We start from the raw sequence: 72089 nt of genomic DNA on the forward strand, positions 1-72089 counted from the left end.
CGGTATGTTCTGCTTCCATTTTGGATAATGTGCGCTCCGAAAGTCCAAAAATCCATTAGAATCCGTTTTATTAAAAAAGGTTTTAGTTATAATTTTATTATTAGAGTGACTGATTTCCAGGTCCAGATAATGGATTTTTTCTTTATCCATGTTATATGTGAATGAAATACCCCAACTATTTTTGTTAAGTTCCTCTATAAGAGAAATAGCTTGTTTTTCTGTGCCCTTCCAGAAGATGATTAAATCATCTATATAGCGCCTGTATAGCAATATGTGTTCCTTATATGGTGTTTGGTTGATGGGCGATGAGGACTCGAATCGCCCCATAAAAAGATTAGCGAAACTTGGCGCGACCCGAGTCCCCATCGCGGTGCCAAACTGCTGCAGGAACAATTCACCCTGGAATTCATCGATGGAAATAGAACTGGTAAATTTATAAAAATCAAGACAAAAACAATTCTATCAGATTGTTTTAAAAATATCAAAGATAGTGAAAAATCTGATAAAAACAATACAATAAAAATATTTAATTTATCTAGACATACTCTCACTACAATGGAACAAAAAATCCTATCCAAGGGTTTAAATTATTGCCCCTCACAAAAAGTTAAGGAGTTCGATTTGTTTCTGGATCTAAATGAATTTGTACGAAAACTCACCCTAAAACGCCATTTCGAAATTCAGGAGCGAACAGCAGAAATAAAACAACCTCCAGATAAAGAATTCACAGTTCCAAACAATAATTGCATTCATAAAGAAGTCCAACCGAAATCCAATTTTAACCCTGTACACCACAGGGGGAGCAATTTGAACACATTCTACACATTAGTAGCCGATGAATTTCGCAATTTAAATTCATTGAAAAATTTAAAAAAAAACAGAGATTCTAAACAAAAATCTAAAGCTAACAAAGAGGAAAAAAAGGTTCTAAATAAATACAAAAATACTGAAAAAATATCATTCAATACCAAAGACAATATTTCAAAATCAGAGAAGTTAGCTCTCAAACAATTGAAAAATAATAAAAAAATAGTCATCAGACTAGCTGATAAAGGAGGTGGAGTGGTCATTCAGGACAGGGAAACATATCTGCAGGAAGCTCACAATATCCTAGCAGATAAAAAATACTATAAAAAATTAGATACAGATCCTGCAAAAACATTTAAATCAGAATACCACATGTTCATAGATGTAGCATATTCACAAAATATTATCAATAAAAAAGAAAAACGTTTCCTGACAAGCAAAAACCCAAACACAGCAATTTTTTATCATTTACCAAAGATCCACAAAAACCCTGTAGTACCACCAGGTAGACCGATTATTTCCGGTATTGGATCTCTAACTAGTCAGTTATCTCACTATATAGACTTACATCTTCAGGACCTTGTAAAAAAGCTACCGTCTTTCCTCCATGATTCTAACCAACTTATAAATGAATGTAGTTCTTTAAACTGGGAAATTGATTATCTTTTCATTACACTGGACGTGAATGCTCTGTACTCCAATATAGAACATAATATGGGAGTTGAAGCAGTATCACACTATTTATCTGAGATTCCAAATATGCCGTCGGCCCAGAGAGATTTCCTTCTAACAGGCTTAAAGTTTATATTGGAGCATAATGTTTTTGAATTCCAGGGTGAATTGTTCCTGCAGCAGTTTGGCACCGCGATGGGGACTCGGGTCGCGCCAAGTTTCGCTAATCTTTTAATGGGGCGATTCGAGTCCTCATTGCCCATCAGCCAAACACCATATAAGGAACACATATTGCTATACAGGCGCTATATAGATGATTTAATCATCTTCTGGAAGGGCACAGAAAAACAAGCTATTTTTCTTATAGAGGAACTTAACAAAAATAGTTGGGGTATTTCATTCACATATAACATGGATAAAGAAAAAATCCATTATCTGGACCTGGAAATCAGTCACTCTAATAATAAAATTATAACTAAAACCTTTTTTAAAAAAAACGGATTCTAATGGATTTTTGGACTTTCGGAGCGCACATTATCCTAAATGGAAGCAGAACATACCGTTCAGCCAATACCTGCGCATCCGAAAGAACAATACGAAAGACCAAGATTATGTGGAACAATCCAAAATTCTGACTCAAAAATTCTTGGATAAAAAATACCCCCAAAAATTGATAGCAGAAGCCTATGAAACCAACCTGAAAAAAACTCAAAATGAATGTCTGTATGAAAAACTCATAGAAAAACAACAGTGCTCTGTTATAGACAATGAACAAACAAATACATACAAAAAGAGAGATAAAGAAAATATTACAAGATGGCAATATAATTTTATTACTGCTTTTAATCAGGGAAGTGTGAAAGTAAGACAGATTTTAAAAAAGTATTGGTACATTCTAAGAAGGGATTCCTTTCTCAAAAAGTGGCTACCGGAGAATCCTGGTATCACATTCCGGAGGGGGGTTACTATTGGGAACATTATTGCGCCTAGTATCTTAGGGAAACCCCTCTCTCCTTTAAGACCAAAAAAGACTCCTATACAAAATCCCCTTGGAGTTTTTAGATGTGGATCAAAAAAATGTCATTGCTGCAATATCATTAGTCACAAACAAAAATGTATCACATCAAGAAGCACAGGAGAGACAATAAATATAAACCAGCACCTTACTTGTGAGAGTGATCACGTTATCTACGTGATCAATTGTGCCTGTGGTCTTCAATACGTGGGCCGCACTACACAGACACTGCGGTCGCGTATGAATGGCCACAGACACAACACCAAAAAAGGTTTTTTAAAACACAGTTTGTCCAGACACCTTTTAGTTAAACACCACAAACAATTTGACATAAAGGTAACTCCTGTTGAACAAATACCACAGAATGACATAAATAGGATCCAGAAACTAAACAGAAAAGAGTCTTATTGGATCTTTAGATTGAAAACCCTATATCCAGATGGTCTTAATGATATAGTGGAAAATGTGTGAGGGGGAAAAAGAAGAGGAAAAAAAAAAAAAAGTGTATATTTAATAATGCACAGCCCTATTTACCAATACTGAGAAAAAACATATTTATTTTATTGCAAGATCTCATTTCTGTAAAAATAACTGTTATATTTTATGAATTTATTTATATACTAGACTAACAATTATGTATTTTTATGATCAGTACTATGTAATTTATTTATTTATTTCTTATATATATATATATATATATATATATATATATATATATATATATATATCCATCACCAGGTATATTTTAATCACAACTATGTATTCTAAAATTACTATTATATATCACTTTCTCTTTCTATATATATAAGGAGGGGAAAGTGAAGGAAACGATAAGAGAAAGGAATTTTATTATATATATGTTCATTCTAATATCAAAAAATCTACCATTCTAGTACACCGAATGGTGATAGAATGTAATGCTGAACAACTACCCACTCTCCTAACTTAATTGGGGTGTGGTGTCAATCCTAATCAATTCAACCAAGTCAAGGAAAGGAGAAAAAAAAAAAAAAACACTACATCTTAAGAGTAACCAGTCTATAAAGATTGTCTTCCCTTAAAGTCCTACAAGTGCATATTATACCTGATGAAGGCCGTTGCTGGCAGAAACGCGTTGTTTGTTCTTAACACTAGGAGTACTGGACTCGTGACCCCGCCTAGAACTACTGAAAGGAGTCATTTTGGCTCCTTGCTTGTTTTCGTTTATTTTTAGAGTTTCATTTGTGGTTATTTATTAATAATTATATTTTTTGTAATGTATTATTATTGTGAGATCCAACAGTAATGCTTTTGATTGTTTTTTTTTCTGCTTTTCTTATTTTTCTACAGAAAATAACAATAATTATAATAGACGTTTTTCAAACATTTTTTTTTATTCAAGTGCACACATATAAACAACAACTGAAGAACAAAAAGCAGAGAAAATGTAGGTGGAGGAGCATAAAAATGAAAATATGGCGCAGAATTCACCTTCTAAACATTTGGTGTTTCGCATTTTAGGCATTGCCTTTGATTTATGGCAGTACATTGCCCACACAAAGACTTACCACAAGTCTTACAATTTCCGACAGATCTATTTTTCTTGCACTTTTCTTTGATCTGGCAAAATTTTGTTTGAACCATCACTTCTGAGCATGTAGAAACTTGGGACGTGGAACCCTTTTCCCTATCTGTGACATAAGGACCACTCAACTCTCTCACAAGCGTTTGCAAAAATGCCTTGCGTGACATTTTTTGGTGGGTAATCTCCTTGAATATTATCCATGCATTTATACCCGCAAAGTCTAAGGCATTTTCAAATGCATGAACAGGCCATCTCCTTGTGCATGTTCGTGTGGTATATTTTCGTGCCATCTGATCCACTACATCTACTCCATATTTTGTTTCATTGTAAAACTTTACCGTTTCTGGAGTTTTTTTTAGCGGAATCAGACGCAACAACAACATCTGGATGGACGGAACTCAAAATGACAACATTTTTGTTGGGCTTTCCTTGATATACTGTAAGTGTAAAATTGTCTTCATTTCTAAACACTTTAGTGTTGTACAATTCCTCTTTCATGGATTTTATTTCTTAAGGCACTTCTCGCCTTATCTTGTTCAGTGTTCCCACGATGGTTGTTCCTTTGCTTTTTAGCTGTTTAGCTAATTTTACTGAAGTAAAATAATTATCGGTTGTAACATTGCGACCTTTTTTCAAAAACGGGTCCAATAACTTCATTACCACATGGTCAGCTAAACCGTCCTCAGCACGGCGTGTGTCATCTTTGCCTAGATAAGGGAAGCCATTTGCCAGATATTTGCTCCTCTTATCAACAGCTAGCCAATATTTGTGGCCATATTTATCTGGTTTGGAAGGCATGTACTGCGTGAATGGACACCTAGTTTTGCTTGGGAAAAGTTGCTCATCCACCATTATGTATGGGCCAGGTTTGTAACACGCAATACAATTTTCAATAAACCTGTCCCACACAGTAGAAAATAGAGCAAACTTGTCCGTTTGCAGTCTCTCCGATCGAGTAGATTTCTCATCAAATCTGAGAAACCTCATAATTTCAACAAAGCGGTCCCTAGACATTGTCGCTTTGCAAAACGGTATTCCCCATTCCCCAGTCATTACACCAAATACTGCTAATCGAGTGACGGTTTGTGCCAGATATTCCACGAGCATAGAATAACGCAATGAATGCATCTAGCTCCTCATCAGATAGAGTTTGTTCAGCATTACACAGTAATACAAGCAGGTAAAACACAAGGAAAATGTGAAAAGTTGACATGTAAATTGAACTACATCTATATGAACATCAGGGTAAATAAGACAGAGTGAAAAAATTATGCACAAAACTTTATAGCAACATTTAGTGACAAAAGGACCTCAAAATATAGTAGGGAGTCAAAATGACTCCCTTCAGTAGTTCTTGGTAAATTTTGAAAAAAACGCGCAAATTTTTCACCAAAATTATTTATTCTCACAAAATCTTTTTTCACATCATATTTGAGGAAAAGTCACCGAGTTTCAAGCCGGAATTCTGAAAAATGTAGTCACAGAAGAGAAATAAAAAATGAAAGGAGTCAAAATGACTCCATCAGTAGTTCTAGTGTTAATATAGTGTCCGAATAAATCTGATTTTGAGAAAAAGAATTCATCTGTAACGATCCTTATCCTCTGGAAGCGCCGAAAAAGGGAAATCTTCTCTCTACTACGATATTTCTTTTTTCGGATTGGGCCCCACATGCCTGTCCTTGACATTTCCAGGGCACATATGCCCCGCCACTACCCTCCCTCCTCCTCTATCCCTCTGGTCACACTCCATAACAAAGTTCTTTCCACCACTCAAATCATCTCGAAAAAGAAAAGAACATTGCGGGGAAAACGAGGAGGAAGAAAACACCAACAGTACCCCAAAATACACCCCACAAAAAATGCTCCCAAGCTGTAAAGATTTTCAACTTATCACAACATACACTCGATAACTTTGAAATTAATGTCCTGGCCAAAGGATAAAAATTTTGCCCCTCACAACAGCAAGTGAATATCAACTATTCCTGGATTTAAATAGGTTAGTTCGCAAACTTACCCTAGATAGACACTTCCAGATTGAAAAAACCAAAGTGAAATCTGAACCTTTGGCTTTAGAGTCAGTTGTATACACACATGGTCAAAATTGTTGGTAGCATTCGTTTAATGAAAGAAAAGCCCACAATGGTCACAGAAATAACTTGAATCTGACAAAAGTAATACTAGATTAAAAATCCATGAAAATGAACAAATGAAAGTCAGACATTGCTTTGCAACCCTGCTTCCATAGAATTTTTAAAGAAATTAAACTCATGAAATTGGCCTGGACAGAAATGATAGTACCCGTGAAAATAATGTGACAAAAGGGACATGTTAAATCAAGTTGTGTCCACTAATTAGCATCTCAGGTGTCTACAATCTTGTAATCAGTCAGTGGGCCTGTATATAGGGCTGGAGATACTCACTGTGAGGTTTGGTGACATGGTGTGTACCACACTCAACATGGACCAGAGGAAGCAAAGGAAAGAGTTGTCTCAGGAGATTAGAAGGAAAATTATAGACAAGCATGTTAAAGGTAAAGGTTATAAGACCATCTCCAAGCAGCTTGATGTTCCTGTGACTACAGTTGCACATATTATTCAGAAATGTAAGATCCATGGGACTGTAGCCAACCTCCCTGGACGTGGCCGCAGGAGGAAAATTGATGACAAATCAAAGAGACGGATAATACGAATGGTAACAAAAGAGCTCAGAAAACTTCTAAAGAGATTAAAGGTGACCTTCAAGCTCAAGGAACATCAGTGTCAGATCGCCCCATCCGTCATTGTTTGATCCAAAGTGGACTTCATGAGAGATGGCCAAGGAGAACACCATTGTTGAAATATATCATATAAAAACAGACTGGAATTTGCCAAACTACATGTTGACAAGCTGCAAAGCTTCTGAGAGAATGTCCTATGGACAAATGAGACAAAAATAGAAGTTTTTGGCAAGGCACATCAGCTCTATGTTCACAGACGGAAAAATAAAGCATTTCAAAAAAATAACACTGTCCCTACTGTGAAACATGGTGGAGGCTCTGTTATGTTCTGGGGCTGCTTTGCTGCATCTGGCACAGGGTGTCTTGAATCTGTGCAGGGTACAATGAAATCTCAAGATTATCAAGGGATTCTAGAGAGAAATGTGCTGCCCAGTGTCAGAACGCTTGGTCTCAGTCGCAGGTCATGGGTCTTGCAACAGGATAATGACCCAAAACACACAGCTAAAAACACCCAAGAATGGCTAAGGGGAAACCATTGGACTGTTCTGAAGTGGCCTTCTATAAGCCCTGACCTAAATCCTATTTAGCATCTTTGAAAAGAGCTGAAACATGCCGTCCGGAAAAGGCAACCTTCAAACACGAGACAACTGGAGCAGTTTGCTCATGAGGAGTAGGCCAAAATACCTGTTGAGAGGTGCAGAAGTCTCATTGACAGTTACAGGAATCGTTTGATTGCAGTGATTGCCTCAAAAGATTGTTCAACAAAATATTAAGTTAAGAAGAACCATCATTTCTGTCCAGGCCTATTTCATGAGTTTAATTTCTTTAAAAATTCTGTGGAAGCAGGGTTGAAAAGCAATGTCTGACTTTCATTGGTTCATTTTCAAAGATTTTTAATTTATAATTACTTTTGTCAGATTCAAGTTATTTCTGTGACCATTATGGGTTTTTCTTTCATTAAACGTGGGGTACCAACAATTTTGACCACGTGTGTATATACATCAACCAGTTGCACCAAAATTTCAATTTTATCCTCTGCATCATAGAGGACACTTTTTTGGAACCTTTTATAACCTTGTCATGGGGGAGTTCGAAAATATTAATAAAACTAAAATAAGTACATACAATTTACGAAAAGGGGAACGTTTGGCTTTAAAACGTCTACAAAATAACACCAAAATTGTCATTAGACAAGCTGACAAGGGAGGGGGGGTGGTTGTACAAGATCGAGATGATTATATCAAGGAAGCACTAAATATTCTTTCTGATAATAAATACTACAAAATTGTTACAGTAGATCCTACCAAATCCTATGAAAAAGAATACAACATCCTGATAAATGAAGCGTATCAAGCAAAAGTACTCAACAAAAAAGAAAAACGGTTCCTAACCAATAATAATTCTAATCCGGCAATATTTTACCATTTACCCAAAATTCATAAAGACAATAAAAAAAAATCTGGGAAGACTCATCATTTGGTTCCTTAATCAGCTCCCTGTCCCATTATGTTGATTTACTCTGACAGGATTATGTATCAAAATTACCCTCATATCTTAAAGATTCCACGCAATTGATATTGGAAGCTATAGATATAGAATGGGAGACCGATTTTCTTTTTTTCACCCTTGACGTTTGTGCGCTGTATTCAAATATAGATCACAACCAGGGTATCGAATCTATAGATTATTATTTATCAAACGACGCAGCAGTGTTGATGGAACAAAAAATCTTTCTGCTCAAAAGCCTGAGATTTATACTCGAACATAATATTTTTTGGTTCCAAAACACACTGTACCTGCAGCAGTTCAGGACTGCGATGGGGACTCGGGTCGCACCCAGTTTCACAAATTCATTCATGGGGCGATTTGAGTCCCTGTCACCACTCACAGCCCCCAAATACAAGGATCACATTCCATATTATCGCAAATATATCGATGATTTAATCATAATATGGAGGGGCACAACAAGCGAAGCAGAGTCCTTTGTGAAAGAGTTAAACCAAAATGATTGGGGCTTATCGTTCGCTAGCAATACATCTAAAGGAAAAATTATTTATTTGGATCTTGAACTATATACTGTAGGACAAAAAATCCAAAGTAGAACATATTTCAAATTGGTAGACACAAATGGATACCTTGATTACTCAAGCGCACATTACCCCAAGTGGAAGAAAAATATCCCTTCTAGTCAATTCTGATGCATTATGCGTAACTGTACCGCAACAGCAGATCACCAGGCACAATCAAACACATTGATCACAAGATTCAAAGAGAAGGGTTACCCTAGAGCATTAATGGCATCCTCCTATCAAAATAATCTAGCGCTCACTCAAAACGATTGTTTGATTCAGAAACCGCCAAGCAATCCAGAGAAGAGCAAATCCGACTGGAAACATAGTTTCATTACAGTATATAATAAAGGAAACCACATCATTCGTAAAATATTAAATAAATATTGGTATCTTGTTAGGAAGGACCCCATTTTAAAATATCTAGTCCCCCCGAGACCCAATATGGTGTTTAGAAGGGGCAAAACTATAAAAAATAGTTTAGAGCCCAGTCTATTGAGGAATGAAAATATTTATACTGTACAGAGGCCTGATAAAGAAAAAGTGGGAATCTTTAAATTCAGGAAGAAAAAGTGTTATTGTTGTAGAATCATCAACTTTGACAAGAGAGCCCCAAACGATAAAATAGCTCAGGTTACTGCAAAGCCTACATATGAGTTCACATGTGGTTCTGAATTTCTTATATATGCAGTCACATGTAACTGTGGGCTCAATTATGTGGGACGTACAGTTCAGACCTTGCGGAATCGTGAGAACGGCCACAGGCATAATGCCAAAACAGGCTATCTGAAGAAAAGTCTATCCAAGCACATCACATTAGTGCATAATAAAAATTTTGATTCTGTAGTAGTCACACCGCTTGAACAGATCCCTGCAGGTATCAGAAATAGAAGAGCCACCCTTAATTCCAAAGAATCCTTCTGGATTTTTAAGCTTGGGAGCCTCCATCCGGACGGTTTAAATGAGGTTGTAGAGTTCGTCTAACACCATCCTTCAACCACTTCGCACCAGAGCCTGTTTTTGACCGGGACAATTTTTTCAATTCTGACCACTGTCACTTTATGAAGTAATTACTCTGGAACGCTTCAACGTATTCCCCTGATTCTGAGAATATTTTTTATGACATACTGTATTTCATGATAGTGGTAAAATTTCTTCGATATAACTTGCGTTTATTTGTGAAAAAATCGGAAATTTGGCGAAAATTTTGAAAATTTTGCAATTTTCAAACTTTGAATTTTCATGCCCTTAAATCAGAGAGATATGTCACACAAAATAGTTAATAAATAACATTTCCCACAGGTCTAGTTTACATCAGCACAATTTTGGAACAAAATTTTTTTTTGTTAGGGAGCTATAAGGGTTAAAAGTTGACCAGCGATTTCTCATTTTTCCAACAAAATTTACATAAACATTTTTTTAGGGACCACATCATATTTGAAGTCACTTTGAGGGGTCTTTATGACAGAAAATACCCAAAAGTGACACCATTCTAAAAGCTGCACCCCTCAAGGTGCTCAAAACCACATTCAAGAACTTTATTAACCCTTCAGGTGCTTCACAGGAATTTTTGGAATGTGGAAGAAAAAAATGAACATTTAACTTTTTTCACAAAAATGTTACTTTAGACCCAATTTTTTTTATTTTCCCAGGGGTAACAGGAAAAAATGGACCACAAATTTTTTTGTGCAATTTCTCTTGAGCGTGCTGATACCCCATATGTGAGGGAAAACCACTGTTTGGGCGCAATGCAGGGTTCAGAAGGGAAGGAGCGCAATTAGACTTTTTGAATGTAAAATTTGTCTGAATAATTAGCAGACGCCATGTTGCGTTTGGAGAGCTCCTGATGTGCCTAAACAGTGGAAACCCCCCACAAGTGACACCATTTTGGAAACTAGACCCCTTAGGGAACTTATCTAGATGTGTGGTGAGCACCTTGAACCCCAAGGTGCTTCACAGAAGTTTATAATATTGAGCTGTAAAAATAAAATTTTCACATTTTTCCCACAAAAACGTTTTTCATCCCTTAATTTTGCATTATCATAAGGGTAATAGGAAAAATTGCAACATGAAATTTGTTGTGCAATTTCTCCTGAACACGCTGATACCCCAAATGTGGAGGTAAACCCCTGTTTGGGCGCACGGCAGGGTTTGAAAGGGAAGGAGCGCCATTTGACTTTTTGAATGTAAAATTTGTTTGAATAATTAGCGGACGCCATGTTGCATTTGGGGAGCCCCTGATGTGCCTAAACAGTGGAAACCCCCCACAAGTGACACCATTTTGGAAACTAGACCCCTTAGGGAACTTATCTAGATGTGTGGTGAGCACCTTGAACCCCAAGGTGCTTCACAGAAGATTATAATATTGAGTTGTAAAAATAAAATTTTCACATTTTTCCCACAAAACCGTTTTTCATCCCTTAATTTTGCATTATCGTAAGGGTAATAGGATAAATTTCACCATGAAATTTGTTGTGCAATTTCTCCTGAACACGCCAATACCCCATATGTGGAGTCAAACCACTGTTTGGGCGCATGGCAGGGTTTGAAAGGGAAGAAGCGCCATTTGACTTTTTGAATGTAAAATTTGTTTGAATAATTAGCAGACGCCATGTCGCATTTGGGGAGCCCCTAATGTGCCTAAACAGTGGAAACCCCCCACAAGTGCCACCATTTTGGAAACTAGACCCCTTAGGGAACTTATCTAGATGTGTGGTGAGCACCTTGCACCCCCAGCTGCTTCACAGAAGTTTATAATATTGAGCCGTAAAAATAAAATTTTCACATTTTTCCCACAAAAAATGTTTTTCATTCCCTAATTTTGCATTATCATAAGGATAACAGGATAAATTGCACCATGAAATTTGTTGTGCAATTTCTCCTGAGTACGCGGATACCCCATATGTGGGGGAAAACCACTGCTTTGGTGTACGGCAGGGTTCGGAAGAGAAAGAGACCCCCACAAGTGACCCCATTTTGTAAACTACACCTCTCAAGGAATTCATCTAGGGAAGTAGTGAGTATTTTTTAATTTTTAAATTTATACCATTGCGCAGTGAAAAAAGCAGAATTATATTTTTACCACAAAAAAATGTTTTACCCTCAGATTTTACATTTTCACACAGGGAAATGGGTAAAAATGGTGCCGAAATGTGTCACACAATTTCTTCTAAAAGTGGCAATACCCCATATGTGGCTGTATCGTACCGCTTAGCCATACGGCGAGATCTGGGGGGGACGGAGCGCTATTTGACAATTGGAGAACAAATTATTGTAGAATAGGCATTTGGATTTGGGAGCACAAAATTTTCTGAATTTCTTTTGGGGGGCAAGGGCCATTTCGCTTTTCCAGAGCCTTTCTGCTTCCAGTAACTTGGAAGTCCCTTATATTTTTAACAGATGATGGACCTGAGTGGGGACTAGCTTTTTTTGAGGACTGAGTTGAAGCGTTTATTGGGAACATTTTACGTAACATTTATCCGGCGCTCTAGGCTGAGCACTTACATCGGGGTTTCCATCTAAATTTCCAAGTGATGTAATTCAGATGAAACCCCTGCGGGATCCATTCACTGTAATGAGGCAGCAGAGTTACTCTGGACTCCGTCTGGCCTCTGTTTAGCGGTGTCCTTTTTTTCAGAAGTGCACAAAACTGTGGCCAACGGCACTTTTATGCACACCTAAAACAAATGACACCGTGGGATCCCAGGCTAGACGGCGTCCACAGTGGCCTATATCTGCCTCATTACAGGGAATCTTCCATCATGGGTTCCGGCTGAATCACGTATTTCAGAGATTTACACGGAAACTCTGGTATAAGCGCTTAGCGCAGAGCGCAGGATAAATGTGGGCAGAGCCTTACTGCGATCTTTGGGAGACATAATAAACAAATCAGTAGCAGGTGAAGAATTGGTTTTATTAATTTTTTACGCCGTTCCTAGTGTGATATAACTGATTAGATTACTTTATTCTTCGGGTCGGTGCGATTACAGAGATACCAGATTCATAACGGGTTTTTATGCCTGACAGCTGTCACACACTAAAAGACGCTTTTTTTTGCAAAATCTAGTTTTTGCATCACCATATTTTGAGAGCTATAATTTTTCCATATTTCGGCCGACAGAGTCATGCTATGGCTTGTTTTTTGCGGGACGAGTTGACATTTTTATTGGTACCATTTTTGGGTACGTGACATTTTTTGATCGCTTTCTATTCCATTTTTTGTGAGGTAACATTAGCAAAAACCAACAATTCAGGAATTGTTTTTTAGGTTTTTTTTATGCCGTTCTGCGTGTGGTAAAAGTGATCAGGCAGCGTTATTCTTCGGGTCAGTACGTTTACAGTGATACTACACTTACTGTATTTTTTTTATGTTTTGGCGCTTTTACACAATAAAACAATTTTATAGAAAAAAATATTTTTTTGCATTGCTTTATTCTGAGCGCTATAACTTTTTTATTTTTCGGCTGATGGAGCTGTATGGAGGCTTTTTTTTGCGGAACAAGATGACGTTTCCAGCGGTACCATTTTTATTTCTATTTTGCTTTTTGATCGCATTTTTTTCCACTTTTTGTTTGGCAATATGATGAAAAAGCATATTTTTTTGCTCCGTTTTTTATTTATTTTTATTACGGTGTGCACAGAAGGAGTTAATTAGTATGACAGTTTTATAGCTCGGGTTGTTTCGGACGCGGCGATACCAAATATGTGTACTTTTTTTGGTTTTGTAAAAATGTACGGATTTATTGGTTTAATATTTTATTTATTTATATTTATTTATTTTGTGATTTTTTTTTAACAGTTTAAAAACATTTTTTTTTACATTTTACTTAGTCCCTGTATGGGACATTAATTTTTATTTTTCTGATCACTGATCTCATGTAATGTAATAGACATATATTACATTACATGAGATCTTCGCTGACTGTTTCACAGTCAGAGTCTCCTGCCTGGCTTCATATATGGCAGATCTGGAGGCGGTCATGTGACCTCCAGCTGCCATAGCAACCCCAGGTCCTGGAAGGTATCAGGGGTCGTCAGAGAGGTAAGTAAGACGACCCCCTCTCCTCTGTCTATCTTCTATATGCCGCGATCACTATAGATCGCGGCATATAGAACATAGCATAGGGTTAACATCACTGGGACCTGATCCTATCAGGTCCCGATGATGTTCCCTGTCAGAGCTAACGCTCTGCACCGGAATCGTAGCGCTTGCAGGACCCTGGGGGTCCTGAGCGCTGCGAGACCACCCACCATTTTTAAACGTCGGCGTTGCACGGAGCCCAGCTAGCGCCGACGTTTATCTACAGTGGGCCGTCGCGAACCGGTTAATAGTAGATGGAATCAATCACCCACAGCCAAAATAAAAATCCTCTTCGTTTCAGATATACAGTAGGTGCATATACTTCGCACTTGTGATTGGTAATTTATTGCAATTCTAGTAGGGCTTTCCTTATTTATTTCTATTTTTTTTTTATTTTTTTTAATATTATTTTTATTTATTTTTTTTACATAAAAAAAATTGTGTGTGTTTTTTTGGGGTTTTTGGTTTTTTTTCAGCTTTTTTTGTTTTCTTAGTGTTTTTTATATATACAATTTATTTATTTTTTCCAATCTCAAGATGACAATTAACTATACAAACGTAGTGTTATCAAACGGTTATTTACTAGCGATTATTAAAGCAAAAACAGTTTCAAATTTGCAATGTTCTTTATTCACAGATGGAATATATAAAATATATACAAATATAGCCTATGGTTTGAATTCACATCGGAAGAAAGGTTTTCGGACTTGAGGAGGGTCGTGCCATTTTAATATATTTATTCTATTGCAAAAAATATATATATATTTTCTTTTTATTTACTACCGTCCCTTTATTTATAATACTTACATATATTTTTCTGCATATCTAAAGGCCAACTATACAAAACATGAATCTATTTATGAATGAATATGAAGTAAATGGGGAATGCAAATGTAAGACTAAAAATCAAAAATGGTTCCTTTAGAGATCTATTTTACAATCCAATACATTATATTTCTTTGTGAGAATCTCATTTTCTCCTTGGTTGTTCTCTTAGTTTTATTTGTGTATAGAATCCTTTCAATCAATTGTGTATTTCATGTGTATGGCGGTCATTTTTAGGATACTGGCAGGCTTTTTTCTTTTTTTAAATGTAGTTGGGATGGTGTAGTGTTCTCGCAGCCTGTGTGCGGGTGGGAAGGTGTAGACTGTTTGATATAATGAAGTTCAGCTTAATGCCGGGGTACAGAGCCCCACCCCTTACTATACAAATAGGGTATTTACAGCTTGTATATTGTATAGCTCAACATGCACCTGGTGAAGGCTCCTTGAGAGCAGAAACGCGTTGTGCCATTATATGCTACTATATGCCAACCACTCCTCCCTTGAGTGGTTTTAATTCAAAATAATTTTTATCTTGAATCTATGCGATTTTGAGCAGTTACCTGCGAGCCTATTGGAGCGTTTCCACTAAGCTTACAGTGGAGTCTCTAACATTATCCACAGGAGCGCCTCCGGTAAAAATTCTTAAAGAAATAAAACATTTCTTATGACAGTTGAGGCTCCACTTAAAACAATATTCTTCAATCACCAATCAATAACAGAATAATGAATGCGCAGCCATGGAAACCCCAATAACAACCCAGCAGGCAAATTATCCAAAACATAGCAGGAGATGGACTCAGAGTGAATTGTTCCCACTTTAATTGTGAATTCCACCATTATCAGCTGGACAAAGTTCTGGAGTAACAGTGTCAAGTCAATGGCAACAACTGTCCCAAATCCTAATCTGAGGACTAGTCCTGAATCTATGAAGTTAGCAACAGACCTACAATCAATGAAAGCTACCTCTGGTAATGATACCTGACCCTGGACTTGGCCTCTGACTATCCATTTAACTTACTCTTTTGTCTTGATGTACTCTCCTGGCATTTGACCCTGGACTATCTCCTGGCCATGCCACTTGTCTTTCCTCTCTGTACCTCGAGCCCTCTGACCTTGGACCTATTGACCTTGGAGCTACTGACCTTGGACCTACTGACTACCTTTTCTCATGGCTTCTCAGAGTCACATTACAGTTGACCGTTTCCTTTTTTTCACCAGCATGGATCCCATGCACACTCTTGGTGATCACGTGACGAACCTGTTTCTGGAGATTCAAGATCTGGCTGAGAGACACTAAATTCTTGAATCTTCTCAGTCCCAATTGCAGGGCCAGATGACTAGCTTTAGGAAAACTCCCCATAGCTCTTCGCTGCCAGCAGAGATTGTGATGTCTACACCTTATGACTTTCAGGGGGTCTCCCCCGAACCCATAGTGACCTTCCCATATAAATATTCGGGGGAAAGAAACCAGTTTAAAGTCATCAACTGTAGTCATAGGCAACGGGGAAATACGGTGTGAGATGGCCCGGCTATTAAGGGACGGAGGAGGCTTTTTTATTTTCTCTTTTTAATTCTGCCTTATATGCTAGTCATTATACAGGAAGGAATGGTTTTGAACATTTTTTTCCTGTAAAATCCATTTTATCTTCAGTTTTGTATGTTTAATTGTCAGTCTATAAAAGTGGAGGAAAACTCTTGACAACATTGTCCCCAACATCGACTTTGGAGTCAGAGATGAGTCCAGGCATCTTCCCCATGCTGTTTCCATTCCATGTGAGCACTGCTTTCACCCATTTCAGCAATTTTTTTCCCTGCCTCCCCAACCCTCCTGTTAAGGTCTTCCGGAAAAATGTGCGAGTTTCCCATTGACTTAGATTATACACGGTACTCAAGTAGAGCCCGTCCGAGCGTTCAACATGCTTGATTTGAGCACTAGAGTATTTAGTGCTGGATCATCACTAATCCTAATATATTGGAGCTGTGCAACCAATGGAATTATAAATGAGGCTGAGGCAGACCTAAGCATTGGTCCTGAAATATTTGGGGTAAGACCCCTGAAGATTGGTAATTTGTAGAGCACCAGGTTCTGAAAAATTTAAATGAGAAATGACTCTTGTAAGTGATACATTTTCTGCTTGTCACCTATTATCTGAAACTGGAGAGCTCTAATCATCATGAGATGGGTGGAAAAGCAATGAATCAGGTCATTAATACTTTATTCAGCTGAGATGTTAAACTTTATTTCATGTATTAATTATTATAATGGCTCACAATCTAATTATTGATATTGTTGTGGCTCACATTCTAAACTCCCTATCCGTCTGTTTTTATAGTGTGGGAGGAAACTGGAGTACCTGGAGGAAACCCACGCAATCACGGGGAGAACATACAAACTCCTTGCAGATGTTGTCCTTAGTGGGATTTGAAACCAGGACCCCAGTGCTGCAAGCCTGCAGTGCTAACCACTGAGCCACCGCGATGCCCCAAATGTAATTCAGACAAGTTGTTTCCATACAACAGATTCATCCATCGCTTGTTCAGCCTTGTACTGTATAGGGAGGAGAGCTGTCCACCTTGTCTCTTCACCCTGAGTTGCTCTTGTTGCTGTCACATCCTTACATGGTGGCCAATTGATGTACTCGACCTCCACAGCGGCGGCAACAACATTTATTCTTGGCTACTTTTCTAAAATGCCTGAATCTAGAAAGATAGAAGGAATATTGGTTAACAGACTGGCATTAATGTTGGTTAGTACCATGGATTGTATCAAAAGGAACAAATTGTAAAAAAATATATGAAGAACTGTCTGTAGACAACAAAATATATATAATATATATAATATAATGTAGCATCCTTAACCCTAAAGCTTCCAGATGTCAGTCTACTCTGATAGAAATAAAATATAAAAGCATAATACCAACAGAGCCGCACCGGTGTCATTCCACAGTGATTGCGTTTCATGAGGTATAGAGTCATCAAATTTACTTACCTGTTATCACAAAGTACATCGACAGTAGAAGTTATATCATAACGTATAATTGTGATATTTCTTCACCTCTGGCAGCTCAGGATGGATAGAATTGACCCTTTTTGCATAAGCCTGCCATAACGGACCATGCTTGTCCATTACATCCTCGATTAACCAGCAGGCAGCATGGCACATCTCGTGTGCAAGTGTGGATCGTAATCGCTCTGAAAAGAAAATAATTTATTAGGCATGAGATTAACTAAGTACACCTGGTTTGAATTTTTTTGCTTTACATATCAGGACATAATAAGAAAATATCTGATTATTAGAAGATCTTCAAAGAAGGGAAATACAGGCATCCCTGGAGCAATACAGTTGCCACTTAGGGCACTGAAATCGGTGGCTGTAAAAACACTCTGACTGAGAGGCACACTGAACTGCGCACTGTCGAGCTGGCTATCAGTCAGTGCCGGGGTGTGCTCACCGGTGACTGTAATTGCTCCGGGCACACCTGCATCACTGAAAGCCGGCAGCTCCCGGATGAAGTAAAGTTCATTTTCTCCCGGGTGCTGTACATTCAGTACTGCGGCCGGGCTCCCTCGTAACACTATTACCCTACACAATAACCCTATATCTGCAGGCTAATAGCATTATCGGACCTGACAGGTTCTCTTTAGGTCCATATTATTAGCAGCTATGGCAGACACTTCCCCTGTTAATTCCTTTTAAATCAGATAAGGTGTACTTCATTTTTCACACACTGCTTTTCTATGTTGGCTGAATTTTTGTCAAATACATAATGTCAGAGTTATTGATCAGGAGGTGTTGTTTTCTGAGGTTGTATTTACCTAATTTTAAGACGTTCTAAGGACCAAATGCTTTTTTATTTTGTCCTGATATGTAAATCCATAGAATTCAAAGAGGGTGTACTTAGTTCTTCTCATGATTGAATGTACAATGAGTATATAAGATGTATTACAACCAAGTAGCAGCTTTTTACCATGTATACACATTATCTGATGAAGCTGGTGGAAGTGATGTGAAACCTACCGGCAGAATTCAAGACTTTATCGGAAAGTTCTATAATGCAATAACTATCGTTGTTGTTCCCCAGGCTATAGGTTTGACCAGATGTTGTGGTCAACTTGTTATTCCACTCAATTTTCATTTCGTCAGGAAGCTAAAAAGAGGAAACAATTCCCATTAAATCTGTAAACTCTTAGCTCCCAATCTAGCAAACTTCCCACCCTCATATGTAATTTACTTTACTGGTATCCTTATATTGGACATGGGGTATTGTGAGAAGTCCAAATTGTGAGAGCAAAAACAAAAATAAACTCAATATAAAATGTTCAAATGTCAACTAGATGGATTTATATACAAGTGTAAAAATCCTTTGAACATCAAGATAAAATGTGAGATTCTCTATGTCTATGTATGGTGGATCTCCTGTATGGTCTCCACTCATTCCATAGATAAGAAGAGGGTTTTCCTGAGATTCTCAATAACTAAATTACAGAACAGTAACAAAGGTGTTAGGGTGCCCTCCAGAAAGCTAAAGCCGCTTTTCTTGTTTTCATGTATAACCCAGATACTGATGATGGTATACCAGATTCCCGAAGACGGTTTCATTATACAGCCGATACAGTCGTTTCACTAGCTCCTCTTTATTCTCCTGGAAGTTTGTCACGTAGATGGAACTTGGTAATATGATGTCTTCCAGGAAACAACCAGGGATTTTGCACATTGGCATTCTGGGAAAAATAAGGAATCATCTATAAATTCACAGGAAACATTTCTTACCTAGTTCATGGTTTATATAGAGATATTTATATACAACATAACTCACCTCTCCTCTGTGCCAGGGCTCTCCTGATTATCAGATGGTTCATTTTCTGTACAGAAATATGGAAGAGTGAAAAGATTTTTCAAAGTTTTAGGCTCAAAACTGATGATTTTGCTGATAAAGTATGTCAGTATACAGGTCCATACTAGACAGTCTGGAGTCTGGAAAGCCAAAAAGACTACAAATGTAGGTTCAAACCAGAGCAGAATACATCACTGACCAGACTACCAGAGATCCACAGGATCCAACATTAGGACCGGAGTGTGGACCCTCAACAATCTCAACCATTCTAACAAGGGTTGTCAGGAAATAAATGGATGCTGAGATTAGATGATTTCCAACTAGTTATGAAAAGTTAAGTCACTTAATATCTTCTGCACAGATAATACTGTCATATTAGTTATTTATGGCAGATCAAAAGGAAAGGTCTGTCCAGTGGGGCCTCCATTTAACATGAAAATAGACATCCCGTGACCTTAATTGATGTGTCATGGTAGTGTCCATGGGTTTTAATGGAGATGTGGGAGCACTTTTATAGGATGCTATCGATGTGTATGGGACTTACAGCAAAACCCACGCAAATTTATTGCATTGATGTAAGAAATTCTGTAAAGACAACGGTGGCCATAAGTCAACATGGCGGTCAGTTGTTTTGCCAGTATGGAAGTGTCCACCACAAAAAACTAAGAATTGTTCTTTCTACAATAACATAAACCTGAATTTCATCTTGAAATTATTACTTACTTTTATCTGTGGAAGTTTCTCCACTATTAGAAGTCCCATTATCACTAATAGTGATGTCGTCATTGGAGCTGTGAAATAAATGTAACAAAATGTGAGCCCACCACTAATCATTAATCCCCATAAAGTCTCTAGTAATGGAGAAGATGGATGTCCTACCTGGTGGTATTGTCCAAATCATTATCTGAAGTTGGTATTTTCAGATCTGCGGGAGCAAAAAAAACATAAATCTCTTTTTAGCATATTGCAATAGCAATGATTGAGGCTCAACATCAAAGAAACAAATGCTAATAAAGTATTCAGTACATCCCTATATGTACATGGGAAAAATGATCCCATTCTGCTACAGTAAACTGCACTGAGGCCAACTTTAGTCAATGTGATTCAACATGAGAAGAAATTCATAAATCACATTTGTATCTGAATTGAGAAGGACATCATGAATATTCCTAACCAAATGTTGAAAATACATTTTGAGTATTTATTCACTATCAGGGGAGTAAAAACACAGTTGTAGAAGGTGTGACCATGAGCAGACCTGTGGAGTCAGGGAGCCCGCCAGCGCACCATCTTTTTTAGCTATATGTGTGTCCGAGTACGCACATTCAGCTGAAAAGTATTGTGGCACAGAGAGCCGCCTGCTCCCTACACCACAACATCTATACAGGCCGCCGGGCAATCAGAGGCATGCCCATCGCGGATGGCACATGAGGTCACTTGCTATGAGACAGTGCTAGCGACAGAGCAGAAAGAGACACTGCTGGCTGTCGGAGCGGGGGGAGGTAAGAATAATCCTTTGATTCATTTTTTTTAATGTGCTGGAAAAGAACCCCAGGATAGGGTACACGAAGGGGCCAGAATAGGGGACATTAATACTGGAAGGGGCCAGGATTAGGGACATTATCAGCACAGGGGCCCAGACGGAGAACATTATTACAGGACAGGGGACTTAATTACATAATGGGTGCCAGTACATGGGACATTACAGGAAGAAGCCAGGACGGGGGACATTACTATAGGATGGGGCCAAGACAATAGACATTGCTACAGGATAGGGGCCAAGAAGGGGGACAATATTGCAGGATGAGGAGGCCGGACGATAGACATTATTACAGGATAAGGGCCAAGAAGGGAGACAATATTACAGGATGGGGCAGGACGATAGACATTATTACAGGATAGGGGCCAGGAAGGGAGACAATATTACAGGATGGGGCAGGACGATAGACATTACTACAGGATAGGGGCCAGGAAGGGAGACAATATTACAGGATGGGGCAGGACGATAGACATTATTACAGGATAGGGGCCAGGAAGGGAGACAATATTACAGGATGGGGCAGGACGATAGACATTATTACAGGATAGGGGCCAGGAAGGGAGACAATATTACAGGATGGGGCAGGACGATAGACATTACTACAGGATAGGGGCCAGGAAGGGAGACAATATTACAGGATGGGGCAGGACGATAGACATTATTACAGGATAGGGGCCAGGAAGGGAGACAATATTACAGGATGGGGCAGGACGATAGACATTATTACAGGATAGGGGCCAGGAAGGGAGACAATATTACAGGATGGGGCAGGACGATAGACATTATTTCAGGATAAGGGCCAAGAAGGGGGACAATATTACAGGATGGGGCAGGATGATAGACATTATTACAGAATAGGTTCCAGGATGGAGGACGTTATTACAGGATGGGGCAGGATGATAGACATCCTTACAGAATAGGTTCCAGGATGGAGGACGTTATTACAGGATGGCAGCCAAGATGGGGACAATCTTGTGACTTCTTGTACAGGGGAGACAGCGCAGGGTCAGAGCTGGGACAGCGCTGTGCACACGGGTGGTAACAGCACCTTAATAGCAGCACTCTTTTTCTTCCTCACGCACTGAGACAAGGAGGGCAGTTGAATACCCCTCTGTTCTAATTTTGCTACTAAACAAAAATCCCTAAACTAAAGTTTGTGTCACAGACAGTGTTCCTCTTGGATTGTGAGATGGTCACCATTCATTTTTCCCTATCCAGATAGGTTGAGATCACTTGGACATTACTGTGTTAGCATTGAAGAGCCCGGGTGACATAGGCTTTGCTTGTACCTGGGTTTTATATTAATAGTTACCTGGCTCCAGGACCACAGCAACTTCGGTCAGGTCTGATTCCTCCAGTATGCCCCGATGTCTCCGGACGCCATACAGGTAACTGTGACACAGAGAAATGTATTAATATAAACTAGTACATAAGATAATATTCAGTTATCAACAAGAATATGCCCCTGCCCCTCCCCCACTACAGAGGGTGAGATATAAAGGTACAGCGTATACCAGTCCTAGTATATATTACATCATTATACAGCACCAGGACCAGGAGAACGGCAGCTACTGATTATATCACAGTCCACACAGTCCACACAGTCCACACAGTCCACACAGTCCACACAGTCCACACAGTCCTGTAGTATTGCCCGGCTGCTGTAGTTACTGCGCCCCCTGTAGGTATTTTTTATTTATTTATTTTCCTTACTTATATAGCGCCATTAATTCCACAGCTCTTTACAGACATCATTGGCTCTGTGCCCACTGGGGCTCACAATCTAGATTCACTATGTCTTTGAAGTGTAAGAGGAAACTCAGACTACCCAGAGAAGCCCACATTGTTGTGGCTTACATTCTAAACTCCCTATCAGTATGATTTTATAGTGTGGGAGGAAACCGGAGAACCCGGAGAAAACCCACGCAATCACGGGGAGGATATGCAAACTCATTGCAGATGTTGTCCTTGGTGGGATTTGAACCCAGGACCCAGTGCTGCAAGACTACAGTGCTAACCACTGAGCCACCATACTGCCTATTTATATGGGAAACGAATAATGTGATATGTAGAGGAGAAGATGGAAACTCACCAGCAGATCCAGATCCCGACCAAGAACGTAAACATTATCATCAGACACACGGGCTGGACATAGCGACCAATGACTGGGAATAAAGAAACAAGATGCCGGTTATTAATTCCTATCCCAGGCGGAATATTCTAGAAGACATTGTCAGGATCAGGGGCGTCACATTATATATATAAGTGCAGGCAGGACTTGGTATAGGATGATGGGAGTAGAATCAGGAGATGAAGGAATTGACTACTCACTGTTATTATCGTCGCTGATCCTCAAGTTCAAGCTGGGGAATATCACAGCCCATGATCTCTGGGAAACCACTGTCCATAAGAGAAAGAAGGAAAATGAAGACATGAACCCCATGATAGCAGCAAGTGACCCCAATAACATGAAGGGGACAGAAGACTCCTTTAACTGAACCCTACAAACACAGTCCCCAGTGATAATGTCCATTACCTGCTTATATCATTAGAACTTTCTTAACTAAACATGAGCAAATTAACAAACATATAGAACAATTTTCTCCATTTTTATATGGTACAAAATTAACCCTCAAAAGACCCAACACATAGAGCACTGGGCCCAGCGCTGTGATGTCACAGTGTCAGAATGCTATAGTGTGGGGGCAGGGCTGCTGAACGCTGCTGATGTCATCAGAGACACGACCGGACTGATGGCCACTATATGGGAATATCATATGTACAGTGGATTCTACCTCCATTTACCTCTATGAAAAGCCGTAGAGACATTAAATACATTGTATCATCAGCTGACAGTAAATGTTCTCCCATAAATAAGATTCAGGATGTAAATATGTTCAAAATGTCTCACTGATTAATATCCTCATACTTCTTTATAATGGTCAGAGCTGAGTTTTCTCATACGGAGCTCACAATGGCTGCATAGCCATAGAGGTAAATGACACAATTCTGTCTGCCACCACTAGAGAATATGGGAACTACTACACACAAGTATACACTCAACTCAATAGAAGTCAGCATTCAGTGAGCTCCCTCTAGTGGTGGCTTCAGACATTCCCATTTTATTCTATAAAAGGGAATTCTTAAATTATAGAATAATGGCTAGTTTTTTCATACCACAGCACCACTTCTGCCCATGACCCGTGTCCGGTATTGCACTTCTATGACTTTCAAGAGAATGGCGATAAAATGCAATATCACACACAACTATTTTATAACCAATACCCATCAACATATAGAAAAAAATACAATATATAATCCTCATTTATCAATGTCTCTTACCCTCTGGTGTTTCAACAGGTCTCCCTTCTACACAACAGAAAACAATTGTGAACAGCACTACAGCAATGCTCCGCAAATCCATTTTCTCCAACATCAAACCCTCAAAAGACTCCAGTGTCCTCCATCGCATAGATCACTGAGGCCTGCATTGTGATGTCACACAGGGTCAGAACTGCCAGCTGCGCTGATGTCATCAGTGATGTCACACAGGGTCAGTACTGCCAGCTGTGCTGATGTCATCAGTGATGTTACACAGGGTCAGTACTGCCAGCTGTGCTGATGTCATCAGTGATGTTACACAGGGTCAGTACTGCCAGCTGTGCTGATGTCATCAGTGATGTTACACAGGGTCAGTACTGCCAGCTGTGCTGATGTCATCAGTGATGTCACACAGGGTCAGTACTGCCAGCTGTGCTGATGTCATCAGTGATGTTACACAGGGTCAGTACTGCCAGCTGTGCTGATGTCATCAGTGATGTCACACAGGGTCAGTACTGCCAGCTGTGCTGATGTCATCAGTGATGTTACACAGGGTCAGTACTGCCAGCTGTGCTGATGTCATCAGTGATGTCACACAGGGTCAGTACTGCCAGCTGTGCTGATGTCATCAGTGATGTTACACAGGGTCAGTACTGCCAGCTGTGCTGATGTCATCAGTGATGTCGCTCAGGGTCAGTACTGCCAGCTGTGCTGATGTCATCAGTGATGTTACACAGGGTCAGTACTGCCAGCTGTGCTGATGTCATCAGTGATGTTACACAGGGTCAGTACTGCTAGCTGTGCTGATGTCATCAGTGATGTCACACAGGGTCAGTACTGCCAGCTGCGCTGATGTCATCAGTGATGTCGCACAGGGTCAGTACTGCCAGCTGTGCTGATGTCATCAGTGATGTCACACAGGGTCAGTGCTGCCAGCTGTGCTGATGTCATCAGTGATGTCGTCTGAATAAGTAGCAGTAGATGGAGTAATGATATTTAAAGGAAACATGTCATATGGTTTATGCCTTCTGAACTGCCCCCAGTAGGGTATACGTCATGAGACAGGCATCACCAGCGTGTTACTATAATCCTAAATGCATCAACAGATTGTAGAATAAAGACTTTTAAAGCTTTGTCGCTGGTTATGCAAATTAACTGTCTGCACCTGGGAGGAGCCGGCGACAGAACAGTCTCTCTTCCCAACCGGAGAATCATATCCTGTGACCAGTGTGATTCATGGGCTGATCATTTACCTACTGTACATCATTCTTCTCCTAGATGAATTTCCGTGTTTGTCGAATATATTGTGACATGGCCGCTAGAGCTGATCCCTGATCACCCAGATGATGTAGACCAGGGGTCCTCAAACTTTTTAAATAGGGGGCCAGTTCACTGTCCCTCAGACCATTGGAGGGCCGGAATATAGTTTTTAAAAAAAACTATGAACAAATTCCTATGCACACTGCACATATCTTATTTTGAAGTAAAAAAAACAATACAGGAACAAATACAATGTTTAAAATGAAGAACAAGTAAAGTTAAATCAACCGGTATTTCAATAGGCAGGTAAATGTCCCCATTAGGCAACATAGGTCCCCAAAAGGCAGGTAAATATCCCCAATAGGCAGCATAGGTCCCCAATAGGCAGGTAAATGTCCCCAATAGGCAGCATAGGTCCCCAAAAGGCAGGGAAATGTCCCCAATAGACAGCATAGGTCCTCAATAGGCAGTTAAATGTCTCCAATAGGCAGCATAGGTCCCCAATAGGCAGCATAGGTCCCCAATAGGCAGGTAAATGTCCCCAATAGGCAGCATAGGTCCATAATGGGCAGGTAAATGTCCCCAATAGCCAGCATAGGTCCCCAAAAGGCAGGGAAATGTCCCCAATAGGCAGCATAGGTCCTCAATAGGCAGTTAAATGTCTCCAATAGGCAGCATAGGTCCCCAATAGGCAGCATAGGTCCCCAATAGGCAGGTAAATGTCCCCAATAGGCAGCATAGGTCCATAATGGGCAGGTAAATGTCCCCAATAGGCAGCATAGGTCCCCAATAAGCAGGTAAATGTCCCCAATAGGCAGCATAGGTCCTTAATGGGCAGGTAAATGTCCCCAATAGGCAGCATAGGTCCCCAATAGGCAGGTAAATGTCCCCAATAGGCAGCATAGGTCCTCAATAGGCAGGTAAATGTCCCCAATAGGCAGCATAGGTCCTTAATGGGCAAGTAAATGTCCCCAATAGGCAGCATAGGTCCCCAATAGGCAGGTAAATGTCCCCAATAGGCAGGTAAATATCCCCAATAGGCAGCATAGGTCCTCAGTGGGGAGGTAAATGTCCCCGATAGGCAGCATAGGTCCTCAATGGGCAAGTAAATGTCCCCAATAGGCAGCATAGGTCCTCAATAGGCAGGCTGTTTCCCCCTTATAATGCCCTATGCAGGCTGTTCCACCCTTATAATGCCCCATGCAGGCTGTTCCCCCCTTATAATGCCCCATGCAGGCTGTTTCCCCCTTATAATGCCCCATGCAGGCTGTCACCCCCCATATAATGCCCCATGCAGGATGTCCCTTTCTCCCACCATATAATGCCCCATGCAAGATATCACTCCCCTGTCTTTATAATGCCCCATTCAGGATGTCACCCCCCCCATATAATGCCCCATGCTGGATGTCACCCCCCAAATAATGCCCCATGCAGCATGTCACCCCCCCATATAATGCCCCATTCAGGATGTCACCCCCCATATAATGCCCCATGCAGGATATCACTCCCCTGTCTTTATAATGTCCCATGCAGGATGTCACGCCCCCATATAATGCCCCATGCAGGATATCACTCCCCTGTCGTTATAATGCCCCATTCAGGATGTCACCCCCCCATATAATGCCCCATGCAGCCTGTCACCCCCCATATAATGCCCCATGCAGCATGTCACCACCCCATATAATGCCCCATGCAGCATGTCACCCCCCATATAATGCCCCAAGCATGATATCACTCCCCTGTCTTTATAATGCCCCATGCAGGATGTCACCCCCCCATATAATGCCCCATGCAGGATATGACTCCCCTGTCGTTATAATGTACCATTCAGGATGTCACCCCCCATATAAACCCCCATGCAGGATATCACTCCCCTGTCTTTATAATGCCCCATGCAGGATGTCACCTCTAATATTATGTCCCATGCCTCCATACATTAAAAAAATAAATAAATCAAATACTCACCTCACTCCTCCTCACCTGCCGCAGCTGCTAAGGTCCGGACTCCATCTTCGCTGGCCTCATCCTGCTCTGCGCTGCCTGTGATGGCTCAGGGTAGGGCGCGGTGTAAAGACGTCACCGCACCCTCTGACCTGAGACGTCACAGGGAGCGCACAGCAGGAAGACAGCGGATCTACAGAGGCACGGGGAGAGGTAAGTATCCGGCTGCCGGGGCCCTGAGCAAGCAGGAGGGAGCGGGCGCTGACACCGCTCTCCTCCGCCCACAGCCTGGCGGGTCGGATAAAAATCCTCCGCGGGCCTCATGTGGCCCACGGGCCGTAGTTTGAGGTCCCCTGATATAGACGGCCGCACAAAGAACACCTATTTTATATATATATATATATATATATATATATATATATATATATATATATATATATATATATATATATATATATATATATATATATATATATATATATATATATATATATATATATATGTATATATGTATATATATATACAGTGCTGTGCAAAATGTTTAGGTGTGAAAAAAATGTTGCAAAGTAAGAAAGCAATCACATACAGAAGTGTTAATAGTTTATTTTTATTAATTAACAAAGTGCAAAGTGAATAAAGAAAAGACATCTTTCTAGGTTCACTTGTACAAAGTCAGGGACTTTCTAGAAATATAGTCAGGTGTATAAGTAATCAATTGTAGCAAACAGGTAATAATGATTATTATTTTCACATGTACAGTGCCTTGTGAAAGTATTTGTCCCCCTTGAACTTTTCTACCTTTTGGCACATTTCTGGCTTCAAACATAAAGATATAAAATTCTATTTTTTGGGGAAGAATCAACAACAAGTGGGACACAATCGTGAAGTGGAACAAAATTTATTGGATATTTTAAACTTTTTAAAAAAATTAAAAACTGAAAAGTGGGGCGTGCAATATTATTCGGCCCCTTAACTTTCAGTGCAGCAAACTCACTCCAGAAGTTCAGTGAGGATCTCTGAATGATCCAATGTTCTCCTAAATGACTGGTAATGATAAATAGAATCCACCTGTGTGTAATCAAGTCTCCGTATAAATGCACCTGCTCTGTGATAGTCTCAGGGTTCTGTTTCAAGTGCAGAGAGCATCATGAAGACCAAGGAACACACCAGGCAGGTCCGAGATACTGTTGTGGCGAAGTTTAAAGCCGGATTTGGATACAAAAAGATTTCCCAAGTTTTAAACATCTCAAGGAGCACTGTGCAAGCGATCATATTGAAATGGAAGGAGTATCAGACCACTGCAAATCTACCAAGACCCGGACGTCCCTCTAAACTTTCATCTCGAACAAGGAGAAGACTGAACAGAGATGCAGCCAAAAGGCCCATGATCACTCTGGATGAACTGCAGAGATCTACAGCTGAGGTGGGAGAGTCTGACCATAGGACAACAATCAGTCATACACTGCACAAATCTGGCCTTTATGGAAGAGTGGCAAGAAGAAAGCCATTTCTCAAAGATATCCATAAAAAGTCTTGTTTGAAGTTTGCCACAAGCCACCTGGGAGACACATCAGACATGTGGAATAAAGTGCTCTGCTCAGATGAAACCAAATTCGAACTTTTTGGACACAATGCAAAACGATATGTTTGGCGTAAAAGCAACACAGCTCATCACCCTCAAAACACCATCCTCACTGTCAAACATGGTGGTGGCAGCATCATGGTTTGGACTGCTTTTCTTCAACAGGGACAGGGTAGATGGTTAAAATTGATGAGAAGATAGACGGAGCCAAATACAGGACCATTCTGGAAGATCCCAAACATAATGATCCTAAACATAAAGCAAAATCTACATTGGAATGGTTCAAAAATAAACGTATCCAGGTGTTAGAATGGCCAAGTCAAAGTCAAGACCTGAATCCAAATCGAGAATCTGTGGAAAGAGCTGAAAACTGCTGTTCACAAACGCTCTCCATCCAACCTCACTGAGCTCGAGCTGTTTTGCAAGGAAGAATGGGCAAGAATTTCAGCCATTCGATGTGCAAAACTGATAGAGATATACCCCAAGCGACTTGCAGCCGTAATCGCAGCAAAAGGTGGCGCTACAAAGTATTAACTCAATGGGGCCGAATAATATTGCACGCCCCTCTTTTCAGTTTTTCATTTGTTAAAAAAGTCTAAAATATCCAATAAATTTCGTTCCACTTCACGATTGTGTCCAACTTGTTGTTGATTCTTCCCAAAATAATTAGAATTTTATATCTTTATGTTTGAAGCCAGAAATGTGGCAAAAGGTAGAAAAGTTCAAGGGGGCCAAATACTTTCACAAGGCACTGTAGGTTGTAACTAGAGATGTCCGAACCTCTCAAGGTTCAATTCGGTTCAGATCAGCGAACTTCCCCATATTCTCCAAACAATTCGTCGTACAGTTTCACAAAAATATCCGAATCCCATTGCATTCAATCGGAGGCAAAACCAAACTCATAGACAACACCTTCAAAGGGGGCCAAAAAGTTCCAAAGCAGCTCAAATTGAGGGCAGACACCGGAAAAAGTGGTATCAATTAACCCACAGTGTACAAATAGTATAATTATTGTTATTATTTATTAAAGAGCCATTTATTTTATGGCACTTTACAAGTGAAAAGGGGTCACTGACTGGTACAGGAGGAGTAAAGAGGACCCTGCCCGCGAGGCAGGGCCGGCGTCAGCACCCGGGCAAGTGCCGGGGCCCTGAGCAGGCGGGAGGGCCCACTCGCCGCCGGGCACCCCGCCGCGCTATGGGATCCGTGAGCGGAGGAGAGCGGTGCCAGCGCCGCCCCCCCCGCTTTCTCAGGGCCCCGGCAGCCGGCGCAATACTTACCTCTTCCCATGCCTCCGCAGCAGGTCCTGTCTTTTCCGCGGCTGCTGCACAGTGACATCTCAGGTCAGAGGGCGCGGTGACGTCTTTCCACCGCGCGCTCTCCTGAGAAGTCACAGCACAGAGCGGGAAGACGCCAGTGCGCATGAGGAGTCCGGAGCAGCGGCAGCAGGTGAGGAGCGAGGTGAATATTTGATTTTTATTTTTTTAATTGTATGGAGGCATGGGGCATTATATGGTGGGGTGGGGTAGGGTGGGGGTATGTAGCATCCTACATTGGGCATTATAAGGGGGGGGATGACATCCTGCATGGGGCATTATAAGGGGGGGTGACATCCTGCAGGGGGCATTTTAAAGGAGGGGGGAGTGTGACATCCTGCATGGGGCATTATAAGGGAGGGGGTGTGTGTGACATCCTGCATGGGGAATAATAAGGGAGGGGGGGTGGCATCCTGCATGGGGCATTATAAGGGAGGGGGTGTGACATCCTGCATGGGGCATTATAAGCGAGGGGGGTGACATCCTGCATGGGGCATTATAAGTGAGGGGGTGTGTGTGACATCCTGAATGGGGCATTATAAGAGGGGGTGAAATGTGGGGGGAACAGCGTGTGTGGGCCATTATGTGGGGGGAACAGCCTGCGTGGGGAACAGCCTGCATGAGGCATTATGTGGAGGGAACAGCCTGCATGGAGCATTATGTGGGGGTGCATCCTGCATGGAGCGTTATATGGGGGCCAGTATTCTTTATGGAGCGTTATATGGGGGCCAATATCCTGTATGGAGCGTTATATGGGGCTCACTATCCTGTATGCAGCGTTATATGGGGGCCAGTATCCTGTATGGAGCGTTATATGGGGGCCAGTATCCTGTATGGAGCGTTATATGGGGTCCAGTATCCTGTATGGAGCGATTCACCGGTTTCTGAGCTATTGTAGAATTTACAATAGATATCACTCATGTAATGTAAGAAGTGAAATCTTTGGCCTTGCACTATATATATACATTTCTCTGCGGTATCTGTGCATCATGAGACGTGGTATGTGTTAAAGGGGCCCACTGAGAATCTTTCGCCCAGGGCCCACAAAACCTGGATCTGGCCCTGCCGCAAGGGCTCACAACAACCTACAAGGGATGAGTAAGGATACAGTAGGTGAGGGTACATCTGGTCATGCAGCGGTATGGTGGAGCTAGGGTTACTGCAGGTTGTACGCTTGTCGGAAGAGGTGGGTCTTCAGGTTCCTTTTGAAGTTTCCCATGGTAGGCGAGAGTCTGATACGTTGGGGTAGAGAGTTCCAGAGTAGGGGGAATGCACGGGAGAAATCTTGTATGCGATTGTGGGAGGAGGAGATAAGAGGGGAGTAGAGAAGGAGATTTTGTGAGGATCGGAGGTTGCGCGCAGGTAAGTACTGGGAGACTAGGTCACAGATGTATGGAGGAGACAGGTTTTGGATGGCTTTGTATGCCAAAGTTAAGGTTTTGAACTGGAGTCTCTGGGCAACAGGGAGCCAGTGCAGGGATTGACAGAGGGGAGAAGCCGGGGAATAGCAGAGTGACAGGTGTATTAGTCGGCCAGCAAAGTTTTGGATAGATTGGAGGGGTGTGAAAGTGTTAGAAGGGAGGCCACAAAGCAGGAGGTTGCAGTAGGTGGGAGATGGTGTTTCTGCAGATTCATGGTTGAGGAATGTGCGGATCTGGGAGATATTTTGGAGTTGGAGTCGGCAGGAAGTGGAAAGGGCTTGGATCTCAGGTTTGAAGAAGAGATCAGAGTCAAGTTGCGGGAATAGGGAGAGAGGGCAGCCATTGACTTTTATGGATAGCTCAGTTGAGGGGGTTGAATGAGAAGGTGGAAAGATGATGAATTCGGTGATACTGATGAGACTCAGATACCTGAAACGCACACGGACCATACTGTGCTGTCAGTGCAGTTAGAGGAGGAGGGTGACTCTCAGGGCCAGGAGTGGGAGAACAAATAGGATGATGATGAGGTTGTAGATCTCACTTGGTGTGAACCCAGAGGCACGAAGCTGATTAGCTCAGCAGAGGAGGTGGAGGAGGAGGAAGACGAAGAGGTTACATTGCGGCTTCCTGCACAAACACTGAGTGATGCAACCAGAATAAGCACTGTATCCACAGCGACAACTGTGGCCAGCAGCTGTCACGGGTCTCCAGTTCGCAGGGGTGGCAAGGGTTGCCTAGCCTGGGTCTTTTAGGAGACCGCAAAGGATGACACAACTCACATTATCTGCCAACTTTGTAAAAAACGATTGAGTATAGGCAAAAATTGCAATAATATGACTACTACATGCATGAACTGGAACATGCGCGATCAACATGCATTAGACTGGGAATCTCACTGCTCTAAAAAGCAGACTAGTGGGCCTCGCCAACCACCGGCTGCCCCATCATCTGCCACTGCTGCTTCTTCCTCCTCCGTCACCGTGGCAAGTGTTATCACCCAGGTCACTGGCCGCAGAACCTCCACTTGTTTACTAGCAACAGACTGGGTGAGTGAGAGCCTTTCAGCTGTTATGGAAGAGGACATGCCAGGGGCGGAACTACCGCCCGTGCAGCCGGTTCATTGAACGGGGGCCCCGAGGGAGAGGGGGCCCCTCCAGCCTCCAGCAGGGCCGCCATCAGGGCATGACTGCCCTGACTCCAGTATGGGGCCCGGCCGGTAGGGGCCCCCTCGGGGGCCCCCCTCTTGTGCGTCTCTCTCCGGGGCCCCATGCTATGCGCCGGGTCCGGGACATTTCAGCGCTGAGCTGCGCTGTTGCAGCAGCGCCTTGATGATTCCCCTGACTTCCGGTCATGTGACGGTGCCGTCACATGGCCGGAAGTCAGGAGAACCTGCTGTCAGCGATTTGGACGAGCGCCAGGATTCTGCAGGGATCGCATGGGGGTAAGTATAACAAGTTTTATTTTTTTTAAAATACAATTAACTAGGAGTGGAGAGATGGGAGAAGCACATGTGTGTGTGTATGTGTGTGTGGGGGGGGAGATGGGAGATGCACATGTGTGTGTGTGTGTGTGTGGGGGGGGGGAGATGGGAGATGCACATGTGTGTGTGTGTGTGGGGGGGAGATGGGAGATGCACATGTGTGTGTGTGGGGGGGGGGAGATGGGAGATGCACATGTGTGTGTGTGGGGGGGGGAGATGGGAGATGCACATGTGTGTGTGGGGGGGAGATGGGAGATGCACATGTGTGTGGTGGGGGGGAGATGGGAGATGCACATGTGTGTGGGGGGGGGAGATGGGAGATGCACATGTGGTGGAGGGGGATGAGATGGGAGATGCACATGTGGTGGAGGGGGATGAGATGGGAGATGCACATGTGTGTGTGGGGGGGAGATGGGAGATGCACATGTGTGTGGTGGGGGGGAGATGGGAGATGCACATGTGTGTGGGGGGGGGAGATGGGAGATGCACATGTGGTGGAGGGGGATGAGATGGGAGATGCACATGTGGTGGAGGGGGATGAGAGAGGGGCACATGTGGGGGAGGGGGATGAGAGAGGGGCACATGTGGGGGAGGGGGATGAGAGAGGGGCACATCTGGGGGAGGGGGATGAGAGAGGGGCACATGTGGGGGAGGGGGATGAGAGAGGGGCACATGTGGGGGAGGGGGATGAGAGAGGGGCACATGTGGGGGAGGGGGATGAGAGAGGGGCACATGTGGGGGAGGGGGATGAGAGAGGGGCACATGTGGGGGAGGGGGATGAGAGAGGGGCACATGTGGGGGAGGGGGATGAGAGAGGGGCACATAACGAATGTGGGGTGGGGGAGAGTAAATGATAAATGATGATGGGGTGGGGAGAGCACGGACATGATATAATGAATTGGGGCAGGGGGTGCATGTAAATATTGAATGCGGGGAGCAGGAAGTATAGAGTAGGGGGCGTTGCGGATGCAGGAGTGTGACTGGTAACAAATTGGCGGAAAGAGTAGAGGTTCTAATTAAATTATATATTAAGTGCCTATTTACAGTTAATGGGGGCACAGTGGTGGATTACAATTTATATTTGGAATGGTAGGTTGCCTAATAACTAACCATATATTGATGGTGGATGCACGTCTGTATTCAGCTGCGTAATGTAGAAGTTGGGGAATGTGCTCTAGATAACTGTGTTATTTTATGCAGAGACGAGTGATGGCGGTCTGTGCTGGATGAAGGAGAAAAGCGAAGATGAAGGACTTCACCTAGAGACGTCACCGGTGAGTCAGTCTATTACATGTACACTGTGTATAATGTCACTGGTGATCACTGTATTACCTGTACACTGACACTATATACAGAGCTCCTGTGTATAATGTCACTGGTGATCACTGTATTACCTGTACACTGACACTATATACAGAGCTCCTGTGTATAATTTCACTGGTGATCACTGTATTACCTGTACACTGACACTATATACAGAGCTCCTGTGTATAATGTCACTGGTGATCCCTGTATTACCTGTACACTGACACTATATACAGAGCTCCTGTGTATAATGTCACTGATGATCACTGTATTACCTGTACACTATATACAGAGCTCCTGTGTATAATGTCACTGTATTACCTGTACACTGACACTATATACAGAGCTCCTGTGTATAATTTCACTGGTGATCACTAGATTACCTGGACACTTACGTTATACATACCATGTATAGAGCTCCCGTGTATAATGACACTTATGGTAATATTAGTAATGTGGTGGTAATATTAGTAATGTAGTGGTAATATGTGGTCTGGTCATGGTGTGGCAGTTTTTCTCCCTTCTGTGTGGTATTATTCGGTCACTATGTTGTGGTAATATGTGGTCTGGTCATGGTGTGGCGGTATTCCCTGTATGTGGTATTATTGGTCATTTAAAAAAAAAATGTATATGACACATTCCCTTAAAGAAAACTAAATAAAAATATATCTAAAAAGAGTATTGGATATTTTAAGAAAATTTTAATAGGTTAGAGTAGGGCCCGCCCAGAAGAGTCTACCTTATCGTGGTGGCGGCTTTAAAAATCTTTTGGCCAAAACAAAAGCTGATGGCTATGTATGTGGCGCCGTCACATGGCCGAACGTCAGGAGAACCTGGTGGCAGCGACGTGGACGAGCGCCAGGATTCTGCAGGGATTGCATGGGGGTAAGTATAACAAGTTTTATTTTTTTTAAATACAATTAATTAACTAGGAGTGGGGGGAATCAGAGATGCACATGGGGGGGGATGAGAGATGCACATGGGGGGGGGTGAGAGATGCACATGGGGGGGGGATGAGAGATGCACATGGGGGGGATGAGAGATGCACATGGGGGGGGATGAGAGATGCACATGGGGGGGATGAGAGATGCACATGGGGGGGATGAGAGATGCACATGGGGGGGATGAGAGATGCACATGGGGGGGATGAGAGATGCACATGGGGGGGATGAGAGATGCACATGGGGGGGATGAGAGATGCACGGGGGGTGAGAGCTGCACATGGGTGGGATGAGAGCTGCACATGGGGGGGTGAGAGATGCACATGGGGGGTTATGTTTACATAACTTTGTTGCCTTATGAAGGGCAGGGGGGGCCCCCCAAAATTTCTTGCACAGGGGCCCACTACAGTCTGTGTCCGCCCCTGGGACATGCCTGCTGTTTTTGACTGATCTCAGACACCGAGCACACCACATCTTTTTCAATACACTATAACATCTCCACCTGCACCTTTCTCACAGTCCAGCAGTTTGTGGTGTTCACCCTACTCCACCCTCTCTCAGGACAGCAGCCAATCCCCAGTACCACAGTTGTGGTCACGTAAAAGATTGTTTCCTCCTACATGTCAAAGCAAAGAACATGACCTTCAGCATCTCCAATCTGTTGGCCACGGAAATGCTGCCTTTCCGCCTGGTGGATACAGATGTTTTCCGAAAGCTGATAGCCGTTACAGTCCCCCAGTACCAGTTGCCCAGTCGCCATTACTTCTCTATGAAAGATGTGTCTGCGCTACGCCAGCATATTGCAGACATCAACCATTCTTTGAAAAAATCTATGTCTGACAGGGTGCATTTCACCACTGACACGTGGACAAGCAAGCATGGCCAGGGGAATTACATCTCACTGACTGGGCACTGGGTAACTCTGTTGGCTGTGGGGGCAGGCACGGAATTGGCTGCTCCACAAGTCTTGGAACCCCCAAGGCTTGCAGGGAGCTTGGGGATGGAGAACTAAACCACTATCCACCAGAAGATGGAAAACTAAACTACTAGACAACAGGGGTTGGAGAACTAAACTACTAAATAGCTAGTGTTGGAGAACTAAAGCACTACACACCAGAAGATGGAGAACTAAACTAACATTCCAACAGTGGAGAGAGAATCTCCCCCACCTCTGTACTGTGCAGCCAGGGCTCTCTGCAATCAGGCAGTGTTTAAATTAATATGCCTTGGAGATCGCAGTTATACAGCTCAAGAGTTGTAGACAACTATCCAGGCCGAGTTTGAGCAATGGCTGTCTCCACTGAACCTGGAGCCAGGGAAGGCCATGTGCGATAATGGTTGAACCTAGTGGCGGCCCTACGCCAGGGCAACCTCATACACGTGCCTTGCACTGGCTCACATCCTCAACCTGGTGGTACAGCAATTTCTCCTCCACTATCCTGGCCTGGATGTGCTGCTGCGGAAGCCTCTGTGTGCTCACTTCCGCCATTTGCAATCTGCGGTTCATCGACTTGCATTGCTGTAGAGATCTTTCAGCCTACCGGTTAACCTGTTGATATACGATGTGCTGATATGGTTTAATTCAACTCTGCACATGTTGCAGCGATTGTGGCAGCACCTACAATCCCTGGTTCATTATGTCATTTTACATAGCCTGGGTGTCACGGGTGTGTCAGAGGTGACAGACAGTCGCCCTGCAGTTGGTTGCAGTAGATCTCTACATTTGGCATTACAAAAATATTTTTAGAGGTGGGATGTCTCTAGGACCCAACTGCTACCTCCCTCTGGCTGAAGAGGTCGGTGCCAGCGATATTCATTACTACTTGTGAGGCTTAGCAAGAGTAGTACTTCGTCCTCTCTGGAGCTTGAGGCCGTGTGCGTATTTGTTTGGCGTCGTCTAAAGCTAAGCAATTCCCCCCCTGTTTGTCTACCCTTGTTGTCTATAGAGTTTAGTGGAGATCGGCTGTTGCTCATCTCCTTCCTTCCCTAGCCTTAGCCATACGCCAGGGAAAGTCAGGGCGAGGCACACGTGCGGCGATTGGTGAAGAGCCAATATAAGGATGGTAGTTGAGACAGGGTGACACTAGACCAGACTAGAAGATCTCCACTCCCCCCTTTCCGTAGTGTCTGAGCTCCCTTTCCCTCTTCCCTTTGTGTTGCACTAAGTCTTTCCCACACCTTGCGTGACACTGGGTCAACGCAGTATGAATGTGGTGCAAATCACACTTGCGGAGTGGACACAGATGAAGGACCTCTGCACCCTTATGCACATTTTTGAAATGGCTACTAAGATGGTTAGGGCGGACAATGCCAATATCAGCATCACTATTCCTGTCATCTACCTGCTGGAGGACACATTAAATAGTCTGTGGGAGGAGGTGTTGTTCCCAGGGGAAGAGGAGGAAGCAGAGGAGGATGCGGAATGATAACAATATCTCTAAGTTTCTGACTGTCCTCTCACAGGCGGTTGCCATGGGAGGGTGGATTGCAGTGATTAAGGGGGGCTCATGGTACTAAAGAAACTGTTAGTGAAGGTTCAGGAGGCAAGGAACAAATGGAGGAGGACAAGGAGGAAGAGGGGATGGGCGTGTAACAGGAGATGAAGAAGATAATGATCCTCTCTTTGTTTTCCGTGGTTGGTGGGAGAGGATGGATGTAGCAAACTTGAGTGTTATCCCACCACCAACACAGTATGGACTTGAACCTCATTGAAGAGACAGACCCATGAGCGCCTTCTTGCTGCACTATCTGCAACATGATTGTTGCCTGTATTGTTAGGTTTAGAAATAGTACTAACTACTGGCTTGCCACCCTGTTCGATTTACGGTACTAGAGTAAATTTTGCCAGATGCTTCCCCCCTGGAAAGGGATGCGCCCATGCTGGAGTATCAAAACATGCTTGAAGACAATCTTGAGACTAGTTTTCCCCAAGACAGCAGTGAGGCACACATTGTGCATCGCAGTTATAGACTTCCAACCCCAGGAAATTCGAGTTGTCAACGCAAAAACATTAGAAGTAGCAGCAGTGTAAATGTCATTTCAAACATTTTTTAGACCAGCCCGTGCACCAGCAGAGTGTAGTGTAGACCGCCTAACTTTCATCAAGATGAACAAGTCATGGATACCCAATGACTTCTGCACCCCAGTTGCAAACTGGGCAGACTAGGCGATGGGGCAGTTTTTAGTGTGCTGCATTGATCTCACGTTATTGCGTTCTGTGACACCTTTGTCATGGCTTCTGTGCCTCTTGTTGCTAGTGCTGCTGATGTTACTAAAAAATTTTTGAAATGTTAAGACTAGTGATGAGTGATTGTGCGGCACGGTAGCGCAGTGGTTAGCACTGCAGCCTTGCAGCGCTGGGGTCTTGGGTTCAAATCCCACCAAGGACAACATCTGCAAGGAGTTTGTATGTTCTCCTTGTGTTTGCGTGGGTTTCCTCCCACACTCCAAAGACATACTGATAGGGAATCTAGATTGTGAGCCCTGATGGGGACAGCGACGATAATGTATGTAAAGTACTGCGAAATATGTTAGTGCTATATAAAAATAAATATTATTATTATTGTGCTCGGTACTACTTCCGGGTTGCTCGGGCGGAAACTCGGGTCACCTCCCTGCATGTTTGGGGCTCTTTAGAGAGCCAATGAACATTCAGGGATTGCCTGCCATGCACTGTAATGTCGTAGCCATTTTGGTTGTGGGCATTACAGTGATTTGATGGTCGCACAGCATCATCAGGTGTATATAAGACCGGGAGTCGCCATGCTCGTCACAGTCTACTCCAGAACCAGGCAGAGTAGGGAGAGCTGCTGCTGCGTCAGGGAGAGATTTGCTTCTTCATAGTTAGTATAGGTATTCCACAACATATATATATATATATATATCCAACTGAACTAACAGTCCTTCTGAGGACTAATCCAGCTGCATATATTCAGTGGTGATAGCAGGAGTTAGGCAGGCAGGCAGTGTATGTGGCAGACCGTAGTGCATGATACAGCACAAGAGAGTCCATTGAACGTCCTGTTAGTATAGGTATTCCACAACATATATATATATATATATATACACAGTTATATGAAAAAGTTTGGGCACCCCTATTAATCTTAAGCTTATTGTTTTATAAAAATTGGTGTTTTTGCAACAGCTATTTCAGTTTGATATATGTAATAACTGTTGGACACAGTAATGTTTCTGCCTTGAAATGAGGTTTATTGTACTAACAGAAAATGTGCAATCTGCATTCACACAAAATTTGACAGGTGCATAAGTATGGGCACCTCACCAGAAAAGTGACATTAATATTTAGTAGATCCTCCTTTTGCAAAAATAACAGCCTCTAGTCGCTTCCTGTAGCTTTTAATGAGTTCCTGGATCCTGGATGAAGGTATTTTTGACCATTCCTCTTTACAAAACAATTCCAGTTCAGTTAAGTTTGATTGTCGCCGAGCATGGACAGCCCTCTTCAAATGATCCCACAGATGTTCAATGATATTCAGGTCTGGGGACTGGGATGGCCATTCCAGAACATTGTAATTGTTCCTCTGCATGAATGCCTGAGTAGATTTGGAGCGGTGTTTTGGATCATTGTCTTGCTGAAAGATCCATCCCCTGCGTAACTTCAACTTTATCACTGATTCTTGAACATTATTGTCAAGAATCTGCTGATACTGAGTGGAATCCATGTGTTCCTCAACTTTAACAAGATTCCCGGTGCCGGCATTGGCCACACAGCCCCAAAGCATGATGGAACCTCCACCAAATTTTACTGTGGGTAGCAAGTGTTTTTCTTGGAATGCTGTGTTTTTTTGCCACCATGCATAACGCCTTTTTGTATGACCAAACAACTCAATCTTGGTTTCATCAGTCCACAGGACCTTCTTTCAAAAAGAAATTGGCTTCTCCAAATGTGCTTTTGCATACCTCAGCCGACTCTGTTTGTGGCGTGCTTGCAGAAACGGCTTCTTTCGCATCACTCTCCCATACAGCTTCTCCTTGTGCAAAGTGCGTTGTATAGTTGACCGATGCACAGTGACACCATCTGCAGCAAGTTGATGCTGCAGCTCTCTGGAGGTGGTCTGAGGATTGTCCTTGACTGATCTCACCATTCTTCTTCTCTGCCTTTCTGATGTTTTTCTTGGCCTGCCACTTCTGGCCTTAACAAGAACTGTCCCTGTGTTCTTCCATTTCTTTACTATGTGCCTCACAGTGGAAACTGACAGATTAAATCTCTGAGACAGCTTTTTGTATCCTTCCCCTGAACAACTATGTTGAATAATCTTTGTTTTCAGGTGATTTGACAGTTGTTTTGAGGAGCCCATGATGCCACTCTTCAGAGGAGATTCAAACAGGAGAACAACTTGCAAGTGGCCACTTTAAGTAGCTTTTCTCATGATTGCATACACCTGGCTATGAAGTTCAAAGCTCAATGAGGTTTCAAAACCAAAAAAAGTGCTTTAGTAAGTCAGTAAAAAGTAGGTAAGAGTATTTAAAACAAGAAAATGATAAGGGTGCCCATACTTATGCACCTGTCAAATTTTGTTTGAATGCAGATTGCACATTTTCTGTTAGTACAATAAACCTCATTTCAAGGCAGAAACATTACTGTGTCCAACACTTATTACATATATCAAACTGAAATAGCTGTTGCAAAAACACCAATTTTTATAAAACATTAAGCTTAAGATTAATAGGGGTGCCAAAACTTTTTCATATAACTGTATATATATATACACTGTGTGCAGAATTATTAGGCAATTTGTATTTTAGAGGATTATTTTTATTATTGATCAACAACTATGTTCTCAATCAACCCAAAAGACTCATAAATATCCAAGCTTAATATTTTTGGAAGTTGGAGTGGTTTTTTTTTTAGATTTGGCTATATTAGGAGGATATCTGTTTGTGCAGGTAGCTATTTTATGTGCAGAATTATTAGGCAACTTAATAAAAACCAAATATAATCCCATCTCACTTGTTTATTTTCACCAGGTAAACCAATATCAGTGCTCAAAATTTAGAAATAAACATTTCTGACATGCAAAGACAAAAACCAAAAAAATTAGTGATCAATATAGCCACCTTTCTTTATGATGACACTCAACAGCCTTCCATCCATAGATTCTGTCAGTTGCTTGATCTGTTTTTGATCAACATTGCGTGCAGCAGCCACCACAGCCTCCCAGACACTGTTCCGAGAGGTGTACTGTTTTCTCTCCCTGTAGATCTCACATTTTATGATGGACCACAGGTTCTCTATGGGGTTCAGATCAGGTGAACAAGGGGGCCATGTCATTATTTTTTCTTCTTTTAGACCTTTACTGGCCAGCCACGCTGTGGAGTAGTTGGATGCATGTGATGGAGCATTGTCCTGCATGAAAATCATGTTTTTCTTGAACGATACCGACTTCTTCCTGTACCACTGCTTGAAGAAGTTGTCTTCCAGAAACTGGCAGTAGGTCTGGGAGTTGAGCTTCACTCCATCCTCAACCTGAAAAGGTCCCACAAGTTCATCTTTGATGATACCAGCCCATACCAGTACCCCACCTCCACCTCGCTAGCGTCGGAGTGGAGCTCTCTGCCCTTTACTGATCCAGCTTCTGGCCTAATCATCTGGCCCATCCAGAGTCACTCTCATTTCATCAGTTCATAAAACCTTTGAAAAATCAGTCTTAAGATATTTCTTGGCCCATTCTTGACGTTTTATCTTATGTTTCTTGTTCAAAGATGGTCATTTTTCAGCCTTCCTTACCTTGGCCATGTCCCTGAGTACCGCACACCTTGTGCTTTTTGATACTTCAGTAACGTTGCAGCTCTGAAATATGGCAAAACTGGTGGCGAATGGCATCTTGGCAGCTTCACGCTTGATTTTCCTCAATTCATGGGCAGTTATTTTGCGCCTATTTTGGCCAACACGCTTCTTGCGACCCTGTTGGCTATTTGCCATGAAACGCTTGATTGTTCGGTGATCATGCTTCAAAAGATTGGAAATTTCAAGACTGCTGCATCCCTCTGCAAGACATCTCACAATTTTGGACTTTTCAGAGCCCGTCAAATTTCTCTTCTGACCCATTTTGCCAAAGGAAAGGAAGTTGCCTAATAATTAAGCACACCTTATAGAGGGTGTTGATGTCATTAGTCAACACCCCTCCTCATTACAGAGATGCACATCACCAGATTTACTTAATTGGTAGTTGGCTCTCAAGCCTATGCAGGTTGGAGTAGGACAACATGTATAAAAAGTATCATGTGATCAAAATACTCATTTGCTAATAATTCTGCACACAGTGTATATATATCCATCTGAACTAACAGTCCTTTTAAGGACTAATCCAGCTGCATATATTTAGTGGTGACAGCAGGAATTTGGCAGGCAAGCAGTGTATGTGGCAGACTGCAGTGCATATAGTGCAAGAGGGTCCGCTGAATGTTCCTGCTGCTGCTGTTCTTACAGATATTTGTAGACATAGCCCCATATATCAGGGGCCAGGGAATTTTTTTTTATCTTAATCCTGGTTATTTGCTTAAAAAGCAATCCAGAGTACACCATTTTTCTGCTCCATTTGCTTGTTCGCACTGCAGAATAAAGCCAGATCTGTTCCATATTTCAGCGATAAAATCAAGAAATTTAAACTGAACGTTGAGAATATTGGCCTCCTTTTCCATTCTGTTGCAGTGTGTCGGTTAAGCTATTCAAACTAGGTGTCTGTGAAGTATACAGTAGTATTAGCAAATAACAGGCCTGCTATTTAAAACCGTGGTTCTCTGTCAGACATAACAGCTATAAGAGTGTTCCAAAATCAGACATTTCTTCCATTTTCATTCCGTTGCAGTGTGTCGGTCAAGCTATTTACACTAGGTATCTGTGAAGGATAGTATTAGCAAATAACAGGCCTGTGTATGGGAGACACACTTCCTAGTAATGGGAACATTGTTTTCAGAAAGCCCTCTAACCTCTACGTCTTTTGCAAGGGGCATTGGATTTCCGCCAAATTTTTGGCAGCAGTTGCAGTCACTGCATAGCAATAACAGTATAGAAGATGTTATGATCTGCAACATGTACTAAGGAAAGACAGGGGAAAGCTGTCCCTATAGCAATACTAAGCCGAATCCCTACGATGGAGTGGGCTGCCTGCTCCTAGCAAACAGACCCGCCTTAGTCCTCGGCTAGTCTGAACGAAGACCTATAGCATAAGGGGAGGGGTCCCTAAAAGAACTAAGGACTGGAACAAAAATGGGACACCTCCTAAACAGAGAAGTTGTTGCAGAACACAAAAAGACAAACAGACAAAAAGGTACTAGAGGTCCCAGAAGGACCAAGCGAACTGACAGAGATAGGCACCGAAGTACCTGGCTAGAAAGACAGTCAAACAACACTGAAGTCCAGCACAGCCAGAAGGGCGGAGCCGGAATATAAAGGCAGATGGTCACGTGACCACAAAACACAAGATGGAAAAAACAAACAGGAGGGTTCAAACAGTACCCCCTCTTTTAAGAGGATCCTCTGGAACCTCCAGGCCCAGGCCTATCCGGAAACCTCCTGTGGAAAGCTCTAACAAGCCTAGGAGCAGAGACATCATCCGCCCTTACCCAGGAGTTATCTTCGGGGCCAAAACCCTTCCAGGAGACAAGATACTGTAATCTCCCTCTATGCCATCTAGAATTCAAGATACGAGAAATTTCATATTCGCCGTCTTCCACCACAGGAGGAACTGTGACAGTGGAATCCCTATCTGATACATCAGCCTTTTTCAACAAGGAAACATGAAACACAGGATTAATCTTCCAGGAAGTAGGGACATCCAACCTAACCGCAGACGGGTTAACAACCTGAAGCACTTTAAATGGACCCACAAACTTAGGATCCAGTTTTTTAGAGGGAATCCTCAACCGCAGGTTCTTTGAGGACAACCAAACCATGTCACCCACAGTAAACAAAACCTCCTTACGTTTTCTGTCAAAATACTTCTTGGACTTCTTGCTAGCCTCTTGAAGGTTGCAACGTACATTAGTCCAAACTCTCTCCAAATCACTGGAAAAATTCTCCTCCTCCGGCACAGCCAACCCCAATTTGGAGAACGAACCAAAAGATGGATGTCTCCCAGTACAGCAAAAAAAAGGGAGAACACCCAGCAGAGGAGGATGTATGATTGTTAAGAGCAAATTCTGTGAGAGGCAAAAACTCAGACCATACCTCTTGATTGTCCGCCACAAAACAACGCAAAAACTGTTCAACATCCTGGTTCTTTCTTTCAGTCTGTCCATTAGACTCAGGATGAGTACCATCCTGATAAACTTTGAGGAGTCCACCAAGATGGTGATTGGCGATGACGCCATCATTAGCGTCAGCTTTCCACTTGTCTGTCTTTTGCAACGCTCTCTGCAGAAAATTAAAGAGAGTATGATGAGATGGATCAAGAAGCCTTAATGGGCGATTACACACAGCTCAGCCTCATCTCATCCCAACGTGCATTGGGTTTTTAGTACGCTGTAATCCAGGTCTGTTTCAAGGGGCATTGAAGTTCCTCATAATTTTTGGAAAGCCTTCCATTCACTGCTTAGGCCAACAGTGTACAGGAGACCCAGCTACTATAAATGGAAAAAACGGTTTAGTTAGGGCCCTTTGACCTCCATCTCACTTCCAAGGGGTATTGGAGTGCCTCAAAATTTTTGGTAGGCATTGCACTCACTGTATACCCTATAACTGTGTAGCTGAACCGCTCCTTTTGGTGCAGAAACATATCTTACAAGACATGTGTGGTTGACTGACCAGATATTGATGTGAATGGTCCCTGTTCCTCCTGCTTTTTCTCCTTTGCCACCACCTCACCCATCATTTATCACCTGAAGCTTTGTTTTAACGGGAGTCATAGAACTGGGATAGTAGCAGGAAAACATCCAGCAATCCTCGGAGGAGGTAGGATATGCGCCAAAACGCTGACCACCTCAGGCCTAGCCGCTACTACATACATGCACTTGCATTCCAAGGAACAAAAAGCTAAGGAGATGGATGAACTCATGATCATGAATAATTTACTCGTTGTATAGGAGGCAGACCACTGCTGCTGTCTACCTTCTGAACTTTGTGTTGAAGCCTGATTGACCCAGGACCCGCAAATCGTCTATGTCTGGAGGACGTGTTGCATCCCAGTGTCCAACTGTGTCTCTGCTTCCACAACATTAACCCAGTGTGACGGTGTCAGTCAGATGGACCGTCCCTGGCCACATTCACTTGTCCACGTCTTTGTGGTTAGGATGTCCTTCCAATATGGGCGGCTGGGGACCGTTTATGGACACACGGCCGCCCCCTGGCAGCTGGAGACCAAGCGTGGACACCCGGCTGCCGGGCGGCTGGGGACTGAGTATGGATACCAGGCCGCCGACACAGCCATGACGTGGTGGCCAGATTCCACCTCCACATGCCTAAAAGGCCCAATTTCAAGTGCAATCAAGCAAGCAGTATGGTATTGCAGCCTGTGGGTGGGTGGGTGGCATTGCAAGGAATGGGGGAGGTACAATTGAACACTGCCCTGGGACAAGTACTTGCAAGTCTGATGCGGCAAGTATCACTTCTGATGGGCAGACTTTTAGGCAGTGACCTGGGTGTTAGAGATGCTTCCAGGGTCTTCCCCATGCTGTTCCCATGTCTTTTTAGCACTGTATGCATGTGTCACACAGCACATGGGCAGATAAGGTTGTAAAATGTTAAAATGACATTTCCCGGTGAATGCATTTGTCACGGTTGAAAGCAATACAAAAGTGCAAAAATGCATAAAAAATGCTACTTGTGAACATAGCCCAAGGTGTGGAGGAGTATTTTTGTTTCTGGTTATTTATTTTACCTTATACACAAGTCTTTACCCTGGAAAGGATGTTCCTTAACATATTTCACAGGAAAGCACTTTCAGTTTAGTTTTTGAACGTTTTATTGTGAGCCCGTAAAAGTGGCTTAATATCTCTGACCACGTTGTTGACAGCAGTGACCTGGGGGTCAGAAATGCTTCCTGTGGCGATCCCCATGCTGTCCCCATGTTATTTGAGCACTGTCACTATCGTTTTGGGCACTTTTTAGGCTTTCTACAGACTGCCGGGGGTGCCGCCGCAAAAATGCTCGGGTCTCCCATAGACTAACATTGGGCTCGTTGCTCGGGTCGAGCACCCGAGTATCACGGTGAGCTCGGCCCGAGCTTCGAGCACCCGAGCATTTTAGTGCTCGCTCAACACTATTCCTAAACAGAGAAGTTGTTGCAGAACACAAAAAGACAAACAGACAAAAAGGTTCTAGAGGTCCTAGAAGGACCAAGCGAACTGACAGAGATAGGCACCGAAGCACCTGGCTAGAAAGACATTCAAACAACACTAAAGTCACAGCCGGAAGGGTGGAGCTGGAATATAAAGGCAGGTGGTCACGTGACCGCAAAACACAAGATGGAAAAAACAGGAGGGTGCTAACAGGAGACCCACTCGTTAATAATGGGAACAACAAAGTATAGCCGCCTGCTGGCCCTTTAAGAATAGTAAGGGCCGCTTGATGGCCCTATAAAAATAGTCTTTGTGACTTTCAGAGTCCCTCCATCATAAATGAAACAGGATGTGTCACACACCACATGGCCATATAAGGTAGTAAAATGTTAAAATGATATTTACTGGTAAATGTTTTTTCACCAGTTAATGTTTTTTCACCATTGAAAGCAAAGCAAAAGTAAAAAAATGCATCAAAAATGCTACGTGTGAACATAGCCCAAGGTGCAGAGGACCATTTTTGTTTTTGGTTATTTATTTTGCCTTATACACAAGTCATTATCCTGAAAAGGATGTTCCTTAACATATTTCCCAGGAAAATCCATTTTAGTTTCATTTTTGCATGTTTTTGCATGTTTTATTGTGAGTGCGTAAAAGTGGCGTAAGACTCTGACAACATTGTTGACAGCAGTGACCTGGGGGTCAGAAATGCTTCCAGGGGTCTTCCCCATGCTGTTCCCATGTCATTTGAGCACTGTTCCCATTAATTTGGGCAATTTTTAGTCCCTGTGCAGACCGCTGAGGGGAGCCGCCGGTAAAATGCTCGAGTTTCCCAAAGACTTACATTGGGCTCGTTATTCGGTCTGAGCACTCAAACATTCCAATTTGCTCGACTCGAACAACGAGTACCCGAGCATTTTAGTGTTCACTCATCACTAGTGGAGACTCCAAGTTGGGTCTCCATCTGGTGGATTTCCTGTAGGGGAAGGGTGTCAGAGCCCCATTATACTATTTCAATTCTGGGGAAATTGATAAGGTCTGTAAAGCGCTGTGGAATTAATGGTGCTATATAAGTGAGTAAAATAAATAAATAAAAATTGATTTCACTTTAGTGGTATCTTCCCATAATTCTTGGAAATGTTTGGTCTCCAAGTGGGGTCTCATTCATGTGTGTTGCCCAGCTCTCAGAGCACCTGTCATTCATCCACCTGTTACTGATCAAAGTTTAAGCTAGAAATGCTGCTCTAAGCCGTGTCCAATGCTGAAATGTGGCCTGGTTTCAGCACCATGCTATTAGCACAACCAATTTAGATTCAGAAATTGGGACTCCTGGATGAAGCACAGTATTACAGAAAATATTTATAGGCTGAAATGTGGCCTGGTTTCTGGACCACACTATTAGCACAAAGAATTTAGATTTTGAAATGTGGATTTCTAGCTAGAGGACAATACTAGCACAAAATAATTAAAAACTGAAATGTGGCATGGTTTCTGTACCACGGTAGTGCCAGAAAAAATTAGATTTTCTAATGTGGGGCCCTGGTTAGAGCAGAATCTCAGAGTAAAACAATTACAACCTCACTCCTGCTTCTGTTCTCTGCTGGTGACAGTTTACAACTGCCAAGTTTGGTGTTGAAGGAGTAGTCCATATTTGTAGCAGTCTGTTGGTATTTTTTTTCAAGGATATATCTGCATGGTTTTGGTATTGTGTATATCCTTATCCTCTTCCCATTTGGTTGGTCCCTCGTACTGTTCTCTTGATTTCCACTTTTTTATTTTTTGAGAGAATTTGTATGATTGCAGTTTAATTTTATCCTTGTCTGTTTTCCCTGTCTGTCTGCTATGCTATCCTATACACATCTGTCCCATACCTCCTTTGGGTGGGGATGAAACAGTTCAGAGTGCATTTAGCAGCATAGCAAGGTACAAGGCCCCAGCATCTCCATTATCTGGGGTAATCTGGGGAACAGGAATAGCGAAGGGCCCCACTAGCTTGAGGGACAGGGAAGGAGCCCATTGCCCTGGCAAATCCTGCTACATTATTGTGACATTCCACTAGGTAGTAATTTGTTATCTAAACATAAAATCCTATATGATTCTCTCAAAGTAAGCTGTTTTAACCAATCTCCACCACGTCAAGGGTTTTCAACTTCTTCAATGCCAAAAAACGCAAAATGTGTGTGATTATGAACAGGTACAAAATGTTTTGTTGCACCTGAGTATGTACTGTTGTTGTTGAAAATATTTGCAACATGTTCCGCAATTCTTTTCTTTTTTTATTTTCTTGTAGTTCAACCTATATATTTTATTTTTCACAATTGGCATTCTATGTAATAAACAATGTATTTGGAGAGCCAGTGTCAGGGTGAGGACATACTTAGTAGGTGGAGTTAGCGTGTAATGCGATCCTGTCCCACAGATGAGGAGAACAGTGGTAGCCCTTCACCAGTGATGTCTATACCCCCAGCCTCTTCAGTGATGTGTATGCCTCCCAGTGATGTCTATGGCCCCCAACCCTCCCCAGTGATATATATGCCCCCAGCGTCTCCTGTGATTTATATACAGCAGTCCCAGCATCTCCTATGTGATGTATTTGCTTTGAAAAACTGCTGGGGCATTGGTTAACCCAAAAGGCATGCCAAGATTTCCAAATAGACCCTCAGACATTAAAAACGCTGTTTTCCATTCATCACCCTTCCAGATACATATCAAATTAGAAGACCCTCTAAGATCTAGTTTACAAAAGCAATTAGCACCAGTTAGTTGATTATATAGGCCGGGGATTAGTGGAAGTGGGCAGGGCCGCATTGAGGGCATTACTACCCTTACTGGTGTATGGGGCCTAGTGAACAGAAGCAAAGGGGGGGGGCGCCTGAATTAGGTGAGACACGCTGGGCACGTGTATCATCCAGTCCAGGCCCACCCCTCTCTTGCTTCAGCTCACCGGGTCCTAGGGGCAGGGGTAGGTGGGGCCGGTTCAATATATTACCATGTAGAAAGCCACCGGCTTAATGCACGGCAATGGTTAACAGCCGCCAGCCAATCAGAGGCTGGCAACTGACGCATATCAATAAGGAAGAAGATGTCACTGGACTACGGCCAGGTAAGAAGAATTTTTTTTTTAATTTGCTTGCACTGAAAAGCCGCACACGTGGGGGTCAGAATGTGGGACATTATTACCAGAAGGGGCCAGAATGTGGGACATTATTACTACAGGGTCTAATTTAGAGATAATACTACTGCTGTGATGTATTTTATTTTTGAGGTTACTATTTTCAAAGGGAGTAGATCCTGTTACTGTGCAGGGCGGCACAATGTCTCTTTTTTCTTGATCTGGTGTAGTGTAGAATTTGGGGAAAAATTTGGGAATGTGCTCTGGAAGCGGTGCTCTAGATAACTGTGTTATTTTCTGCAGAGATGACTCATGGCTGGAAGAAGGGTTGGTGGTCTCCTCTGGACGAGGATAATCAAAGATGAAGAACTTTAACTAGACATGTCACTGACACTATACACTGTATACTATTTAAAAAAAAACACACAAAATTTGAGCTTGGTTTAAAATAGTATACATGCAGCACATAAGGGCATGTTTCACAATGGCCATGAATCAGAAAAACCTACAAGAAGCAAAATGAAAATAAACCCTGCTGTAAATAAATAAAAAGGAAGTGCATTTAAATAAAATAGGGTTCTTAGTAACACTGTTTTCGATCAAAAATAGTATGAAAGCCATCCCACCAGCAACATGGTGAACCCGTTCGGGATAGAACCTACTCTGTCTAATATTAAAAACCTTACCATGTGTGAAAGTTGACCATTTGTGTGAATAAGGGCAGACTGAGGTTTCTAAAGCTGGATAACACATTTAAAAGCTTCCCTTGGCTGGTGTTCTCAGTTTGGGACGAGAACCTCAGTCTGCCCTATATATATAAGCATACGTGTGTGTATATAGACAAAGCGGCTCAACCATAATATGCAGTTACATAAAGTTGTGCTATATATACACTGTGTTCCAAATTATTATGCAAATAATATTTTCTCAGATTTTCCCAAATTACCTATATGAATTGTAGTCATTGTAATTTTCCAGTCAAATAACTATTTGAGTACAATTGAAAGGTTTTTGTACAAACTGCCTATGATAACAGTATATTTTTAAAAAAATAAAAAACTCAAACTGCACTCAAAATGCATGTTCCAAATTATTATGCACAGCAGAGTTTTCAACCTTTTCATTTTAATAAAGAACAAAAAAATGGTCATTTTTGAAATTATAAGCATTAGCAGGTTATTACAAACTGAAATCAAACAGTTTTCAACTCAAAACTTTATTCTAGGTGATGTTACATTTGCACATAGGACCCATTGTCCGAAAGGAGCTTCTGAACTCTCTCGTCCATTGAATTTGTCAGGTTTTGGATGGTTTCTGCTTCAATTGTTTTGCATGAGGACAGAATACCCTCCCAGAGCTGTTGCTTAGATGTGAACTGCCTCCCGCCATCATAGACACTCCTTTTGATGATGCTCCAGAGGTTCTCAATGGGGTTGAGGTCAGGGGAACATGGGTGCCACACCATAAGTTTGTCCCCTTTTATGCCCATAGCAGCCAGAGATGAAGATGTGTTATGTGCAGCATGAGACGGGGCATTATCATGCATGAAATGATCTCGATGGTCCAGATGGATGGAGTGGAGGATGGCTGGTTGATGGACACCCCATGCAAATACGGCTACGGCGCTGACAAGGAGTAGGTGGAGTAATGTTTTGGGCTGGAATCATGGGGAGAGAGATTGTCGGCCCTTTTAGGATCCCTGAAGGGGTAAAGATGAACTCCATAATGTATGTTGAGTTTCTCAAACAGCACTTCCTGCCATGGTTCAAGAAGAAGAACCGTGCATTCCGCAGCAAGATCATTTTCATGCATGATAATGCACCGTCTCATGCTGCACATAACACATCTGCATCTCTGGCTGCTATGAGCATAAAAGAGGACAAACTTATGGTGTGGCCCCCATGCTCCCCTGACCTCAACCCCATTGAGAACCTTTGGAGCATCATCAAAAGGAGTGTCTATGATGGCGGGAGGCAGTTCACATCTAAGCAACAGTTCTGGGAGGGTATTCTGTCCTCATGCAAAACAATTGAAGCAGAAACCATCCAAAACCTGAAAAATTCAATGAATGAGAGAGTTCAGAAGCTCCTTTCGAACAAGCGGTCCTATGTGCAAATGTAACATCACCTAGAATAAAGTTTTGAGTTGAAAACTGTTTGATTTTAGTTTGTAATAACCTGCTAATGCTTATAATTTCAAAAATGACCATTTTTTTGTTCTTTATTAAAATGAAAAGGTTGAAAACTCTGCTGTGCATAATAATTTGGAACGTGCATTTTGAGTGCAGTTTGAGTTTTTTATTTTTTTAAAAATATACTGTTATCATATGTAGTTTGTACAAAAACCTTTCAATTGTACTCTAATAGTTATTTGACTGGAAAATTACAATGACTGTAATTCATATAGGTAATTTGTGAAAATCTGAGAAAATATTATTTGCATAATAATTTGGAACACAGTGTAAATCTATTGATATAGAGAGAGCCAAAATTGGAACACCACCATATCTTCAAAATATCGGGTGCAAGGCCCCCAAACAGATATCCATAAGTATAGACAGTATAGCAAAAAAAACGACAGACAGCACTCCAAAAGTTCTTTGAAAAAATATGGATTTTGTTATCCCGGCGTGGCGACGTTTCGGTTGCGGTCAAGCAGTGATGAAGGTTTATTAGCCACACTGGGCTAATAAAGTCCATATTTTTTTAAAGAACTTTTGGAGTGCTGTCTGTCGTATTTTTTGCTATAGATATAGAGAGATATATGGAAAAATATCAGCAACCAGCCGAAAACCTTCAATTTAGGAAAAAATAGAATGGAAACAACACTTCAATGAAAATAAGTGATACAGACTTTACTCCCCCATCTGATCTGGAAGGATTCGGCCTTTATCACTTATTTCCACTGGAGCGCTGCTTCAACTCTATTATTCAACTTGCTCCATTTTTAGCCCGGAGATGTAAATGTGGACTTTTATTAGCAGATATGGGTGATACATGCTGTGGTTACTCTGTGATATGGTGTTTAATGGGAACTGTTAATGTGTGATTGGTGAGGACGTGGTGCAGAAATGGAGTTTTTCCAAGAGTGGGTGGTGGGACTGTGTAAGGTTCAAGGGGTGGAGATGGAGCTGGGGTGGAGCCTGGGTGGAGTGTCAAAGGGGTCCCAAAATGCTGCCAGTATGGGGCCCCGAAATTCCTTGTGGCAGCCCTGGAAATGGGTATGTATTTTTAAATGCAATTTTAACTCACAGAAATCGAGGCACGGACAGAGACTGCCCTTCTTTCTTTTAAACAAAGAAAAATCCAGTCGCTACAGGCAAGGAGGAAGGAAGGATATGACCCTTCTGTAAACTTTCATTCACATATTCTTTCTTGGTGGTATGTTCAGGACCCGAAAATTATACAGACGAACTTTAGGTAATTTGTAGTGTTGAGCGAGCACTAAAATGCTCGAGTGCTCGAAGCTCGGGCCGAGCTCGCCGTGATACTCGGGTGCTCGATCCGAGCAACGAGCCCAATGTTAGTCTATGGGAGACCCGAGCATTTTTGCGGCAGCAACCCCGGCAGTCTTTTAAAAGCCCAAAACGATAGTGACAGTGCTCAAATGACATGGGGACAGCATGGGGATCGCCCCAGGAAGCATTTCTGACACCCAGGGCACTGCTGTCAACAACGTGGTCAGAGGTATTAAGTCACATTTGAGGGCTCACAATAAAACGTTCAAAAACGAAACTGAACCTGCTTTCCTGTGAAATATGTTAAGGAAGTTCCTTTCCAGGGTAAAGACTTGTGTATATGGTAAAATAAATAACCCCCAAAAAAATACTCCTCCACACCTTGGGCTATGTTCACAAGTAGCATTTTTTATGCGTTTTTGCACTTTTGTATTGCTTTCAACCGTGACAAATGCATTCACCGGGAATGTCATTTTAACATTTTACAACCTTATCTGGCTATGTGCTGTGTGACACATGCATACAGTGCTGAAAAGACATGGGAACAGCATGAGGAAGACCCCTGGAAGCATCTCTGACACCCAGGTCACTGCCTAAAAGTGTGCCCATCAGAAGTCATCCTTGCTGCATCAGAAGATGCAGACTTCCAACTATCCCCGTACAAGTTCTTGTCCCAGGGCAGTGTTCAATTGTACCTCCCCCATTCCTTGCAATGCAAGCGCAAATATGCAGCCTGCCACCCACCCCCAGGCTGCAATACCATACTGCTTGCTTGCACTTGAAATTGGGCCTTTTAGGAATGTGGAGGCGGAATCTGGCCACCACGTCATGGCTGCGTTGGCGGCCTGGTATCCATACTCAGTCCCCAGCCGCCCGGCGGCCGGTTGTCCACACTCGGTCCCCAGCCACCACGAGGTGGCCGGGTGTCCATACTCGGTCCCCAGCCGCCCCGCGGCCGGGTGTCCATACTTGGTCCCCAGCCACCCCGCGGCCGGGTGTCCACACACTGTCCCCAGCCGCTTGGGGGCAGCCGGGTGTCCATAAACGGTCCCAAGCCACCCCTATTTTTCCTGTCAACTTCCCCCCACCCACTTTTCTTAGCCTGGCCTGCTTTAGGGCAGCATTGGACGAGCCCACCAGAGAACCAGACTCCTCTGGTGGGCCCTGGCTTCTCCATCATGATGATGATGGTAGAAGTTAGCATCTGCTTTGTTTTCTTGGAATGCAAGCGCATGTATGTAGTAGCGGCTAGGCCTGAGGAGATCAGCGTTTTGGCGCATATCCTACCTCCTCCGAGGATTGCTGGATGTTTTCCTGCTACTATCCCAGTTCTATGACTCCCAATAAAACAAAGCTTCAGGTGATAAATAATGGATGAGGTAGTGGCAAAAGAGAAAGAGCAGGAGGAACAGGGACCATTCACATCAATATCAGGCCAGTCAACCACATATGTCTTTTAGGATATGTTTCTGTAACAAAAGGAGCGGTTCGGCTACACAGTTATAGGGCATACAGTGAGTGCAATGCCTACCAAAAATTTTGAGGCACTCCAATGCCCCTTTCAAAATGACATGGAGGTAAGAGGGCCTTAACTAAACCGTTTTTTCCATTTATAGCAACTGGGTCTCCTGTACACTGTTGGCCTAAGCAGTGAATGGAAGGCTTTCCAAAAATTATGAGGAACTGCAATGCCCCTTGAAACAGACCTGGATTACAGCATACTAAAAACCTTCTACCCATTATTGGGAAGTGGATCTCCCTTAGTTTTCGCCTTTGCATTGAAAAGCAAAAGCTGACTAAAATTAGGAGGAAATGCAATGACCGTTGGAAGAGTCGTGGAGGTTAGAGGTAATTAAAAACAACATTTCAATGCCCCTTGGAAGAGCTGTGGAGTTCAGAGTGACTTAAGAAGATTCTTTTAATGCCCCTTTGAAGAGACGTGGAGGTCGCAGTAGCTTAACAAGACAGTTTGATTGCCCTTTGGAAGAGACGTGGAGGTCTCAGTAGCTTAACAAGACGCTTTTAATGCCCCTTACAAGAGCCATACAGTACAGCATCTTAAAAACATTAATTCCCATTATTGGGGAGTGGGTCTCCCATAGTCTTTGCTTATGCCTTCCAAGAAAAAGCTGCCAAAAATTAGGACGGAGGAATTTGCAATGCCCCTTACAAGAGCCATGCAGCACAGCATATTACAAACATTATTCCCATTATTGGGAAGTGGGTCTCCCATAGTATTTGCTTATGCCTTCCAAGCAAAAGCTGCCAAAAATTAGGATGGAGGAACTTGCAATGCCCCTTACAAGAGCCATGCAGTACAGCATATTACAAACATTATTCCCATTATTGGGGAGTGTGTCTCCCATAGTATTTGCTTATGCCTTCCAAGCAAAAGCTGCCAAAAATTAGGAGGAAATGCAATGCCCGTTCGAAGAGTCGTTGAGGTTAGAGTTAATTAAAAACAACATTTCAATGCCCCTTGGAAGAGCTGTGGAGTTCAGAGTGGTTTAACAAGACGCTTTTAATGCCCCTCGGAAAAGTGGTGGTCACAGTAGCATAACAAGACACTTTTAATGCCCCTCAGAAGAGACGTGGAGGTCCCAGTAGCTTAACAAGACGGTTTTAATGCCCCTTGGAAAAGTAGTGGAGGTCACAGTAGCTTAACAAGACGGTTTGAATGCCCCTTGGAAGAGACGTGGAGGTCCCAGTAGCTTAACAAGAAGCTTTTAATGCCCCTTACAAGAGCCATACAGTACAGCATCTTAAAAATATTATTCCCATTACTGGGGAGTGGGTCTCCCACAGTCTTTGCTTATGCCTTCCAAGCAAAAGCTGACAAAAATAAGGACGGAGGAACTTTCAATAATGGCAACACGGACCACGGTCACCCTGGTGGTATAGTGGTGGTGGAGGCTGAGGATATGGAGAAGAACATAAAACAGCCGATATGAGGAAGCGTATACCCATGTGTGGGTGTGAAGCTTTGCATGTGAATACACCTCCCGAAACAACACAGTGTATTTGACTTTATGTTACTCTGCTGTCATTTGGTGGTGATGAGAAGTCTGGCCCAATCCAGCCCTTGCTCATTTTGATAAGGGTCAGCTTGTCAGCATTGTCAGTTGACAGGCAAGTGTGCTTATCAGTTATAATTTCCCCAGGGGCACTAAAAACACCCTCTGATAACACACTAGTGGCAGGGCAGGCCAGGACCTCCAAGGCATACAGAGCGAGTTCATTCCAAGTGTCCAGCTTGGATACCCAATTATTAAAAGGCACAGAGGAATCACGGAGGACGCTGGTATGGTCGGCAAGGTACTCCCTTACCATCTTTTGAAACTTTCCACTCCTAGTGAGAGTACCCCGCGCCTCAGGGCCTGTAAGCTGGGCGGGTCTCAGAAAACTGTCCCAGAATGTTGACAGTGTTCCCCTGCCTCTGCTGGATTGGAATTGCCTCTCTCTTGCTTGTGTGCCTTGGTTGGTCAACGAACTGTGACCTCTGCCTCTAGCGTGTTCAGATGGGAATTTTTTTAACAGTTCTGCAGCAAGGGACTTCTGGTACTGCCCCATTTTTGTAGACCTCTCCACCTCAGGAATAAGAGAGTGAAAGTTCTCCATGTAGCGGGGGTCTACAAGTGTCGAAAATGAGCTGACAGGTGGCATACTTTCATGAGCAGATCTGGCAACTCGGGGTACGATTTATGAAACCACTGAACCACGAGGTTAAGCACATGAGCCAGGCATGGTACGTGTGTGATCTTGCCTCGCCTCAGAGCCGCCACCAGGTTATGGCCATTGTCACACACAACCATGCCTGGATGTAGGTTCAGCGGTCTCAGCCACAGATCTGCCTGCTCTTTCACAGCTGTCCACAACTCACAAGCACTGTGAGGTTTCTCACCTAAGCTTATGAGTTTTAGCACAGCCTGTTGCCGCTTGGCGGAGGCAGTACTGCAGTGCTTCCAGCTTGTAACCGTTGTGGTGATATCTGAGATGGAGACTGAATATGAGGAGGAGAAGGAGGATAATGCACAGGAGCTGTACACTGTGGGGGCAACTCTGACTGACATAGGGCCCGCAATCCTGTGGGGAGGATGTGTTCCGCCCCAAGGTCCGACTGGGTCCCGGCTTCTAGTATGTTTACCCAGTGTGCCGTCAGGGAGATGTACCGTCCCTGGCCACAAGCACTTGTCCACGTGTCCGTTGTCAGGTGGACTCTCCCAGTAACTGCGTTGTTGAGGGCACGGCAGATGTTTTGGGACACGTGCTTGTGTAGTGCAGGGATGGCACACCGGGCAAAATAGTGTCGGCTGGGAACCGAGTACCGAGGGACGGCCGCAGCCATAAGGTTGCGGAAGGATTCCGTCTCCACCAGCTTAAAAGGCAGCATTTCCAACGCAAGCAGTCGTGAAATGTGCGAATTTAGCACTGTGGCCTGTGGGGCGTTAGCTGCGAATTTCTGCTTTCGTTCAAAGGTCTGGGATATGGACAATTGAACGCTGCGGTGGGACATGGACGTTGATGCTGTTTCTTGAGAAACTGCCATAACAAGTGAAGACTGAGAGGAGGGGGCATCTTTGCATGCAGTATGGACAGGGGATTGCCTTGCACACACAACAGGAGGTTCTATTGCACGCACAACAGCTGAAGAAGCAGTGGTGACACCCGCTGACACTGGTCGTGGACCCTGGGGTTCGCCCCACAAAGTCGGGTGCTTTGCTGCCTTGTGCCTGATCATGCTGCTGGTGGTCAGGCTGGTGGTTTTGTCACCCCTGCTGATGCTGGCATGGTAGGTGGTACAAATGGCCTTTTTGGGGTTATCAGCAGAGTCTTTAAAAAAATTCCAGACTCTGGAAGACCTACCGGTTGTACTGGCAATGTCCATCGTGTTAGTGTTACGGGGAACTGTTGCCCGCCTTCTGTGTGCGGCCACCACACTGCTTCTTCCTACCTGTTGGGGTACTCTGCCTCCCTCACCCTGTGTGCTGCTGGCCTCGCTCTGCATATTCTCTTGCCACATTAGGTCAGTTACTAGATCAACCACCACCTCCTCCTCTTCCACTTGCGCACCACGATCCTAATCCTCACTTCCTGGCAATTGTGTCTCGTCATCGTCCACCTCTTGTGACAAATTTCCAGCGTTGACTTCCTGTGGCCGTGGCTGTTCAAATATTTGGGCATCGCTACATGGGATCTCATCTTCCACCACTTCAAGCGGAGCAGGCGAGGGGCACAAATCTGGAAATGGACCAGTGAACAGCTCTTCAGAGTGTCCAAGTGTGGGATCAGTTGCTGTCTGACGACACTCGGCATGGTGGGAGGAAGGAGCATCAGGGCGAGGAGGAGTATGCGGTCGACATTCATGGCTACTAAGAGTTGACCGTGTGGAAGACAGACCGGAGGTGGTGGTGCCCAGGTAACTGGAAGTATTATCTGCTATCCAATTAATAACCTCTGTTCACACTGATCAGTTCGCAATACTGGTGTTGTTCTGTGCTTCCCTAGTAATTCAGTCAAGAAGTGGGAGCGAGAAGATGTGGCTGTTGGTTGTGGCACATTTTCACCTTGGCCATGGCCCCGTCCTCTGCACACACCATCACAAGAACGTCCAGTTCCACGTCCCTTGCCTCGCGCCTTGCCCATTGTGAAGGAAGTAAAATAGCTTACACTCTCACTATCAATGGAAAAATGGTAATAAAAAGTAGATTAGAACCGTGGAAAAGGAAAACCACAGTTCTATTTCTCTGGCCTACACCCGACTGTTTTAAAAAATCTGAACAATCAGGGAGAAACTATTACTGTTTTTCTTTACGGAAAAAATACCAAAAGCTGAATAATAGAGATTTTTACCGTGGAATGGCAAAACCACAGTTATTGTTTACTGGAGTATACCAGACAATTTTAAATAGATATATTTGCGGCTGAACAGTGAGCGACACACTCAAACTGTTTTTTTTAGATATAAAAGGCCCAAAAGTGGATAATACAGAGGTTTGAACCGTGGAACTGCAAAACTACACTTCTGTTTCCCTACCCTACACCAGACTATTTTCAATAGATATATTTGTGTCTGAACAATCAGGAGACACTACTGTTTTTCTTTACGTCAAAAAATGCAAAAAAGCTGGATAATACAGAGATTTGACCCGTGGAACTGCAAAACCACACTTGTATTTCTCGGGCCTACACCAGACTATTTTCAACAGATATATTTGTGTCTGAACAATCAGGAGACACTACTGTTTTTCTTTACAGCAAAAAATGCAAAAAAGCAGGATAATACAGATATTTGACCCGTGGAACTGCAAAACCACACTTGTATTTCTCGGGCCTACACCAGACTATTTTCAACAGATATATTTGTGTCTGAACAATCAGGAGACACTATTATTTTTTTTTTACGGCAAAAAATGCCAAAAGCAGGATAATAGAGATTTTTTACCGTGGAACAGCAAAACCACAGTTATAATTTACTGGTGTATACCAAGCTTTTTTAAATATATATATTTGCGGCTGAACAGTGAGCGACACACTTAAACAGTTTTTTTTTAGATACAAACGGCCCAAAAGTGGATAACACAAAGGTTTGAACCGTGGAACTGCAAAACCACACTTCTGTTTCTCTGGCCTACACCAGACTATTTTCAACAGATATATTTGTGTTTGAACAATCAGGAGACACACTTTTTTTTTTTTTTTTGGAGAGGGGGGCACCAAAAGGTTAATAAGACGGATATTTGTACAGTGTGAAGGAGGGAAAAAAAAAGAGGATTTAGATGAAAAAAGTAGGATTTTTCCTGGCCCCCGACACCTGGAGCTAAGTCCAGCAATTTCAGCAACAGGAGCACACAGGACTGTAATGCAGCGTTTGCTGGTATAACCAGCCTCTCCTATACAGCCTGCCTGCCTGATATCTGGGATGGATATTAGTCCTGAGAAGGACTGTTTGTTTGATCTGGCAGCCTTTACAGACCCTACACTAACTATTTCGTAGGATATATCTCTCCCTAAATCAGCAGCGCTGTCCCTACACTGTCTGATCCGGAGCGACTGTGTCCAAGATGGTGGCGCCCGGTTTTAAATACTCGAGGTGACGCTGTGCGGCCAGCCAATCACTGTAATGCCCACAAACAGCATGGCTGCGGCATTACAGTGACTGGCTGGCAATCCCTGCATGTTCATTGGCTCTGTAAAGAGCTCCAAACATGCACGGCGGACACCCGAGCTCCCGCCCGAGTAACCCAGAAATGCTCGGTGCTCGCCGAACATCCCAAGTAGCGTGATGCTCGGGCGAGTACAGAGCAGTGTCGAGCATGCTCGCTCAACACTAGTAATTTAGCATTACAGTTAAGATTAATAGTGCGGTCATAAGGACGATGGGGAGGTAATATCTCTCCCTCTTTTTTCGAGAACACATCTCCAAAGTCATTCAGGTACCCCAGTAGACCCTCCAGAATTGTGGATCAATTTTATAAAGAATGAGAAAATCTGGGCAGTGAGAAAGATGAAAACTGGGAAAAGAAAGGAGCGCTATCTGAGCGCAGTAAATAACATCACATATAGAATTTTGAAAAGGTAACTGGAGAGGCTCACCTTTGTGGGTTGTGCAGATCCAGGCACAACTCTAGTAAAGATTTAATAAAATGTTTTACAGGGTCTCCACCAATGGTCTGCCGCTCATCCAAAAGCCATGGTTGCACACCTTGTCCTGGCCTGACAGGTTGCCTCCACGTGGGTTTGTGACAAGAGATTACCGGAGGCGCTCCTGTGGATGATGATAGAGACTCCACTGTAAGTTTAGTGGAAACGTTCCAATAGTCTCGCAGGTGACTGCTCAACAGCGCATAGGTGTAGAACGAGCAAAAAAGCTTGTAAAAGAACTTCAACATGACGTTTCAAGGATGGAGCGAGACTGCCATCTACTGGCCAGAGACAGTCAAGCAGAACCAAAATATACAAAGGAAGTTGCAGGGAGGGCAGATTCAGATGCTGGACCCAATCAGGTGACTTCCAGGAAGGAGTTCAGAGAGATAAGGGGCCAGCGCGCCAAACCTGAGGGGTCTTTGGCGCCAAGCAGCAGAGAGGAGCAGACGTGCTCCCTGCGTCCTGAGAAACCCCGCGTGACAGGCCAAATCCAGAGGCCTGAGAGGTGCTCCAGCCGGGCACCGGTAAAAGAGCTCCGGATCCCTCACAGTTGTGACTCGAGTGCTGTGCCTGCTGAGGATACTAGGAACCTGATCGCGGTGCTGAGTGAGTTCGCGGAACCCGACGTCAGCCACCGACAGACGAGGCCTGGACCCCCCTATTTAAGGCTGCCCCCAACAGCCAAGAAGAGAGGAGCTGCATATGTGAGCAGGGCCGTCACTTCCATTGCTCACCCACAGTACCGGGGACAATTGGGTTTAAGCACTCAGGTTGGGAGGGGGACGGTTGGGGCTAAAGTAGCACAACGTGATTTAATTGAATTCATCCGGAAAGAGACTCACGGCCTAGCGGGAATAACCGGTGACCCCCGCTAGGGCCAAATTCACGGTTAAAGAACTTGTGTGGTGCTTCTCATGCTTGAGGGCATCACCTTACTTTAAGAGACTGCGCCTTATTTTAAGAGACTGCGCCTTATTTTAAGAGATTTCGTATTTTTCTGATGTTTCAAACCACTGTTCATTACCCTTGTTGCTAATCCCTTGTTTCAGTATACCTGTTGTATAAAACTGTTTACAAACATCTGACTGTTCTCGCCTTGTGTCTCTGTGCTTTGCATTCCGGTACCTGCATTACATTTGGCGTAGTCGGCAGGATGCAACATTCAGACGCAGAGATGGCGGATCAGTCTGTGACTGGGTCCGGCCGAAGCCGTATACCCCTGGGGGCTATGCTCAGCAATCTTCCAAAGTTTACAGAGGATGGCATGTCACTTTGGGACTGGGCAGAAAGACTGAGAAGTATGCTACGTATGTATCCCCTTGACCCTCTAGCCCAGGCGGAGCTGGCCCTCCTAACCGTTGATGGAGAGGCCCTACAGACTGTGATGTACCGCCCACCTGGGGACCGTGACACCGTGGATAAAGTGATAAAAATTCTAGAGGCCATGCACGGTGACACTACAGATTTGGGACACTTGCGCTTACGGTTGTTTCAGCGGGTCCAAGGGGAAAATGAGACAGTAAATCAGTATGTTAATGCATTACAGGAAGTGACGGCTCATATCACTAAGAAAACTCGAGATGGGAACCGAGGGCTGGGACCATTGGATGAGGTGTTGCGTGACCAAATGATTGCTGGCTTGAAAGACCCTTCCCTGAGGCAGATCCTGAAGGAGCGGCTGCGATTGAGCCCTGATATGGGCTTCCTGGAGGTAGGGGCTGAAGCTAGAGTCCTGGAGAGAGAAGTTCCTGTTCTCAAAGCCACAGTTAGAATTCATGAGGCAATTGCTCCTGGATTCACCAACCAAGAGCCTGATTGGGTACGGGAAATACGTCAGGAAATTCTAGACATTCGGGGTGAGCTGAATTCTATTAGGAAGACTCCTACTGCCCCCTTGCCGACGGACCGTACTGCTCAACGCGGACGGAGACCAGAACGAGAAAGACGTTCCTATCCGGCCCCAGCACGACATGTACCCGACCTATCGGCAGATCGAGGACCGGAGTGCTGGACCTGCGGAGGTAGGGGGCATATCTCCAAAGACTGTCCCAACTGAGAAAGGAGGAGGAGGGGACAGCCGTTAAACTAAAATGCCCCACGGTTGTGGAGCATACAGTGGGGTCTCGAGCTTCAGAGAGTAGAAGAGGGAGCTCTGAAGACATTGTCTCCGAGAGGCCCATTATCTGGGCTGAATTCAATGGGCAGCGGATCCGCTGTTTGATGGACACCGGGTCTCAAGTGACCACTATGCCTGAGACGTACTTCCAAAGTCACTTTCCTGAAGTCGCTCGTTCCTGCTGAGAACCCACTGTCAAACTGGTGGCGGCTAATCAACTACCTATCCCAGTAGCGGGAGTAGTATGGATGTCCGTGCGGGCATGTGGAAAGGACCTCGGTCGAAAAGGGATTGTACTGACCACCGGGCCCGGAGGCGATGGGCCCATTGTAACCCTGGGCATGAATGTGCTGAAAGAAGTCGGACAGTTCCTGGCTGAGGGCTGTAGCAAAAACAACTGGACCCGCCCACTCGAGGCCCAGCTAACAAGAGAGTGTTCCAGCTCCTCGTGCGGGTCAGTCAGATTCAAAAGTTGCCCACTACCTCCCAGTACCTTGGTAAGGTATCGATACCGCCCGAAGCCACAATGACACTGCCGGTGGGACAGACTGTACTCACTTTGCCGGTGCTGGCACATGTGTCCTTAGAGGGCGTGGACATTCAAGTTGAACCAATGGAGGGAGAAGAAGCGCCCTCTGGACTCCTGATTGCTCGAACTCTGGCCACCGTGCGGCACGGTCGAGTACCCGTGCGCTGCATCAATTTAAGTGGCACCAGTTTACAGTTGTTGCCCCGACAAGAGGTGGCGCGAGTGTGCGTAATGCCGGAGGCCCTTACTAGAGCTGACGCTATAGGGCTGGCACCTGTGGAAGGAAAACCATGGACCCTAGAGGTGTCCCTCAATAGCCATGAACATGGAAGAGAACCGTTGGCTGGACGCCACCTCCTGGAAGAAATGGAAGCTAACCTGACTGAGTTTTCTGCTGGACAAGTAAGGCAGATCGAACAACTTCTACAGCGATATCAGGGAGTGTTTGCACAGTATGAAGATGATTTCGGGTGCACTCGAGACATTCAGCACGAAATACCCACCGGAAATACTTCTCCCATCAGAGAGAGATATCGGCAGATCCCGCCTCAAATGTACCAGGAGGTGAAAGAGCTGTTGGCCCACATGTTGCGGAACGGTGTGATCCGTGAAAGCCAGAGCCCCTGGGCCACTCCGATCGTGCTGGTCCGAAAGAAGGACGGTACCCTGAGATTCTGCGTAGACTATCGGAAGCTGAATGCCTGTACAGTACGGGACTCCTATCCACTCCCCCGAATCGAAGAGTCTCTATCTGCACTAGGGAGCGCCAAATTCTTCTCCTCCCTCGACCTGGCCAGTGGCTATTGGCAGGTCCCAGTAGCTGAGAAGGATCGTCCGAAGACAGCTTTTGTTCTCCCTATGGGCCTGTTTGAGTTCAATCAAATGCCGTTCGGACTAACAAATGCGCCAGGAACCTTCCAATGGCTGATGGAGAGATGCTTGGGGGACCTCAACTTTGAAGCCACTTTAATATATCTGGACGATATAATTATCTATTCCGCAACGTTTGAGGATTATCTCCGCCGATTGGAACAAGTGTTAGAACGGCTACATAGGCACGGCCTGAAAATTAAGCCTCGTAAGTGTCGTCTCTTCAAACGAGAAATTGAATATCTGGGACACACTGTGCCCAGTGCAGGGGTGCACCCCACTGCGGAGAAAGTAGCTGCCGTGCAGAAGTGGCCCATGCCCGCCAATCTAAGGGAACTAAGGGCATTCCTGGGGCTCGCTGGATTCTACCGCAGATTCATTAAAGACTTCGCTAAGATTGCAAACCCGCTCAATGAATTGCTGAGAGGAACAGCCGGGGGAGCCAAGCGGCAGCCCATTTAGTGGGGCCCACGACAAGAAGAGGCATTCCGAGCATTGAAAATGGCGCTAACAGATGCCCCGATTCTGGCCTACGCTGACTTTTCGCAGCCGTTCATGTTGTACACTGATGGAAGCTTGCATGGGCTGGGAGCAGTGCTGGCTCAAGTACAAGGAGGGAAAGAGCGAGTGATCGCGTATGCCAGCAGGTCACTCCGAGATACGGAGAAGAATCCGGACAACTACAGTTCGTTTAAGCTGGAGCTACTGGCACTGGTGTGGGCCATGACCGAGAAGTTTGCTGAGTACCTGTCAGGGTCAGAAGTGCAAGTGCGGACAGATAACAACCCTTTGGCCCACTTGGAGAACGCCAAACTGGGCGCGTTAGAACAGCGGTGGGTCGCAAGGATGTCCAAATTCCAGTATAAAATCGCCTATCGGTCCAAGGCCCTGAACACACATGCAGATGCCCTGTCCCGGGTCACTCAGGCGGGGCCGAAGAAGGACAGAGATGAGGAGCTCGAAGGCGACGAGATCCCAGATTTCAGCCAGTTCGCCGCTGCTGTGGTCGACGCCCAAGAGACCAGAGGGGAGCCGAGGCCCACTCAGATTCTGGGCCGTTCAAGAGACGAATGGATACATCTGCAGCAATCCGACCTGGAGCTAGCAAAGTTGAGAGAATGGGTCGCCCTTAATCAGAGACCCGACCAGGAAACCAGAGCCGCTTCACTTCCAACTACCCTACAAATCCTAGGCCAGTGGGAGAGGCTCCTCCTGAAGGACGGCTTGCTATGCCGAAGAATCCAGCTGCCTCGAGAGTTTGATGTTACCTGGCAAGTGGTAGTTCCAGGAGCGCTAGTAACACAGCTAGCCCAAGAAGCACATAGAAGAGGTGCTCACTTCGGAGTAGAAAAGACCTTCCGGTGGTTGCAACGGCTGGTGTATTGGCCTCAACTGCGACAAGAAGTCGAGGGGGTCTGCCGAACATGTCGCCAGTGTGAGTTAAACAAGCCCCCGGAGCAAAGAGCTCCCATTCAGACCATCCGAACTTCTGTCCCCTTGGAAGTCTTGATGATTGACTACTTGATGGTAGGAACTTAATACAACGGTTATGGACACTGTTTAGTCATGACTGATCACTTCACCAAGTTTGCAGTAGTGACGCCCACTAAAGATCAGACGGCAGAAGCCGCAGCCAAGGCCATCTGTCAAGATTTCATCCGGATTTATGGGTGCCCGAAGCGAATACATTCTGACCAGGGGGCCTGCTTCCAAGGACGAGTGATGGATGAGCTATACCGCGTCTATGGGATTGACCGTTCCCGGACAACGCCCTACCACCCGCAAGGGAACGGTGCATGCGAGCGCTTTAACCGAACCCTGTTGCAAATGTTGCGAACACTGGAAGCGGACAAAAAGATGAAGTGGCCCGAATTCGTGTCCGAGCTGGTGTGGGTGTATAATAATCGAGTTCATGCAACCACCGGCTACACCCCCTACATGTTGCTGTTTGGAAGAAGTGGCCGAGAAATCACCGAACTGGAGCTAGACTCAGAAGACCCCGGTCCAGGCAGTAGCCCAAGTACCTGGATTCGAGAACACCAGCGTCGACTCCATACCGTGAGAAGACTGGTTGCTCAGAAGTTTCAGGAAGTAGAGCATGCAGTTCGGCCCCCGACCACAGGTGGATCGCTTCAGCCAGGAGACCGAGTGCTAAACGATTTGGGAGTAAGCTGGACCATCGTTGGGAGGCAATACCATATCTGGTGGTGAAGAAGGTTCACCCAGACAACCCCGTCTACGAGGTTAGGCCCGAAGGGGATGACGCCGCGACATCCAGGGTGTTGCACCGTAATATGTTGCGACCTTGCTCCTCTGAAGCAGAAGTCTGTAACAGGGCTGGGCCCTCAGATGTGTTGGCTGAAGTGCCACATACCGGAACCTTGGGGGATGAAGAAGGGTGGGCCACAATGCAGTTGGGCCCGTCAGAACCATTGGTACCACTCCCGAGTGGAAGTCAGAATGAGTCAGGAAATGATTTGCAATCCCCAGTAGTTGATTCCTCAGATCTCCCGGAGTCTCCTCCACAAGAAGAGCCCCGCAGAACTGAGCGGGCTAATGCCGGAATTCCTCCTAACCGGTATGCTCAGGAAGAGTTTATCTGGTCTCGAATCCAACAGAAAACGCAGGAGTGTGCCCAACTCCTGTCTGAGCTTGCACTGCCTGGAAGGAGACATCAATTCTGCGAGGAGTCCACTCGCCCGAGGACTGGCGAGCAAAAAGGAGGGAGGAATGTAGAACGAGCAAAAAAGCTTGTAAAAGAAGTTCAACATGACGTTTCAAGGATGGAGCGAGACAGCCATCTACTGGCCAGAGACAGTCAAGCAGAACCAAAATATACAAAGGAAGTTGCAGGGAGTGCAGATTCAGAGGCTGGACCCGATCAGGTGACTTCCAGGAAGGAGTTCAGAGAGATAAGGGGCCAGCGCGCCAAACCTGAGGGGTCTTTGGCGCCAAGCAGCAGAGAGGAGCAGACGTGCTCCCTGCGTCCTGAGAAACCCCGCGTGACAGGCCAAATCCAGAGGCCTGAGAGGTGCTCCAGCCGGGCACCGGTAAAAGAGCTCCGGATCCCTCACAGTTGTGACTCGAGTGCTGTGCCTGCTGAGGATACTAGGAACCTGATCGCGGTGCTGAGTGAGTTCGCGGAACCCGACGTCGGCCGCCGACAGACGAGGCCTGGACCCCCCTATCCAAGGCTCGAGAGACTGCCCCCAACAGCCAAGCAGAGAGGAGCTGCATACGTGAGCAGGGCCGTCACTTCCACTGCTCACCCACGGTACCGGGGACAATTGGGTTTAAGTACTCAGGTTGGGAGGGGGACGGTTGGGACTAAAGTAGCACAACGTGATTTAATTGAATTCATCCGGAAAGAGACTCACGGCCTAGCGGGAATAACCGGTGACCCCCGCTAGGGCCAAATTCACGGTTAAAGAACTTGTGTGGTGCTTCTCATGCTTGAGGGCATCACCTTACTTTAAGAGACTGCGCCTTATTTTAAGAGACTGCGCCTTATTTTAAGAGACTGCGCCTTACTTTAAGAGATTTCGTATTTTTCTGATGTTTCAAACCACTGTCCATTACCCTTGTTGCTAATCCCTTGTTTCAGTATACCTGTTGTATAAAACTGTTTACAAACATCTCTGACTATTCTCGCCTTGTGTCTCTGTGCGTTGCATTCCGGTACCTGCATTACATAGGTTCAAGATAAAAATTTATTTTGAATTAAAAACCACTCAAGGGAGGAGTGGTTGGCATATAGTAGCATATAATGGCACAATGCGTTTCTGCTCTCAAGGAGCCTTCACCAGGTGCATGTTGAGCTATACAATATACAAGCTGTAAATACCCTATTTGTATAGTAAGGGGTGGGGCTCTCTCCCCCTACATTGAGCTGAACTTCATTATATCAAACAGTCTACATCTTCCCACCCGCACACAGGCTGCAAGAACACTCCATCCCAACCACATTTAAAAAAAAAAGCCTGCCAGTATCCAAAAAATGACCGCCATACACATGAAATACACAATTGATTGAAAGGATTCTATACACAAATAAAACCAAGAGAATAACCAAGGAGAAAATGAGATTCTCATAAAGAAATATGATGTATTGGATTGTAAAATAGATCTCTAAAGGAACCATTTTTGATTTTTAGTCTTACATTTGCATTCCCCATTTACTTCATATTCATTCATAAATAGATTCCTGTTTTGTATAGTTGGCCTTTAGATATGTAGAAAAATATATGTAAGTATTATAAATAAAGGGACGATAGTAAATAAAAAAATAAAAAAAAAATTTGCAATAGAATAAATATATTAAACTTGCACGACCCTCCTCAAGTCCGAAAACCTTTCTTCCTATGTGAATTCAAACCATAGGCTATATTTGTATATATTTTATATATTCCATCTGTGAATAAAGAACATTGCAAATGTGAAACAGTTTTTGCTTTGATAATGGCTAGTAAATAACCGTTTGATAACACTATAGTTTATAGTTTGTATAGTTTATTGTCAACTTGAGATTGAAAAAGTAAATAAATAATAAAAAAAATATCTAAAAAAAAAAAAAAAAAAAAAAAAAACACTAAAAAAAGAAAATGTATGTAAAAAAATAAATAATAATATATATATATATATATATATATATAAATATATATATATATATATAAAAAAAAGAAAATAGAAATACATAGGGGACTCATCTCATTTATTTCATAAGGAAAGCCATACTAGAGTTGCAATAAATTACCAATCACAAGTGCGAAATATACGCACCTATATCTGAAACGAACAGGATTTTTATGTTGGCTGTGGGTGATTGATTCCATCTACTATTAAAGGGTGGTGTTAGATCTACTCTACGACCTCATTTAAACCGTCCGGATGGAGGCTCCCAAGCCTAAAAATCCAGAAGGATTCTTTGGAATTAAGGGTGGCTCTTCTATTTCTGATATTCAATAGACATTCACTCAGTCCCTTAGACAATACCTTACCGGCCCCCCCGGTTGACACCCCACCTGTTCCTCCATCCCACCCTGTTATAAACCATTCCACTGGTGGTTGTGGATCCCTCCAGCTATCCCACACTCAATCCAAATTTACCAGAATTCAGGACTATTAAATAAGGAGATACCCCCTTACCTTCTGGATCTGATACGCTATCTCCTATTAACCTCCGCAATATCTCTGTTTATGACACTTCAGACAATTCTTTTTTACAAAACACCATAGTTCCCATGAATATCACGACTCCATCCTCCTGGTTTCCCAAATCATCTTCGTCCTCAGTCGCATCCACATTCACCAACGCATCCGATATTTCTTTTTTCACAGTGATATAAAAAAAGAATAAAAGGGGAGACAAGGGGCGCAGAGTCTAAGTGTAGATGAATATGTGCATTTGCCACAACAATATTTGTTTTTTGCACTCACCTTTTAGATGTCTTGTATTTTCACTCAAATGATCCGTATAGTGGATCAGCTCTTTCCAATCCTCTGGTCTGCAGCACAAATGTGGGAACTATGTCAGCCCTGGTATAAGGCTTGCATGTTGGATATTGTAGTAGAGAGAAGATTTCCCTTTTTCGGCGCTTCCAGAGGATAAGGATCGTTACAGATGAATTCTTTTTCTCAAAATCAGATTTATTCGGACACTATATTAAGAACAAACAACGCGTTTCTGCCAGCAACGGCCTTCATCAGGTATAATATGCACTTGTAGGACTTTAAGGGAAGACAATCTTTATAGACTGGTTACTCTTAAGATGTAGTGGTTTGTTTGTTTTTTTTTTGTTTGTTTTTTTCTCCTTTCCTTGACTTGGTTGAATTGATTAGAATTGACACCACACCCCAATTAAGTTAGGAGAGTGGGTAGTTGTTCAGCATTACATTCTATCACCATTCGGTGTACTAGAATGGTAGATTTTTTGATATTAGAATGAACATATATATAAGAAAATTCCTTTCTCTTATCGTTTCCTTCACTTTCCCCTCCTTATATATATAGAAAGAGAAAGTGATATATAATAGTAATTTTAGAATACATAGTTGTGATTAAAATATACCTGGTGATGGATATATATATATATATATATATATATATATATATATATATATATATATATATATATATATATATATATATATATATATATAAATAAATAAATAAATTACATAGTACTGATCATAAAAATACATAATTGTTAGTCTAGTATATAAAAAAATTCATAAAATATAACAGTTATTTTTACAGAAATGAGATCTTGCAATAAAAGAAATATATTTTTTCTCAGTATTGGTAAATAGGGCTGTGCATTATTAAATATACACTTTTTTTTTTTTTTTCCTCTTCTTTTTCCCCCTCACACATTTTCCACTATATCATTAAGACCATCTGGATATAGGGTTTTCAATCTAAAGATCCAATAAGACTCTTTTCTGTTTAGTTTCTGGATCCTATTTATGTCATTCTGTGGTATTTGTTCAACAGGAGTTACCTTTATGTCAAATTGTTTGTGGTGTTTAACTAAAAGGTGTCTGGACAAACTGTGTTTTAAAAAACCTTTTTTGGTGTTGTGTCTGTGGCCATTCATACGTGACCGCAGTGTCTGTGTAGTGCGGCCCACGTATTGAAGACCACAGGCACAATTGATCACGTAGATAACGTGATCACTCTCACAAGTAAGGTGCTGGTTTATATTTATTGTCTCTCCTGTGCTTCTTGATGTGATACATTTTTGTTTGTGACTAATGATATTGCAGCAATGACATTTTTTTGATCCACATCTAAAAACTCCAAGGGGATTTTGTATAGGAGTCTTTTTTGGTCTTAAAGGAGAGAGGGGTTTCCCTAAGATACTAGGCGCAATAATGTTCCCAATAGTAACCCCCCTCCGGAATGTGATACCAGGATTCTCCGGTAGCCACTTTTTGAGAAAGGAATCCCTTCTTAGAATGTACCAATACTTTTTTAAAATCTGTCTTACTTTCACACTTCCCTGATTAAAAGCAGTAATAAAATTATATTGCCATCTTGTAATATTTTCTTTATCTCTCTTTTTGTATGTATTTGTTTGTTCATTGTCTATAACAGAGCACTGTTGTTTTTCTGTGAATTTTTCATACAGACATTCATTTTGAGTTTTTTTCAGGTTGGTTCCATAGGCGTCTGCTATCAATTTTTTGGGGTATTTTTTATCCAAGAATTTTTGAGTCAGAATTTTGGATTGTTCCACATAATCTTGGTCTTTCGTATTGTTCTTTCGGATGCGCAGGTATTGGCTGAACGGTATGTTCTGCTTCCATTTTGGATAATGTGCGCTCCGAAAGTCCAAAAATCCATTAGAATCCGTTTTTTTAAAAAAGGTTTTAGTTATAATTTTATTATTAGAGTGACTGATTTCCAGGTCCAGATAATGGATTTTTTCTTT

This window comes from Phyllobates terribilis, unplaced genomic scaffold, assembly GCF_046119375.1.
Source record: "Phyllobates terribilis strain yellow unplaced genomic scaffold, ASM4611937v1 Scaffold_373__1_contigs__length_1865987, whole genome shotgun sequence".
NCBI lineage: Eukaryota > Metazoa > Chordata > Amphibia > Anura > Dendrobatidae > Phyllobates > Phyllobates terribilis.